This window comes from Petromyzon marinus, unplaced genomic scaffold, assembly GCF_048934315.1.
Source record: "Petromyzon marinus isolate PM22_M1 ecotype Great Lakes invasive population unplaced genomic scaffold, UKy_Petmar_22M1.pri1.0 PM_G_Scaffold_97, whole genome shotgun sequence".
NCBI classification, from domain to species: Eukaryota; Metazoa; Chordata; class Hyperoartia; order Petromyzontiformes; family Petromyzontidae; genus Petromyzon; species Petromyzon marinus.
In genome coordinates this window covers 390,725-462,813 of record NW_027423054.1, presented here as the reverse complement: position 1 = coordinate 462,813, position 72,089 = coordinate 390,725, and the positions used below count along the sequence as shown (strand labels likewise).

Here is a 72,089-nt window from a genome sequence, read left to right as displayed (position 1 = left end):
GTGAAGTATGGTCAGTACACATTGACCAGCGTGGTGAAGTATGGTCAGTTCACATTGACCAGGGTGGTGAAGTATGGTCAGGTCACATTGACCAGGGTGGTGAAGTATGGTCAGGTCACATTGACCAGCGTGGTGAAGTATGGTCAGGTCACATTGACCAGAGTGGTGAAGTATGGTCAGTCCGCATTGACCAGAGTGGTGAAGTATGGTCAGTACACATTGACCAGAGTGGTGAAGTATGGTCAGGTCACATTGACCAGGGTGGTGAAGTATGGTCAGGTCACATTGACCAGCGTGGTGAAGTATGGTCAGTACACATTGACCAGCGTGGTGAAGTATGGTCAGTACACATTGACCAGGGTGGTGAAGTATGGTCAGTCCACATCGACCAGCGTGGTGAAGTATGGTCAGTACACATTGACCAGGGTGGTGAAGTATGGTCAGTTCACATTGACCAGGGTGGTGAAGTATGGTCAGTACACATTGACCAGCGTGGTGAAGTATGGTCAGTACACATTGACCAGGGTGGTGAAGTATGGTCAGTACACATTGACCAGGGTGGTGAAGTATGGTCAGTACACATTGACCAGCGTGGTGAAGTATGGTCAGTACACATTGACCAGGGTGGTGAAGTATGGTCAGGTCACATTGACCAGCGTGGTGAAGTATGGTCAGTACACATTGACCAGCGTGGTGAAGTATGGTCAGGTCACATTGACCAGCGTGGTGAAGTATGGTCAGTACACATTGACCAGCGTGGTGAAGTATGGTCAGGTCACATTGACCAGCGTGGTGAAGTATGGTCAGTACACATTGACCAGCGTGGTGAAGTATGGTCAGGTCACATTGACCAGAGTGGTGAAGTATGGTCAGGTCACATTGACCAGAGTGGTGAAGTATGGTCAGTCCGCATTGACCAGAGTGGTGAAGTATGGTCAGTACACATTGACCAGAGTGGTGAAGTATGGTCAGGTCACATTGACCAGGGTGGTGAAGTATGGTCAGGTCACATTGACCAGCGTGGTGAAGTATGGTCAGTACACATTGACCAGCGTGGTGAAGTATGGTCAGTACACATTGACCAGGGTGGTGAAGTATGGTCAGTCCACATCGACCAGCGTGGTGAAGTATGGTCAGTACACATTGACCAGGGTGGTGAAGTATGGTCAGTACACATTGACCAGCGTGGTGAAGTATGGTCAGTACACATTGACCAGGGTGGTGAAGTATGGTCAGTACACATTGACCAGAGTGGTGAAGTATGGTCAGTACACATTGACCAGGGTGGTGAAGTATGGTCAGTACACATTGACCAGCGTGGTGAAGTATGGTCAGGTCACATTGACCAGCGTGGTGATGTATGGTCAGTACACATTGACCAGCGTGGTGAAGTATGGTCAGGTCACATTGACCAGCGTGGTGAAGTATGGTCAGTACACATTGACCAGCGTGGTGAAGTATGGTCAGGTCACATTGACCAGGGTGGTGAAGTATGGTCAGTACACATTGACCAGGGTGGTGAAGTATGGTCAGTACACATTGACCAGCGTGGTGAAGTATGGTCAGGTCACATTGACCAGAGTGGTGAAGTATGGTCAGGTCACATTGACCAGGGTGGTGAAGTATGGTCAGTACACATTGACCAGAGTGGTGAAGTATGGTCAGTACACATTGACCAGGGTGGTGAAGTATGGTCAGGTCACATTGACCAGAGTGGTGAAGTATGGTCAGTACACATTGACCAGGGTGGTGAAGTATGGTCAGTACACATTGACCAGCGTGGTGAAGTATGGTCAGGTCACATTGACCAGCGTGGTGAAGTATGGTCAGTACACATTGACCAGGGTGGTGAAGTATGGTCAGTACACATTGACCAGGGTGGTGAAGTATGGTCAGGTCACATTGACCAGGGTGGTGAAGTATGGTCAGTACACATTGACCAGCGTGGTGAAGTATGGTCAGGTCACATTGACCAGCGTGGTGAAGTATGGTCAGGTCACATTGACCAGAGTGGTGAAGTATGGTCAGTCCGCATTGACCAGAGTGGTGAAGTATGGTCAGTACACATTGACCAGAGTGGTGAAGTATGGTCAGGTCACATTGACCAGGGTGGTGAAGTATGGTCAGGTCACATTGACCAGCGTGGTGAAGTATGGTCAGTACACATTGACCAGCATGGTGAAGTATGGTCAGTACACATTGACCAGGGTGGTGAAGTATGGTCAGTACACATTGACCAGCGTGGTGAAGTATGGTCAGTACACATTGACCAGCGTGGTGAAGTATGGTCAGTTCACATTGACCAGGGTGGTGAAGTATGGTCAGGTCACATTGACCAGGGTGGTGAAGTATGGTCAGGTCACATTGACCAGCGTGGTGAAGTATGGTCAGGTCACATTGACCAGAGTGGTGAAGTATGGTCAGTCCGCATTGACCAGAGTGGTGAAGTATGGTCAGTACACATTGACCAGAGTGGTGAAGTATGGTCAGGTCACATTGACCAGGGTGGTGAAGTATGGTCAGGTCACATTGACCAGCGTGGTGAAGTATGGTCAGTACACATTGACCAGCGTGGTGAAGTATGGTCAGTACACATTGACCAGGGTGGTGAAGTATGGTCAGTCCACATCGACCAGCGTGGTGAAGTATGGTCAGTACACATTGACCAGGGTGGTGAAGTATGGTCAGTACACATTGACCAGCGTGGTGAAGTATGGTCAGTACACATTGACCAGGGTGGTGAAGTATGGTCAGTACACATTGACCAGAGTGGTGAAGTATGGTCAGTCCACATTGACCAGGGTGGTGAAGTATGGTCAGTACACATTGACCAGGGTGGTGAAGTATGGTCAGGTCACATTGACCAGCGTGGTGAAGAATGGTCAGTACACATTGACCAGGGTGGTGAAGTATGGTCAGTACACATTGACCAGAGTGGTGAAGTATGGTCAGTTCACATTGACCAGCGTGGTGAAGTATGGTCAGTACACATTGACCAGAGTGGTGAAGTATGGTCAGGTCACATTGACCAGCGTGGTGAAGTATGGTCAGGTCACATTGACCAGGGTGGTGAAGTATGGTCAGTACACATTGACCAGCGTGGTGAAGTATGGTCAGTTCACATTGACCAGCGTGGTGAAGTATGGTCAGTACACATTGACCAGGGTGGTGAAGTATGGTCAGTACACATTGACCAGCATGGTGAAGTATGGTCAGTCCGCATTGACCAGAGTGGTGAAGTATGGTCAGTACACATTGACCAGGGTGGTGAAGTATGGTCAGTACACATTGACCAGAGTGGTGAAGTATGGTCAGGTCACATTGACCAGGGTGGTGAAGTATGGTCAGGTCACATTGACCAGCGTGGTGAAGTATGGTCAGGTCACATTGACCAGCGTGAAGTATGGTCAGGTCACATTGACCAGGGTGGTGAAGTATGGTCAGTCCACATTGACCAGGGTGGTGAAGTATGGTCAGTACACATTGACCAGCGTGGTGAAGTATGGTCAGGTCACATTGACCAGGGTGGTGAAGTATGGTCAGTACACATTGACCAGGGTGGTGAAGTATGGTCAGTTCACATTGACCAGGGTGGTGAAGTATGGTCAGTACACATTGACCAGCGTGGTGAAGTATGGTCAGTACACATTGACCAGGGTGGTGAAGTATGGTCAGTACACATTGACCAGGGTGGTGAAGTATGGTCAGTACACATTGACCAGCGTGGTGAAGTATGGTCGGTACACATTGACCAGGGTGGTGAAGTATGGTCAGTACACATTGACCAGGGTGGTGAAGTATGGTCAGTACACATTGACCAGCGTGGTGAAGTATGGTCAGGTCACATTGACCAGCGTGGTGAAGTATGGTCAGGTCACATTGACCAGAGTGGTGAAGTATGGTCAGTCCGCATTGACCAGAGTGGTGAAGTATGGTCAGTACACATTGACCAGAGTGGTGAAGTATGGTCAGGTCACATTGACCAGGGTGGTGAAGTATGGTCAGGTCACATTGACCAGCGTGGTGAAGTATGGTCAGTACACATTGACCAGCGTGGTGAAGTATGGTCAGTACACATTGACCAGGGTGGTGAAGTATGGTCAGTCCACATCGACCAGCGTGGTGAAGTATGGTCAGTACACATTGACCAGGGTGGTGAAGTATGGTCAGTACACATTGACCAGCGTGGTGAAGTATGGTCAGTACACATTGACCAGCGTGGTGAAGTATGGTCAGTACACATTGACCAGGGTGGTGAAGTATGGTCAGTACACATTGACCAGAGTGGTGAAGTATGGTCAGTACACATTGACCAGGGTGGTGAAGTATGGTCAGTACACATTGACCAGCGTGGTGAAGTATGGTCAGGTCACATTGACCAGCGTGGTGAAGTATGGTCAGTACACATTGACCAGCGTGGTGAAGTATGGTCAGGTCACATTGACCAGCGTGGTGAAGTATGGTCAGTACACATTGACCAGCGTGGTGAAGTATGGTCAGGTCACATTGACCAGCGTGGTGAAGTATGGTCAGTACACATTGACCAGCGTGGTGAAGTATGGTCAGGTCACATTGACCAGAGTGGTGAAGTATGGTCAGGTCACATTGACCAGGGTGGTGAAGTATGGTCAGTACACATTGACCAGAGTGGTGAAGTATGGTCAGTACACATTGACCAGGGTGGTGAAGTATGGTCAGGTCACATTGACCAGAGTGGTGAAGTATGGTCAGTACACATTGACCAGCGTTGTGAAGTATGGTCAGTACACATTGACCAGGGTGGTGAAGTATGGTCAGTACACATTGACGAGAGTGGTGAAGTATGGTCAGTACACATTGACCAGCGTGGTGAAGTATGGTCAGGTCGCATTGACCAGCGTGGTGAAGTATGGTCAGTACACATTGACCAGAGTGGTGAAGTATGGTCAGTACACATTGACCAGCGTGGTGAAGTATGGTCAGGTCACATTGACCAGCGTGGTGAAGTATGGTCAGTACACATTGACCAGCGTGGTGAAGTATGGTCAGGTCACATTGACCAGCGTGGTGAAGTATGGTCAGTACACATTGACCAGCGTGGTGAAGTATGGTCAGGTCACATTGACCAGCGTGGTGAAGTATGGTCAGTACACATTGACCAGCGTGGTGAAGTATGGTCAGTACACATTGACCAGAGTGGTGAAGTATGGTCAGTACACATTGACCAGGGTGGTGAAGTATGGTCAGTACACATTGACCAGAGTGGTGAAGTATGGTCAGTACACATTGACCAGGGTGGTGAAGTATGGTCAGGTCACATTGACCAGGGTGGTGAAGTATGGTCAGTACACATTGACCAGCGTGGTGAAGTATGGTCAGTACACATTGACCAGCGTGGTGAAGTATGGTCAGGTCGCATTGACCAGCGTGGTGAAGTATGGTCAGTACACATTGACCAGAGTGGTGAAGTATGGTCAGTACACATTGACCAGCGTGGTGAAGTATGGTCAGGTCACATTGACCAGCGTGGTGAAGTATGGTCAGTACACATTGACCAGCGTGGTGAAGTATGGTCAGGTCACATTGACCAGCGTGGTGAAGTATGGTCAGTACACATTGACCAGCGTGGTGAAGTATGGTCAGGTCACATTGACCAGCGTGGTGAAGTATGGTCAGTACACATTGACCAGCGTGGTGAAGTATGGTCAGTACACATTGACCAGAGTGGTGAAGTATGGTCAGTACACATTGACCAGGGTGGTGAAGTATGGTCAGTACACATTGACCAGAGTGGTGAAGTATGGTCAGTACACATTGACCAGGGTGGTGAAGTATGGTCAGGTCACATTGACCAGGGTGGTGAAGTATGGTCAGTACACATTGACCAGCGTGGTGAAGTATGGTCAGTACACATTGACCAGCGTGGTGAAGTATGGTCAGGTCGCATTGACCAGCGTGGTGAAGTATGGTCAGTACACATTGACCAGAGTGGTGAAGTATGGTCAGTACACATTGACCAGCGTGGTGAAGTATGGTCAGGTCACATTGACCAGCGTGGTGAAGTATGGTCAGTACACATTGACCAGAGTGGTGAAGTATGGTCAGGTCACTTTGACCAGGGTGGTGATGTATGGTCAGTACACATTGACCAGGGTGGTGAAGTATGGTCAGTACACATTGACCAGCGTGGTGAAGTATGGTCAGGTCACATTGACCAGAGTGGTGAAGTATGGTCAGTACACATTGACCAGCGTGGTGAAGTATGGTCAGTACACATTGACCAGGGTGGTGAAGTATGGTCAGTTCACATTGACCAGGGTGGTGAAGTATGGTCAGTACACATTGACCAGCGTGGTGAAGTATGGTCAGTACACATTGACCAGGGTGGTGAAGTATCGTCAGTACACATTGACCAGGGTGGTGAAGTATGGTCAGTACACATTGACCAGCGTGGTGAAGTATGGTCAGTACACATTGACCAGGGTGGTGAAGTATGGTCAGGTCACATTGACCAGCGTGGTGAAGTATGGTCAGTACACATTGACCAGCGTGGTGAAGTATGGTCAGTACACATTGACCAGCGTGGTGAAGTATGGTCAGGTCACATTGACCAGCGTGGTGAAGTATGGTCAGTACACATTGACCAGCGTGGTGAAGTATGGTCAGTACACATTGACCAGAGTGGTGAAGTATGGTCAGTACACATTGACCAGAGTGGTGAAGTATGGTCAGTACACATTGACCAGGGTGGTGAAGTATGGTCAGTACACATTGACCAGGGTGGTGAAGTATGGTCAGGTCACATTGACCAGGGTGGTGAAGTATGGTCAGTACACATTGACCAGCGTGGTGAAGTATGGTCAGTACACATTGACCAGCGTGGTGAAGTATGGTCAGTACACATTGACCAGCGTGGTGAAGTATGGTCAGGTCGCATTGACCAGCGTGGTGAAGTATGGTCAGTACACATTGACCAGAGTGGTGAAGTATGGTCAGTACACATTGACCAGCGTGGTGAAGTATGGTCAGGTCACATTGACCAGGGTGGTGAAGTATGGTCAGGTCACATTGACCAGGGTGGTGAAGTATGGTCAGTACACATTGACCAGCGTGGTGAAGTATGGTCAGTACACATTGACCAGCGTGGTGAAGTATGGTCAGGTCGCATTGACCAGCGTGGTGAAGTATGGTCAGTACACATTGACCAGAGTGGTGAAGTATGGTCAGTACACATTGACCAGCGTGGTGAAGTATGGTCAGGTCACATTGACCAGCGTGGTGAAGTATGGTCAGTACACATTGACCAGAGTGGTGAAGTATGGTCAGGTCACTTTGACCAGGGTGGTGATGTATGGTCAGTACACATTGACCAGGGTGGTGAAGTATGGTCAGTACACATTGACCAGCGTGGTGAAGTATGGTCAGGTCACATTGACCAGAGTGGTGAAGTATGGTCAGTACACATTGACCAGCGTGGTGAAGTATGGTCAGTACACATTGACCAGGGTGGTGAAGTATGGTCAGTTCACATTGACCAGGGTGGTGAAGTATGGTCAGTACACATTGACCAGCGTGGTGAAGTATGGTCAGTACACATTGACCAGGGTGGTGAAGTATCGTCAGTACACATTGACCAGGGTGGTGAAGTATGGTCAGTACACATTGACCAGCGTGGTGAAGTATGGTCAGTACACATTGACCAGGGTGGTGAAGTATGGTCAGGTCACATTGACCAGCGTGGTGAAGTATGGTCAGTACACATTGACCAGCGTGGTGAAGTATGGTCAGTACACATTGACCAGCGTGGTGAAGTATGGTCAGGTCACATTGACCAGCGTGGTGAAGTATGGTCAGTACACATTGACCAGCGTGGTGAAGTATGGTCAGTACACATTGACCAGAGTGGTGAAGTATGGTCAGTACACATTGACCAGAGTGGTGAAGTATGGTCAGTACACATTGACCAGGGTGGTGAAGTATGGTCAGTACACATTGACCAGGGTGGTGAAGTATGGTCAGGTCACATTGACCAGGGTGGTGAAGTATGGTCAGTACACATTGACCAGCGTGGTGAAGTATGGTCAGTACACATTGACCAGCGTGGTGAAGTATGGTCAGTACACATTGACCAGCGTGGTGAAGTATGGTCAGGTCGCATTGACCAGCGTGGTGAAGTATGGTCAGTACACATTGACCAGAGTGGTGAAGTATGGTCAGTACACATTGACCAGCGTGGTGAAGTATGGTCAGGTCACATTGACCAGCGTGGTGAAGTATGGTCAGTACACATTCACCAGGGTGGTGAAGTATGGTCAGGTCACATTGACCAGCGTGGTGAAGAATGGTCAGTACACATTGACCAGGGTGGTGAAGTATGGTCAGTACACATTGACCAGAGTGGTGAAGTATGGTCAGTTCACATTGACCAGCGTGGTGAAGTATGGTCAGTACACATTGACCAGAGTGGTGAAGTATGGTCAGGTCACATTGACCAGCGTGGTGAAGTATGGTCAGGTCACATTGACCAGGGTGGTGAAGTATGGTCAGTACACATTGACCAGCGTGGTGAAGTATGGTCAGTTCACATTGACCAGCGTAGTGAAGTATGGTCAGTACACATTGACCAGGGTGGTGAAGTATGGTCAGTACACATTGACCAGCATGGTGAAGTATGGTCAGTCCGCATTGACCAGAGTGGTGAAGTATGGTCAGTACACATTGACCAGGGTGGTGAAGTATGGTCAGTACACATTGACCAGAGTGGTGAAGTATGGTCAGGTCACATTGACCAGGGTGGTGAAGTATGGTCAGGTCACATTGACCAGCGTGGTGAAGTATGGTCAGGTCACATTGACCAGCGTGAAGTATGGTCAGGTCACATTGACCAGGGTGGTGAAGTATGGTCAGTCCACATTGACCAGGGTGGTGAAGTATGGTCAGGTCACATTGACCAGGGTGGTGAAGTATGGTCAGTACACATTGACCAGGGTGGTGAAGTATGGTCAGTTCACATTGACCAGGGTGGTGAAGTATGGTCAGTACACATTGACCAGCGTGGTGAAGTATGGTCAGTACACATTGACCAGGGTGGTGAAGTATGGTCAGTACACATTGACCAGGGTGGTGAAGTATGGTCAGTACACATTGACCAGCGTGGTGAAGTATGGTCAGTACACATTGACCAGGGTGGTGAAGTATGGTCAGGTCACATTGACCAGCGTGGTGAAGTATGGTCAGTACACATTGACCAGCGTGGTGAAGTATGGTCAGTACACATTGACCAGCGTGGTGAAGTATGGTCAGGTCACATTGACCAGCGTGGTGAAGTATGGTCAGTACACATTGACCAGGGTGGTGAAGTATGGTCAGGTCACATTGACCAGGGTGGTGAAGTATGGTCAGTACACATTGACCAGCGTGGTGAAGTATGGTCAGGTCACATTGACCAGCGTGGTGAAGTATGGTCAGTACACATTGACCAGAGTGGTGAAGTATGGTCAGGTCACTTTGACCAGGGTGGTGATGTATGGTCAGTACACATTGACCAGGGTGGTGAAGTATGGTCAGTACACATTGACCAGCGTGGTGAAGTATGGTCAGGTCACATTGACCAGAGTGGTGAAGTATGGTCAGTACACATTGACCAGCGTGGTGAAGTATGGTCAGTACACATTGACCAGGGTGGTGAAGTATGGTCAGTTCACATTGACCAGGGTGGTGAAGTATGGTCAGTACACATTGACCAGCGTGGTGAAGTATGGTCAGTACACATTGACCAGGGTGGTGAAGTATCGTCAGTACACATTGACCAGGGTGGTGAAGTATGGTCAGTACACATTGACCAACGTGGTGAAGTATTGTCAGTACACATTGACCAGGGTGGTGAAGTATGGTCAGGTCACATTGACCAGCGTGGTGAAGTATGGTCAGTACACATTGACCAGCGTGGTGAAGTATGGTCAGTACACATTGACCAGCGTGGTGAAGTATGGTCAGGTCACATTGACCAGCGTGGTGAAGTATGGTCAGTACACATTGACCAGCGTGGTGAAGTATGGTCAGGTCACATTGACCAGCGTGGTGAAGTATGGTCAGTACACATTGACCAGCGTGGTGAAGTATGGTCAGTACACATTGACCAGAGTGGTGAAGTATGGTCAGTACACATTGACCAGGGTGGTGAAGTATGGTCAGTACACATTGACCAGAGTGGTGAAGTATGGTCAGTACACATTGACCAGGGTGGTGAAGTATGGTCAGGTCACATTGACCAGGGTGGTGAAGTATGGTCAGTACACATTGACCAGCGTGGTGAAGTATGGTCAGTACACATTGACCAGCGTGGTGAAGTATGGTCAGGTCGCATTGACCAGCGTGGTGAAGTATGGTCAGTACACATTGACCAGAGTGGTGAAGTATGGTCAGTACACATTGACCAGCGTGGTGAAGTATGGTCAGGTCACATTGACCAGCGTGGTGAAGTATGGTCAGTACACATTGACCAGAGTGGTGAAGTATGGTCAGGTCACTTTGACCAGGGTGGTGATGTATGGTCAGTACACATTGACCAGGGTGGTGAAGTATGGTCAGTACACATTGACCAGCGTGGTGAAGTATGGTCAGGTCACATTGACCAGAGTGGTGAAGTATGGTCAGTACACATTGACCAGCGTGGTGAAGTATGGTCATTACACATTGACCAGGGTGGTGAAGTATGGTCAGTACACATTGACCAGGGTGGTGAAGTATGGTCAGTACACATTGACCAGGGTGGTGAAGTATGGTCAGGTCACATTGACCAGCGTGGTGAAGTATGGTCAGTACACATTGACCAGCGTGGTGAAGTATGGTCAGTACACATTGACCAGAGTGGTGAAGTATGGTCAGGTCACATTGACCAGCGTGGTGAAGTATGGTCAGTCCACATTGACCAGCGTGGTGAAGTATGGTCAGTACACATTGACCAGATTGGTGAAGTATGGTCAGTCCACATTGACCAGGGTGGTGAAGTATGGTCAGTACACATTGACCAGGGTGGTGAAGTATGGTCAGGTCACATTGACCAGCGTGGTGAAGAATGGTCAGTACACATTGACCAGGGTGGTGAAGTATGGTCAGTACACATTGACCAGAGTGGTGAAGTATGGTCAGTTCACATTGACCAGCGTGGTGAAGTATGGTCAGTACACATTGACCGGAGTGGTGAAGTATGGTCAGGTCACATTGACCAGCGTGGTGAAGTATGGTCAGGTCACATTGACCAGGGTGGTGAAGTATGGTCAGTACACATTGACCAGCGTGGTGAAGTATGGTCAGTTCACATTGACCAGCGTGGTGAAGTATGGTCAGTACACATTGACCAGGGTGGTGAAGTATGGTCAGTACACATTGACCAGCATGGTGAAGTATGGTCAGTCCGCATTGACCAGAGTGGTGAAGTATGGTCAGTACACATTGACCAGGGTGGTGAAGTATGGTCAGTACACATTGACCAGAGTGGTGAAGTATGGTCAGGTCACATTGACCAGGGTGGTGAAGTATGGTCAGGTCACATTGACCAGCGTGGTGAAGTATGGTCAGGTCACATTGACCAGCGTGAAGTATGGTCAGGTCACATTGACCAGGGTGGTGAAGTATGGTCAGTCCACATTGACCAGGGTGGTGAAGTATGGTCAGTACACATTGACCAGCGTGGTGAAGTATGGTCAGGTCACATTGACCAGGGTGGTGAAGTATGGTCAGTACACATTGACCAGGGTGGTGAAGTATGGTCAGTTCACATTGACCAGGGTGGTGAAGTATGGTCAGTACACATTGACCAGCGTGGTGAAGTATGGTCAGTACACATTGACCAGGGTGGTGAAGTATGGTCAGTACACATTGACCAGGGTGGTGAAGTATGGTCAGTACACATTGACCAGCGTGGTGAAGTATGGTCAGTACACATTGACCAGGGTGGTGAAGTATGGTCAGGTCACATTGACCAGCGTGGTGAAGTATGGTCAGTTCACATTGACCAGCGTGGTGAAGTATGGTCAGTACACATTGACCAGCGTGGTGAAGTATGGTCAGGTCACATTGACCAGCGTGGTGAAGTATGGTCAGTACACATTAACCAGCGTGGTGAAGTATGGTCAGGTCACATTGACCAGCGTGGTGAAGTATGGTCAGTACACATTGACCAGAGTGGTGAAGTATGGTCAGGTCACTTTGACCAGGGTGGTGATGTATGGTCAGTACACATTGACCAGGGTGGTGAAGTATGGTCAGTACACATTGACCAGCGTGGTGAAGTATGGTCAGGTCACATTGACCAGAGTGGTGAAGTATGGTCAGTACACATTGACCAGCGTGGTGAAGTATGGTCAGTACACATTGACCAGGGTGGTGAAGTATGGTCAGTTCACATTGACCAGGGTGGTGAAGTATGGTCAGTACACATTGACCAGCGTGGTGAAGTATGGTCAGTACACATTGACCAGGGTGGTGAAGTATGGTCAGTACACATTGACCAGGGTGGTGAAGTATGGTCAGTACACATTGACCAGCGTGGTGAAGTATGGTCAGTACACATTGACCAGGGTGGTGAAGTATGGTCAGGTCACATTGACCAGCGTGGTGAAGTATGGTCAGTACACATTGACCAGCGTGGTGAAGTATGGTCAGTACACATTCACCAGCGTGGTGAAGTATGGTCAGGTCACATTGACCAGCGTGGTGAAGTATGGTCAGTACACATTGACCAGCGTGGTGAAGTATGGTCAGGTCACATTGACCAGCGTGGTGAAGTATGGTCAGTACACATTGACCAGCGTGGTGAAGTATGGTCAGTACACATTGACCAGAGTGGTGAAGTATGGTCAGTACACATTGACCAGGGTGGTGAAGTATGGTCAGTACACATTGACCAGAGTGGTGAAGTATGGTCAGTACACATTGACCAGGGTGGTGAAGTATGGTCAGGTCACATTGACCAGGGTGGTGAAGTATGGTCAGTACACATTGACCAGCATGGTGAAGTATGGTCAGTCCGCATTGACCAGAGTGGTGAAGTATGGTCAGTACACATTGACCAGGGTGGTGAAGTATGGTCAATACACATTGACCAGAGTGGTGAAGTATGGTCAGGTCACATTGACCAGGGTGGTGAAGTATGGTCAGGTCACATTGACCAGCGTGGTGAAGTATGGTCAGGTCACATTGACCAGCGTGAAGTATGGTCAGGTCACATTGACCAGGGTGGTGAAGTATGGTCAGTCCACATTGACCAGGGTGGTGAAGTATGGTCAGTACACATTGACCAGCGTGGTGAAGTATGGTCAGGTCACATTGACCAGGGTGGTGAAGTATGGTCAGTACACATTGACCAGGGTGGTGAAGTATGGTCAGTTCACATTGACCAGGGTGGTGAAGTATGGTCAGTACACATTGACCAGCGTGGTGAAGTATGGTCAGTACACATTGACCAGGGTGGTGAAGTATGGTCAGTACACATTGACCAGGGTGGTGAAGTATGGTCAGTACACATTGACCAGCGTGGTGAAGTATGGTCAGTACACATTGACCAGGGTGGTGAAGTATGGTCAGGTCACATTGACCAGCGTGGTGAAGTATGGTCAGTACACATTGACCAGCGTGGTGAAGTATGGTCAGGTCACATTGACCAGCGTGGTGAAGTATGGTCAGTACACATTGACCAGCGTGGTGAAGTATGGTCAGGTCACATTGACCAGCGTGGTGAAGTATGGTCAGTACACATTGACCAGCGTGGTGAAGTATGGTCAGGTCACATTGACCAGAGTGGTGAAGTATGGTCAGGTCACATTGACCAGGGTGGTGAAGTATGGTCAGTACACATTGACCAGAGTGGTGAAGTATGGTCAGTACACATTGACCAGGGTGGTGAAGTATGGTCAGGTCACATTGACCAGAGTGGTGAAATATGGTCAGTACACATTGACCAGCGTGGTGAAGTATGGTCAGTACACATTGACCAGGGTGGTGAAGTATGGTCAGTACACATTGACCAGAGTGGTGAAGTATGGTCAGTACACATTGACCAGCGTGGTGAAGTATGGTCAGGTCGCATTGACCAGCGTGGTGAAGTATGGTCAGTACACATTGACCAGAGTGGTGAAGTATGGTCAGTACACATTGACCAGCGTGGTGAAGTATGGTCAGGTCACATTGACCAGCGTGGTGAAGTATGGTCAGTGCACATTGACCAGAGTGGTGAAGTATGGTCAGGTCACTTTGACCAGGGTGGTGATGTATGGTCACTACACATTGACCAGGGTGGTGAAGTATGGTCAGTACACATTGACCAGCGTGGTGAAGTATGGTCAGGTCACATTGACCAGAGTGGTGAAGTATGGTCAGTACACATTGACCAGCGTGGTGAAGTATGGTCATTACACATTGACCAGGGTGGTGAAGTATGGTCAGTACACATTGACCAGGGTGGTGAAGTATGGTCAGTACACATTGACCAGCGTGGTGAAGTATGGTCAGGTCACATTGACCAGCGTGGTGAAGTATGGTCAGTACACATTGACCAGCGTGGTGAAGTATGGTCAGGTCACATTGACCAGAGTGGTGAAGTATGGTCAGGTCACATTGACCAGGGTGGTGAAGTATGGTCAGTACACATTGACCAGAGTGGTGAAGTATGGTCAGTACACATTGACCAGGGTGGTGAAGTATGGTCAGGTCACATTGACCAGAGTGGTGAAATATGGTCAGTACACATTGACCAGCGTGGTGAAGTATGGTCAGTACACATTGACCAGGGTGGTGAAGTATGGTCAGTACACATTGACCAGAGTGGTGAAGTATGGTTAGTACACATTGACCAGCGTGGTGAAGTATGGTCAGGTCGCATTGACCAGCGTGGTGAAGTATGGTCAGTACACATTGACCAGAGTGGTGAAGTATGGTCAGTACACATTGACCAGCGTGGTGAAGTATGGTCAGGTCACATTGACCAGCGTGGTGAAGTATGGTCAGTACACATTGACCAGAGTGGTGAAGTATGGTCAGGTCACTTTGACCAGGGTGGTGATGTATGGTCACTACACATTGACCAGGGTAGTGAAGTATGGTCAGTACACATTGACCAGCGTGGTGAAGTATGGTCAGGTCACATTGACCAGAGTGGTGAAGTATGGTCAGTACACATTGACCAGCGTGGTGAAGTATGGTCATTACACATTGACCAGGGTGGTGAAGTATGGTCAGTACACATTGACCAGGGTGGTGAAGTATGGTCAGTACACATTGACCAGGGTGGTGAAGTATGGTCAGGTCACATTGACCAGCGTGGTGAAGTATGGTCAGTACACATTGACCAGCGTGGTGAAGTATGGTCAGTTCACATTGACCAGCGTGGTGAAGTATGGTCAGTACACATTGACCAGGGTGGTGAAGTATGGTCAGTACACATTGACCAGCATGGTGAAGTATGGTCAGTCCGCATTGACCAGAGTGGTGAAGTATGGTCAGTACACATTGACCAGGGTGGTGAAGTATGGTCAGTACACATTGACCAGAGTGGTGAAGTATGGTCAGGTCACATTGACCAGGGTGGTGAAGTATGGTCAGGTCACATTGACCAGCATGGTGAAGTATGGTCAGTACACATTGACCAGCGTGGTGAAGTATGGTCAGTACACATTGACCAGGGTGGTGAAGTATGGTCAGTCCACATCGACCAGCGTGGTGAAGTATGGTCAGTACACATTGACCAGGGTGGTGAAGTATGGTTAGTACACATTGACCAGCATGGTGAAGTATGGTCAGGTCACATTGACCAGGGTGGTGAAGTATGGTCAGTACACATTGACCAGAGTGGTGAAGTATAGTCAGTACACATTGACCAGCGTGGTGAAGTATGGTCAGTACACATTGACCAACGTGGTGAAGTATGGTCAGTACACATTGACCAGGGTGGTGAAGTATGGTCAGTACACATTGACCAGCGTGGTGAAGTATGGTCAGTACACATTGACCAGGGTGGTGAAGTATGGTCAGTACACGTTGACCAGGGTGGTGAAGTATGGTCAGTACACATTGACCAGGGTGGTGAAGTATGGTCAGTACACATTGACCAGCGTGGTGAAGTATGGTCAGTACACATTGACCAGGGTGGTGAAGTATGGTCAGGTCACATTGACCAGCGTGGTGAAGTATGGTCAGTTCACATTGACCAGCGTGGTGAAGTATGGTCAGTACACATTGACCAGCGTGGTGAAGTATGGTCAGGTCACATTGACCAGCGTGGTGAAGTATGGTCAGTACACATTAACCAGCGTGGTGAAGTATGGTCAGGTCACATTGACCAGCGTGGTGAAGTATGGTCAGTACACATTGACCAGAGTGGTGAAGTATGGTCAGGTCACTTTGACCAGGGTGGTGATGTATGGTCAGTACACATTGACCAGGGTGGTGAAGTATGGTCAGTACACATTGACCAGCGTGGTGAAGTATGGTCAGGTCACATTGACCAGAGTGGTGAAGTATGGTCAGTACACATTGACCAGCGTGGTGAAGTATGGTCAGTACACATTGACCAGGGTGGTGAAGTATGGTCAGTTCACATTGACCAGGGTGGTGAAGTATGGTCAGTACACATTGACCAGCGTGGTGAAGTATGGTCAGTACACATTGACCAGGGTGGTGAAGTATGGTCAGTACACATTGACCAGGGTGGTGAAGTATGGTCAGTACACATTGACCAGCGTGGTGAAGTATGGTCAGTACACATTGACCAGGGTGGTGAAGTATGGTCAGGTCACATTGACCAGCGTGGTGAAGTATGGTCAGTACACATTGACCAGCGTGGTGAAGTATGGTCAGTACACATTCACCAGCGTGGTGAAGTATGGTCAGGTCACATTGACCAGCGTGGTGAAGTATGGTCAGTACACATTGACCAGCGTGGTGAAGTATGGTCAGGTCACATTGACCAGCGTGGTGAAGTATGGTCAGTACACATTGACCAGCGTGGTGAAGTATGGTCAGTACACATTGACCAGAGTGGTGAAGTATGGTCAGTACACATTGACCAGGGTGGTGAAGTATGGTCAGTACACATTGACCAGAGTGGTGAAGTATGGTCAGTACACATTGACCAGGGTGGTGAAGTATGGTCAGGTCACATTGACCAGGGTGGTGAAGTATGGTCAGTACACATTGACCAGCATGGTGAAGTATGGTCAGTCCGCATTGACCAGAGTGGTGAAGTATGGTCAGTACACATTGACCAGGGTGGTGAAGTATGGTCAATACACATTGACCAGAGTGGTGAAGTATGGTCAGGTCACATTGACCAGGGTGGTGAAGTATGGTCAGGTCACATTGACCAGCGTGGTGAAGTATGGTCAGGTCACATTGACCAGCGTGAAGTATGGTCAGGTCACATTGACCAGGGTGGTGAAGTATGGTCAGTCCACATTGACCAGGGTGGTGAAGTATGGTCAGTACACATTGACCAGCGTGGTGAAGTATGGTCAGGTCACATTGACCAGGGTGGTGAAGTATGGTCAGTACACATTGACCAGGGTGGTGAAGTATGGTCAGTTCACATTGACCAGGGTGGTGAAGTATGGTCAGTACACATTGACCAGCGTGGTGAAGTATGGTCAGTACACATTGACCAGGGTGGTGAAGTATGGTCAGTACACATTGACCAGGGTGGTGAAGTATGGTCAGTACACATTGACCAGCGTGGTGAAGTATGGTCAGTACACATTGACCAGGGTGGTGAAGTATGGTCAGGTCACATTGACCAGCGTGGTGAAGTATGGTCAGTACACATTGACCAGCGTGGTGAAGTATGGTCAGGTCACATTGACCAGCGTGGTGAAGTATGGTCAGTACACATTGACCAGCGTGGTGAAGTATGGTCAGGTCACATTGACCAGCGTGGTGAAGTATGGTCAGTACACATTGACCAGCGTGGTGAAGTATGGTCAGGTCACATTGACCAGAGTGGTGAAGTATGGTCAGGTCACATTGACCAGGGTGGTGAAGTATGGTCAGTACACATTGACCAGAGTGGTGAAGTATGGTCAGTACACATTGACCAGGGTGGTGAAGTATGGTCAGGTCACATTGACCAGAGTGGTGAAATATGGTCAGTACACATTGACCAGCGTGGTGAAGTATGGTCAGTACACATTGACCAGGGTGGTGAAGTATGGTCAGTACACATTGACCAGAGTGGTGAAGTATGGTCAGTACACATTGACCAGCGTGGTGAAGTATGGTCAGGTCGCATTGACCAGCGTGGTGAAGTATGGTCAGTACACATTGACCAGAGTGGTGAAGTATGGTCAGTACACATTGACCAGCGTGGTGAAGTATGGTCAGGTCACATTGACCAGCGTGGTGAAGTATGGTCAGTACACATTGACCAGAGTGGTGAAGTATGGTCAGGTCACTTTGACCAGGGTGGTGATGTATGGTCACTACACATTGACCAGGGTGGTGAAGTATGGTCAGTACACATTGACCAGCGTGGTGAAGTATGGTCAGGTCACATTGACCAGAGTGGTGAAGTATGGTCAGTACACATTGACCAGCGTGGTGAAGTATGGTCATTACACATTGACCAGGGTGGTGAAGTATGGTCAGTACACATTGACCAGGGTGGTGAAGTATGGTCAGTACACATTGACCAGCGTGGTGAAGTATGGTCAGGTCACATTGACCAGCGTGGTGAAGTATGGTCAGTACACATTGACCAGCGTGGTGAAGTATGGTCAGGTCACATTGACCAGAGTGGTGAAGTATGGTCAGGTCACATTGACCAGGGTGGTGAAGTATGGTCAGTACACATTGACCAGAGTGGTGAAGTATGGTCAGTACACATTGACCAGGGTGGTGAAGTATGGTCAGGTCACATTGACCAGAGTGGTGAAATATGGTCAGTACACATTGACCAGCGTGGTGAAGTATGGTCAGTACACATTGACCAGGGTGGTGAAGTATGGTCAGTACACATTGACCAGAGTGGTGAAGTATGGTTAGTACACATTGACCAGCGTGGTGAAGTATGGTCAGGTCGCATTGACCAGCGTGGTGAAGTATGGTCAGTACACATTGACCAGAGTGGTGAAGTATGGTCAGTACACATTGACCAGCGTGGTGAAGTATGGTCAGGTCACATTGACCAGCGTGGTGAAGTATGGTCAGTACACATTGACCAGAGTGGTGAAGTATGGTCAGGTCACTTTGACCAGGGTGGTGATGTATGGTCACTACACATTGACCAGGGTGGTGAAGTATGGTCAGTACACATTGACCAGCGTGGTGAAGTATGGTCAGGTCACATTGACCAGAGTGGTGAAGTATGGTCAGTACACATTGACCAGCGTGGTGAAGTATGGTCATTACACATTGACCAGGGTGGTGAAGTATGGTCAGTACACATTGACCAGGGTGGTGAAGTATGGTCAGTACACATTGACCAGCGTGGTGAAGTATGGTCAGGTCACATTGACCAGAGTGGTGAAGTATGGTCAGTACACATTGACCAGCGTGGTGAAGTATGGTCAGTACACATTGACCAGGGTGGTGAAGTATGGTCAGTTCACATTGACCAGGGTGGTGAAGTATGGTCAGTACACATTGACCAGCGTGGTGAAGTATGGTCAGTACACATTGACCAGGGTGGTGAAGTATGGTCAGTACACATTGACCAGGGTGGTGAAGTATGGTCAGTACACATTGACCAGCGTGGTGAAGTATGGTCAGTACACATTGACCAGGGTGGTGAAGTATGGTCAGGTCACATTGACCAGCGTGGTGAAGTATGGTCAGTACACATTGACCAGCGTGGTGAAGTATGGTCAGTACACATTCACCAGCGTGGTGAAGTATGGTCAGGTCACATTGACCAGCGTGGTGAAGTATGGTCAGTACACATTGACCAGCGTGGTGAAGTATGGTCAGGTCACATTGACCAGCGTGGTGAAGTATGGTCAGTACACATTGACCAGCGTGGTGAAGTATGGTCAGTACACATTGACCAGAGTGGTGAAGTATGGTCAGTACACATTGACCAGGGTGGTGAAGTATGGTCAGTACACATTGACCAGAGTGGTGAAGTATGGTCAGTACACATTGACCAGGGTGGTGAAGTATGGTCAGGTCACATTGACCAGGGTGGTGAAGTATGGTCAGTACACATTGACCAGCATGGTGAAGTATGGTCAGTCCGCATTGACCAGAGTGGTGAAGTATGGTCAGTACACATTGACCAGGGTGGTGAAGTATGGTCAATACACATTGACCAGAGTGGTGAAGTATGGTCAGGTCACATTGACCAGGGTGGTGAAGTATGGTCAGGTCACATTGACCAGCGTGGTGAAGTATGGTCAGGTCACATTGACCAGCGTGAAGTATGGTCAGGTCACATTGACCAGGGTGGTGAAGTATGGTCAGTCCACATTGACCAGGGTGGTGAAGTATGGTCAGTACACATTGACCAGCGTGGTGAAGTATGGTCAGGTCACATTGACCAGGGTGGTGAAGTATGGTCAGTACACATTGACCAGGGTGGTGAAGTATGGTCAGTTCACATTGACCAGGGTGGTGAAGTATGGTCAGTACACATTGACCAGCGTGGTGAAGTATGGTCAGTACACATTGACCAGGGTGGTGAAGTATGGTCAGTACACATTGACCAGGGTGGTGAAGTATGGTCAGTACACATTGACCAGCGTGGTGAAGTATGGTCAGTACACATTGACCAGGGTGGTGAAGTATGGTCAGGTCACATTGACCAGCGTGGTGAAGTATGGTCAGTACACATTGACCAGCGTGGTGAAGTATGGTCAGGTCACATTGACCAGCGTGGTGAAGTATGGTCAGTACACATTGACCAGCGTGGTGAAGTATGGTCAGGTCACATTGACCAGCGTGGTGAAGTATGGTCAGTACACATTGACCAGCGTGGTGAAGTATGGTCAGGTCACATTGACCAGAGTGGTGAAGTATGGTCAGGTCACATTGACCAGGGTGGTGAAGTATGGTCAGTACACATTGACCAGAGTGGTGAAGTATGGTCAGTACACATTGACCAGGGTGGTGAAGTATGGTCAGGTCACATTGACCAGAGTGGTGAAATATGGTCAGTACACATTGACCAGCGTGGTGAAGTATGGTCAGTACACATTGACCAGGGTGGTGAAGTATGGTCAGTACACATTGACCAGAGTGGTGAAGTATGGTCAGTACACATTGACCAGCGTGGTGAAGTATGGTCATGTCGCATTGACCAGCGTGGTGAAGTATGGTCAGTACACATTGACCAGAGTGGTGAAGTATGGTCAGTACACATTGACCAGCGTGGTGAAGTATGGTCAGGTCACATTGACCAGCGTGGTGAAGTATGGTCAGTGCACATTGACCAGAGTGGTGAAGTATGGTCAGGTCACTTTGACCAGGGTGGTGATGTATGGTCACTACACATTGACCAGGGTGGTGAAGTATGGTCAGTACACATTGACCAGCGTGGTGAAGTATGGTCAGGTCACATTGACCAGAGTGGTGAAGTATGGTCAGTACACATTGACCAGCGTGGTGAAGTATGGTCATTACACATTGACCAGGGTGGTGAAGTATGGTCAGTACACATTGACCAGGGTGGTGAAGTATGGTCAGTACACATTGACCAGCGTGGTGAAGTATGGTCAGGTCACATTGACCAGCGTGGTGAAGTATGGTCAGTACACATTGACCAGCGTGGTGAAGTATGGTCAGGTCACATTGACCAGAGTGGTGAAGTATGGTCAGGTCACATTGACCAGGGTGGTGAAGTATGGTCAGTACACATTGACCAGAGTGGTGAAGTATGGTCAGTACACATTGACCAGGGTGGTGAAGTATGGTCAGGTCACATTGACCAGAGTGGTGAAATATGGTCAGTACACATTGACCAGCGTGGTGAAGTATGGTCAGTACACATTGACCAGGGTGGTGAAGTATGGTCAGTACACATTGACCAGAGTGGTGAAGTATGGTTAGTACACATTGACCAGCGTGGTGAAGTATGGTCAGGTCGCATTGACCAGCGTGGTGAAGTATGGTCAGTACACATTGACCAGAGTGGTGAAGTATGGTCAGTACACATTGACCAGCGTGGTGAAGTATGGTCAGGTCACATTGACCAGCGTGGTGAAGTATGGTCAGTACACATTGACCAGAGTGGTGAAGTATGGTCAGGTCACTTTGACCAGGGTGGTGATGTATGGTCACTACACATTGACCAGGGTAGTGAAGTATGGTCAGTACACATTGACCAGCGTGGTGAAGTATGGTCAGGTCACATTGACCAGAGTGGTGAAGTATGGTCAGTACACATTGACCAGCGTGGTGAAGTATGGTCATTACACATTGACCAGGGTGGTGAAGTATGGTCAGTACACATTGACCAGGGTGGTGAAGTATGGTCAGTACACATTGACCAGGGTGGTGAAGTATGGTCAGGTCACATTGACCAGCGTGGTGAAGTATGGTCAGTACACATTGACCAGCGTGGTGAAGTATGGTCAGTTCACATTGACCAGCGTGGTGAAGTATGGTCAGTACACATTGACCAGGGTGGTGAAGTATGGTCAGTACACATTGACCAGCATGGTGAAGTATGGTCAGTCCGCATTGACCAGAGTGGTGAAGTATGGTCAGTACACATTGACCAGGGTGGTGAAGTATGGTCAGTACACATTGACCAGAGTGGTGAAGTATGGTCAGGTCACATTGACCAGGGTGGTGAAGTATGGTCAGGTCACATTGACCAGCATGGTGAAGTATGGTCAGTACACATTGACCAGCGTGGTGAAGTATGGTCAGTACACATTGACCAGGGTGGTGAAGTATGGTCAGTCCACATCGACCAGCGTGGTGAAGTATGGTCAGTACACATTGACCAGGGTGGTGAAGTATGGTTAGTACACATTGACCAGCATGGTGAAGTATGGTCAGGTCACATTGACCAGGGTGGTGAAGTATGGTCAGTACACATTGACCAGAGTGGTGAAGTATAGTCAGTACACATTGACCAGCGTGGTGAAGTATGGTCAGTACACATTGACCAACGTGGTGAAGTATGGTCAGTACACATTGACCAGGGTGGTGAAGTATGGTCAGTACACATTGACCAGCGTGGTGAAGTATGGTCAGTACACATTGACCAGGGTGGTGAAGTATGGTCAGTACACGTTGACCAGGGTGGTGAAGTATGGTCAGTACACATTGACCAGGGTGGTGAAGTATGGTCAGTACACATTGACCAGCGTGGTGAAGTATGGTCAGTACACATTGACCAGGGTGGTGAAGTATGGTCAGGTCACATTGACCAGCGTGGTGAAGTATGGTCAGTTCACATTGACCAGCGTGGTGAAGTATGGTCAGTACACATTGACCAGCGTGGTGAAGTATGGTCAGGTCACATTGACCAGCGTGGTGAAGTATGGTCAGTACACATTAACCAGCGTGGTGAAGTATGGTCAGGTCACATTGACCAGCGTGGTGAAGTATGGTCAGTACACATTGACCAGAGTGGTGAAGTATGGTCAGGTCACTTTGACCAGGGTGGTGATGTATGGTCAGTACACATTGACCAGGGTGGTGAAGTATGGTCAGTACACATTGACCAGCGTGGTGAAGTATGGTCAGGTCACATTGACCAGAGTGGTGAAGTATGGTCAGTACACATTGACCAGCGTGGTGAAGTATGGTCAGTACACATTGACCAGGGTGGTGAAGTATGGTCAGTTCACATTGACCAGGGTGGTGAAGTATGGTCAGTACACATTGACCAGCGTGGTGAAGTATGGTCAGTACACATTGACCAGGGTGGTGAAGTATGGTCAGTACACATTGACCAGGGTGGTGAAGTATGGTCAGTACACATTGACCAGCGTGGTGAAGTATGGTCAGTACACATTGACCAGGGTGGTGAAGTATGGTCAGGTCACATTGACCAGCGTGGTGAAGTATGGTCAGTACACATTGACCAGCGTGGTGAAGTATGGTCAGTACACATTCACCAGCGTGGTGAAGTATGGTCAGGTCACATTGACCAGCGTGGTGAAGTATGGTCAGTACACATTGACCAGCGTGGTGAAGTATGGTCAGGTCACATTGACCAGCGTGGTGAAGTATGGTCAGTACACATTGACCAGCGTGGTGAAGTATGGTCAGTACACATTGACCAGAGTGGTGAAGTATGGTCAGTACACATTGACCAGGGTGGTGAAGTATGGTCAGTACACATTGACCAGAGTGGTGAAGTATGGTCAGTACACATTGACCAGGGTGGTGAAGTATGGTCAGGTCACATTGACCAGGGTGGTGAAGTATGGTCAGTACACATTGACCAGCATGGTGAAGTATGGTCAGTCCGCATTGACCAGAGTGGTGAAGTATGGTCAGTACACATTGACCAGGGTGGTGAAGTATGGTCAATACACATTGACCAGAGTGGTGAAGTATGGTCAGGTCACATTGACCAGGGTGGTGAAGTATGGTCAGGTCACATTGACCAGCGTGGTGAAGTATGGTCAGGTCACATTGACCAGCGTGAAGTATGGTCAGGTCACATTGACCAGGGTGGTGAAGTATGGTCAGTCCACATTGACCAGGGTGGTGAAGTATGGTCAGTACACATTGACCAGCGTGGTGAAGTATGGTCAGGTCACATTGACCAGGGTGGTGAAGTATGGTCAGTACACATTGACCAGGGTGGTGAAGTATGGTCAGTTCACATTGACCAGGGTGGTGAAGTATGGTCAGTACACATTGACCAGCGTGGTGAAGTATGGTCAGTACACATTGACCAGGGTGGTGAAGTATGGTCAGTACACATTGACCAGGGTGGTGAAGTATGGTCAGTACACATTGACCAGCGTGGTGAAGTATGGTCAGTACACATTGACCAGGGTGGTGAAGTATGGTCAGGTCACATTGACCAGCGTGGTGAAGTATGGTCAGTACACATTGACCAGCGTGGTGAAGTATGGTCAGGTCACATTGACCAGCGTGGTGAAGTATGGTCAGTACACATTGACCAGCGTGGTGAAGTATGGTCAGGTCACATTGACCAGCGTGGTGAAGTATGGTCAGTACACATTGACCAGCGTGGTGAAGTATGGTCAGGTCACATTGACCAGAGTGGTGAAGTATGGTCAGGTCACATTGACCAGGGTGGTGAAGTATGGTCAGTACACATTGACCAGAGTGGTGAAGTATGGTCAGTACACATTGACCAGGGTGGTGAAGTATGGTCAGGTCACATTGACCAGAGTGGTGAAATATGGTCAGTACACATTGACCAGCGTGGTGAAGTATGGTCAGTACACATTGACCAGGGTGGTGAAGTATGGTCAGTACACATTGACCAGAGTGGTGAAGTATGGTCAGTACACATTGACCAGCGTGGTGAAGTATGGTCAGGTCGCATTGACCAGCGTGGTGAAGTATGGTCAGTACACATTGACCAGAGTGGTGAAGTATGGTCAGTACACATTGACCAGCGTGGTGAAGTATGGTCAGGTCACATTGACCAGCGTGGTGAAGTATGGTCAGTACACATTGACCAGAGTGGTGAAGTATGGTCAGGTCACTTTGACCAGGGTGGTGATGTATGGTCACTACACATTGACCAGGGTGGTGAAGTATGGTCAGTACACATTGACCAGCGTGGTGAAGTATGGTCAGGTCACATTGACCAGAGTGGTGAAGTATGGTCAGTACACATTGACCAGCGTGGTGAAGTATGGTCATTACACATTGACCAGGGTGGTGAAGTATGGTCAGTACACATTGACCAGGGTGGTGAAGTATGGTCAGTACACATTGACCAGCGTGGTGAAGTATGGTCAGGTCACATTGACCAGCGTGGTGAAGTATGGTCAGTACACATTGACCAGCGTGGTGAAGTATGGTCAGGTCACATTGACCAGAGTGGTGAAGTATGGTCAGGTCACATTGACCAGGGTGGTGAAGTATGGTCAGTACACATTGACCAGAGTGGTGAAGTATGGTCAGTACACATTGACCAGGGTGGTGAAGTATGGTCAGGTCACATTGACCAGAGTGGTGAAATATGGTCAGTACACATTGACCAGCGTGGTGAAGTATGGTCAGTACACATTGACCAGGGTGGTGAAGTATGGTCAGTACACATTGACCAGAGTGGTGAAGTATGGTTAGTACACATTGACCAGCGTGGTGAAGTATGGTCAGGTCGCATTGACCAGCGTGGTGAAGTATGGTCAGTACACATTGACCAGAGTGGTGAAGTATGGTCAGTACACATTGACCAGCGTGGTGAAGTATGGTCAGGTCACATTGACCAGCGTGGTGAAGTATGGTCAGTACACATTGACCAGAGTGGTGAAGTATGGTCAGGTCACTTTGACCAGGGTGGTGATGTATGGTCACTACACATTGACCAGGGTGGTGAAGTATGGTCAGTACACATTGACCAGCGTGGTGAAGTATGGTCAGGTCACATTGACCAGAGTGGTGAAGTATGGTCAGTACACATTGACCAGCGTGGTGAAGTATGGTCATTACACATTGACCAGGGTGGTGAAGTATGGTCAGTACACATTGACCAGGGTGGTGAAGTATGGTCAGTACACATTGACCAGGGTGGTGAAGTATGGTCAGGTCACATTGACCAGCGTGGTGAAGTATGGTCAGTACACATTGACCAGCGTGGTGAAGTATGGTCAGTTCACATTGACCAGCGTGGTGAAGTATGGTCAGTACACATTGACCAGGGTGGTGAAGTATGGTCAGTACACATTGACCAGCATGGTGAAGTATGGTCAGTCCGCATTGACCAGAGTGGTGAAGTATGGTCAGTACACATTGACCAGGGTGGTGAAGTATGGTCAGTACACATTGACCAGAGTGGTGAAGTATGGTCAGGTCACATTGACCAGGGTGGTGAAGTATGGTCAGGTCACATTGACCAGCATGGTGAAGTATGGTCAGTACACATTGACCAGCGTGGTGAAGTATGGTCAGTACACATTGACCAGGGTGGTGAAGTATGGTCAGTCCACATCGACCAGCGTGGTGAAGTATGGTCAGTACACATTGACCAGGGTGGTGAAGTATGGTTAGTACACATTGACCAGCATGGTGAAGTATGGTCAGGTCACATTGACCAGGGTGGTGAAGTATGGTCAGTACACATTGACCAGAGTGGTGAAGTATGGTCAGTACACATTGACCAGCGTGGTGAAGTATGGTCAGTACACATTGACCAACGTGGTGAAGTATGGTCAGTACACATTGACCAGGGTGGTGAAGTATGGTCAGTACACATTGACCAGCGTGGTGAAGTATGGTCAGTACACATTGACCAGGGTGGTGAAGTATGGTCAGTACACGTTGACCAGGGTGGTGAAGTATGGTCAGTACACATTGACCAGCGTGGTGAAGTATGGTCAGGTCGCATTGACCAGCGTGAAGTATGGTCAGTACACATTGACCAGAGTGGTGAAGTATGGTCAGTACACATTGACCAGCGTGGTGAAGTATGGTCAGGTCACATTGACCAGCGTGGTGAAGTATGGTCAGTACACATTGACCAGCGTGGTGAAGTATGGTCAGTCCACATTGACCAGCGTGGTGAAGTATGGTCAGTACACATTGACCAGGGTGGTGAAGTATGGTCAGTACACATTGACCAGAGTGGTGAAGTATGGTCAAGCAAATCCCTCCTCAACTTCTCACCGGGAGATGAGCATGATGTTTTGTGTTTCTCATTCGTGATGGGACTTTGTAGTATGAACGTTGAGATGTATAAGGGGCACCGAGGGGTGATCAATAAGTTCTGAATCAATCATTGGTTTTGTCGGTAAAGTCACGTGTGTAGAAATACAATAAAATTATATTAAAACAAAAAAACACAATCACGACGTTTCGATCACAACGCAAGCGATCTTCATCAGGTGTCAAGAACAATTCACGGAGTTAAATACAGCAAAAAGATGAGAGACGAGAATTCAATAAACCTGAAACAACATTATGTGAAGCACATCCAGTCAGGCCAACGACACAGCTAGACACTTCCTGGCGGACCACGAATTTCAGAAGAGTGTTACATTTCGTGTTCAACCTTTGGATTGCACGTACCACCTGATGAAGATCGCTTGCGTTGTGATCGAAACGTCGTGATTGTTTTGAGTTAAAGCTTTCGTGACTGCAGTAATTCATATTCTTACCTCATTTGGTAAAGTCACATTGAAGGGAAACAATATTGTTTATATATTTTATATATATTTATTGTTTCCCTTCAACGTGACTTTACCAAAAGAGCTAAGAATGTCGTGATTGTTTTTTTGTTTTTATATAATTTTATTGTATTTCTACATACGTGACTTTACCGAAAAAACCAATGAGTAATTTTATGCAGTCACGAAAGCTTTAATGCTTTATTAAGTTCTGAATTGTCTCGTAGTAAGGTAGGGGCAACTGATGAGGGGTTGACAGCTGCGCCATCGAGAGGGAATCTTGATGGTGACGGTGTTTGTCTTTGTGGGTGAAGGACGCCAGTGGGAGAGCCTCGCCATGGACACGTCAGGTGACGAACTTGGTCGTGGTGCCAGCAGCAGCAGCAAGGCCGCTTCTGACAGCCGGTGATGGCTCTGTGGTGATCGTGATGGGGTTGGTGGTGGCGATTGTGAGGGTGGTAGTGATGGATGGTGATCGTGATGGGTGGTGATCGTAATGATTGTGGTAATGGTGGTGATGGTTGGGGATCGTTATGGTGATTGTGAGGGTGGTAGTGATGGTGGTGATCGTGAGGGTGGTAGTGAGGGTGGTTATCGTGATGGGTGGTGATCGTAATGATTGTGGTAATGGTGGTGATCGTGAGGGTGGTAGTGAGGGTGGTTATCGTGATGGGGTTGGTGGTGATCATGATGATGGTAGTGATGGTTGGAGATCGTTATGGTGATTGTGAGGGTGGTAGTGATGGTGGTGATCGTGAAGGTGGTTATTGTGAGGGTGGTGGTGATGGTGGTTATCGTGATGGGGTTGGTGGTGATCATGATGATGGTAGTGATGGTTGGAGATCGTTATGGTGATTGTGAGGGTGGTAGTGATGGTGGTGATCGTGAGGGTAGTTATTGTGAGGGTGGTGGTGATGGTGGTTATCGTGATGGGGTTGGTGGTAATCATGATGATGGCAGTGATGGTTGGGGATCGTTATGGTGATTGTGAGGGTGGTGATCGTGAGGGTGGTGACCGTGAGGGTCGTGGTGATGGTGGTGATTGTGAGGCTGGTGGTGGTGATTGTGAGTGTGGTGGTGATCGTGATGATGGTGATCATGATGGTGATGATGTTCATGACGATGGTGCACGTGATGGGGATGGTTATGATGGTGATCGTGGTCATCAGGGCCATAGAAAGTAATAGACGACGGTTAGGCAATACGTAAAAAGATGTATTCTTGACCAGGGAGTATACATTTTGTGAAGTATAATTACCTTCTCAGGGAGTATAATCTCCAAAAGTTTTGCACTATTTGACATTGTGCTCCCTAGTTGGATCGTATTCTCCCCGTACAGAAATTCACGATCACATTGTGTCTCGTACATTTTCTCTCCCACCTGTCACAATCCCAACACCAGGTACGATTCCAACACCAATTATGGCCCTTCCACCCAATTATCTCCAGCCGCCGAGGAGGCCTTGACCCTGCTCTCAAGCCCCTCAGGCAGGCCCACCTCTGACGATCTGACAAACGAGCTGGAAGCACTGGTGCAGGAGATTAACGATAAACGTGCCAGGGACTTGGAGATGTTGAACGAGTTCCAGAATTCACTATTATTCGAGGTGAGAGGATGTTACTACGACCCAGGGTCACCTTAATCTGGCTCTCTTGAGCCTCTAGGGCTTAACGCCTGGGTCCTTAGGCGCCCTCATTCTGGCTTTGAAACTGCGAAAGATTTATGAAACAAGCCTCAGAGTTGTAACACTGAACCTGACGGGGAGCCTTCAGACCAAATTGAACGAGGGCCATTTTCAGAAAACGGTTGGCAAAAATCATCAATGATGATTGCATGTGAAAGAAATGCTGTATCTTAAAAAAAACTGACTCAAATCTGATGACTTGATCTCCCTTTTGTACATTTGGGTAAGCAACTTCCGTTGAGATCTTAGAAGTCACCTTTCTTGAGGTGCGCTCTTCAGTGGTCGTTCATGTAACCCACGTAGCAACAAACTCGTTTTTTTTACCAGCTCGACCAGGGGGTGGGCAATTTTTTTGACTCGCGGTGCCACAGTGGGTTCTAAAATTTGACAGAGGGGCCGGGCCAGGAACAGATGGATGGAGTGTTTGTGTGAACTAAATATAAATGACGTGTTAAAAATCATTACGTGAAAGGATCTGGCCTTTAACAGGTAGCAAAGCATTCATTTGCAAGGCACTTTAACAAGTTGCACGAACATAAACGGTACAAAAACATAAATTTTGATTTAAAGCTTTCGTGACTGCAGTGATTCATATTCTTAGCTCTTTCGGTAAAGTCACGTTGAAGGGAAACAATAAAATAATAAAATATATAAAACAATAAAAATTCTCACGACGTTTCGACCATAACACAAACGGTCGTGATCAGGTGCGTCGGTTTGCATTAATTAATTTATTTTAAAATATATTTTATTGTTTCCCTTCAACGTGACTTTACCGAAAGAGCTTAGAATATGAAATACAAAACGTGTCGTAACTCGCGGTCAAAGTGCGCCATCTAATGGGGAAATGGGGGCATTACAGGATAAAGGTAAAATTTAATTTAACAATAATAATATTTGGACAAGTTCGGCGGGCCGGATTATAAAGCCCAACGGGCTGTAGAATGCCCGGGGGCCGTACTTTGCCCACGTCTGAGCTAGACACAACTCTTTCACCATACGGCAGGATTCCTCACGTTGGCTATTAGGCCACGTGACATCACGCACGTTATCTCTGTCTTGGGGGAGCTTGGCTGCAATCTCGCTTTATCTCTTATCTCCAGCTATTTAACAACAAAAAAACACTCAGTGGGACACTCCAAGAGCATTTGACTTACAGCCCACCGGTTGCGCATTTACTTACCGTGACAATGTGTGTTTCCCTCAAGTTTAGTTCAAATAAATGTTTAACGAGGTGAGAACTCAAGGGGCCAGGATAGTCTCATTATTCAAAATCGATCCCCCGAGTCCAAGGTTGACAAAAGAGTAAGCAACAAAGAAAGTACAGAAATTATCAAATAAAAAATCGGAAGAAAAAACAACAACAGCCGCCATTCACCGCTCCGCCACTAACTGGTGGTAATGTCACCAAATAGCTTGCGCCTTTGAATCCATGGTGCCCGTTTCGAAGGCAAGAGGTCATTGGACAGGCCCAGATCATTGTGGGTTAACTGACAGAGGTAAATGGCAGATGCACGGCCTGTGAGCCACACTGTGCCAACTTGTGTGTTTTAGCCGCCCACTGCTCCACTCTCGAGCGTCGCTCCTCCACCCTACATTGATGCTTGCAGAGAGACTGCCTCTAACTGCCCAGTAGCATCCTTCATGAGCCTCCTCCACAGAGGCCGATTTTGACAACACTGGTACCAATCCTTGGCAAGTCCAATCAGCTTTATATTCTCCTGTACCACAGCAGCCCCTGTGTTCTGTAGCTTGTACCATGACCATTCAAGTCCCTTCTTTCTGGCTAGACAGAAACTGATTGGGCATGCGGTGGCTGGGCATGTGGGCTATGTGTCCCAGCTAACACACAGTCTAGCCTCATTGAGGAAGTCACTGGCGTGACTTTGTCCAGATCTTTCAAGAACATGTGAGTTCCTCACAACACAGCCTGGTTAAACGCAGGGTGGATTGGAGGAAGGCCAGCCTGAATGTTTCAAACCGATGCAAAATGTTCCTTTAAATGTGTTCAGTTCCACGAAAACAAAACACGATCATATGAGGAATTGAAAACATTTCCCTCCATTATTGCTTGTAAAATTGCCCTTTCGCCCCCCCCCCTCCCCCCACTGTAGGTGTCTCAGGTGTGCGATGCTTTCCGCTCCTCCGTCATGTCACGTCACGAAGGCTACAATATCCGCTTGACCATGCAGTTTGGGGAAATGGCGACGGTGCTGCAACAAGCTCGACAACAAGAGGTAGCCCTCGCCACCTCGTGGCAAGCCCTGGACTCAATCATGCAGTTACAACAGAGGCCCTAGAGGGCGTCAGTAATGGTCGTGTCAGACATGAGCCCTGGGGTGTTTATTTACAGAGAGAAAAAGCAACGTAGGAAGTTCACAACGCCCATGGCGGATTAACAACGGATTTGTTGGTAAAGTCACGTAAAATAGAAATAATAATAATAAAAGGAAATGAATAAAAAAAACCTACGACGTTTCAATCGCAGCGCAAGCGGCGGTCGTCATCAGGGTTCATATTGGCCATGCCATGTTCTGACTGAGTTCGTACCGGATTGAGGCTTCACTTGAGCCTAACGAGGTGCAGAGTAATGGGAGAAAACTGGCAGAGGAAAAAAAACCCTATAGAGGAATCGAGCCGGAGGACTCCACCATCTGTGGAGGTGCAGATGTGCGTGTTTGGCAGGGGGGATTACACGAGACCAGCACTTGAAACATTCATATGCCAGGTTCCAAAACTTAAATACAAATTGTTGGCTAATCCTTCAAGCACAACATCTAAACATGATCCTGGCCCACTCAGTTTTTATAATTGTCAAGTTAAAGTTGATGTCCTGCTTAAATGTTCAATGGTGTTGTGTTTACAGCCCTTAGCCAGTGTTAGAAATGTCACATTTCAATGATGGGTGTGAGTCGACCCATAGGACAACCACTGTTTACTTCCCTACTTAGTAGTACTAATTGTATTGGCCCTTGAGGGCTCATAGGCTGAGTCAACCCCCAACCTTAGGATTTTATTGGTTTTTAATAAGCTATTAATTCCAAAATTGGATGTTATAAATTTGAGCGCTTTTCAGATTTGTTGCATAGATAGTATGAGTTTTCAGATTTTAGTTAGACCTTTTCGGCAATGTTAATTGTAGAATGTTGTGAAATGTATTCTAATATATTCTTAGCTGTTACTGCAACTGCTTTTAAAATTGCTTTGTACTTGCTGTGCTTTCGTGATGTTTCATGAGTGTTGACCCAGGGCTCACTGAAATAAAATACATCGAGACTCTGGGCTTACACTTGGTTATAAAGTTAATACTGGTAGGAACCTCCTGGTTATTACACCACCAGCCCACAGGGGATTATTGTTGTGTCCGTCCGTCGTGACATCCAAAAATGGGAGGGGTGGGGCTGGGTGGAGAGGGGAGGGTGGGGAGGGGCTGGGTGGGGAGGGTGAGGAGGGGCTGGGTGGGGAGGGGCTGGGTGGGGTGGGTGTGGCTGGGTGGGGAGGGGAGGGTGGGGAGGGAGGATGGGGAGGGTGGGTGGGGAGGGGCTGAGTGGGGAGGGGTGGGGCTGGGTGGGGAGGGGCTGGTCACCCCGTGGTGCCCTTATAAAACTCAACGTTTCACCTACTCACGCCGGCTTGCGCCCGCCCTCACAGTCGGGCGTATTGTGCTGAATGCACCACGTGGTGGTGCCGCCATTGTTGACCCTGGCCATTGACTGAGCAGCCCAACGTCCCTACAACCAGCTCCCTCCCTCCGCAGGAGAATGTGTTATGTTATCTTATGGTTGTGCCTCTACGTGCCTTTGGCCTTGCTTTACATACCCTTTAACGCTCTAAACATTGGGCCTCGCTCTTTGGTTCTTTAGTTAAAGTCACGTGGTAGGTATAAAATAAATTAAATCCGCGACGTTTCGGGCGCAACGCAACAAGCGTCCGCCGTCAGGTGGGACAACCACAGCAAGAAAACAATTGCTGAAGTGGGCAAAAGGGCTGCTGTGACAAGAGGCTATGTAGGTAAGAGAGGGGTTCAGGAGCCAGGGAGGAGAGAGTGGAGGGTGTGGAGTAGGGGCAGTGGAGTGCTGCAAGTGAGTCACATCTAGATTGGGTCTTGCGTTTCATTATCAAGTTACATTTTCCGAAAGCGCACCAACCTGCTCTCATCCGCTTATTTTGTAAGTTTGATCCCAGGCGGCCTTCAGTTTTTTGCGTGCCTCTTATGGCAGCCAGGATGCGTTCTTGATAAACGGAACACTTCGTGAAACAGCGCTGTAGGAGGTCATCATAACATGCTTCCAATGGAGATGCATTACCGAATGAGCATTGGTTTTCCTCTGACCAAATATGAGCACTTTATTGGGGTATCAGTACCCGCCTTAATTACGATACTGTGCACATGATAAATGTTTAGAGTTTTTATATGTATTTAAAACAAGTTCAATGGTTAAAGACGTAAGAGTTATTCCTGTACATGTGTAGTGGGTTCTTTAAGACAGCGTAGAGACGAATCGGTAGAGGCAATGCTTATTTATTACAAAGGTGCTTAACACAATACAATACAGCCTTCTACTTGAAGGGGTAACGGCCCCTTCACCCGCTGCTAGCTGAGGAGGTACGGCTTCGGTCTAACTCGCCCTATTCCTGGGCTAGGGTCTCGGGGTCCTCCGGCTAAGGGGGTCCTAGGGGAGGCTAGTCTGACCTGACCCAGCCAAGGTACAGGTCTTGACCACTGGCCACACGGGACCCGTCCCTGATAAGCCACCCACACAGACACACAGTCACTCACCTAGCCACCCACACACTCAGTCACTCACTCACCTAGCCACCCACACAGTCACTCACCTAGCCACCCACACACTCAGTCATTCACTCACCTAGCCACCCACACACTCAGTCATTCACTCACCTAGCCACACACACACACACACAGTCACTCATTCACCTAGCCACCCACACACTCACTCACCTAGCCACCCACACAGACACAGTCACTCACCTACCCACCCACACAGACACTGTCACTCATTCACTCACCTAGCCACCCACACAGTCACTCACTCACTTAGCCACCCACACAGTCACTCATTCACTCACCTAGCCACCCACACACTCAGTCACTCACTCACCTAGCCACCCACACACTCAGTCACTCACTCACCTAGCCACCCACACACTCAGTCACTCATTCACCTAGCCACCCACACACACTCATTAACACACTCACCTAGCCACCCACACACTCAGTCACTCATTCACTCAGTCACTCACTTAGCCACCCACACACTCATTCACTCAGTCACTCACCTAGCCACCCACAGACACAGTCACTCATTCACTCAGTGACTCATCTAGCCACCCACACAGTCACTCACCTAGCCACCAACACTCAGTCACTCATCTAGCCACCCACACACTCACTCATTCACTCACTTAGCCACCCACACAGACACTTAGTCACTCATTCAGTCACTCACCTAGCCACCCACAGTCACTCACCTAGCCACCCACACAGTCACTCATTCATGCAGTCACTCACCTAGCCACCCACACATTCAGTCACTCATTCACTCAGTCACTCACCTAGCCACCCACACACTCATTCACTCACCTAGCCACCCACACACTCAGTCACTCACCTAGCCACCCACACAGTCACTCACCTACCCTATGCCCAACTTCCTTCATGTCTCCACGCTCATGTTCAATCGATTCCAGTTCGATGTCAAACATGCATCTCTCCATACTTTTATTTTCAAACACTGTTCTATTTTCTCTTGGGGTTTATATTTGCAAGCGTATTAACCTGCTAAATACACGCACTGTACAGAATGGCAACCCATGTTTTTCAATGGGATTTTCAATGAGTCGGGGTATATTTTTACCAGCCCCCCCCCAAAAGGGTCTCTTTGGCATTTATTTCAGAGCTCTCCGTTATGAAATTAAATGGGCATATTAGTGCCATGGGCTACAGCAAGAAAGGAGCATCACTCGTGGTGGGAGCAAAAACTTTGGCTATGAGCAAGTTGAGAACCCCCCCAAATTGTAAATTAATTGGAGCCGCTAAAGTTACGGCACCCGAGGACTGCCAAGTGAAATCTGGTTTGGGGCTCATGGACAAAATAGCAATGCACACGGCAGACAAACTCGGCAGGTTAAGGAGACTAATCATAATTATTTTAATTTCAACATTCTTCATTTCCACTGCGACCTTTAAAATCTTTCGGTGCAGTCAATATAGAAATCTAAATTAATCCTCCAAAAAATGACAACTAAAATGTAAACGCGTCAAATTGCACTTTCGACCTATACCCACGGTTAACTTTCAACAAGAGTGATGGGACATTCACAAATAGTACACAAAGTGACAATGATGTTGACACCGACGTTCAATACGGCATGAAACATGTTGAGTTGTCTTCTATGAAGGCTGGGCAGTGGAGAAGCACAGTTTGAGGGTGTAGAGGTATGGAACATCTGAGAAAATAAAAACAGGGGAGCCACATGACGTCTTCACTGGAGCACACAAAAACTTAAAACAATGAAGCGATTCTTAGGAGGGTCTTTGTTGATGTCAACAAACTCGTTCAGGGAGCTAAGATAACGTTGAGTTGTGATAAGTGAAAGTGGTTGGATATGTCAACTTACAATCCCATTCTGTACATGCAAACAACAACGAAATCCAAATCGCCCATAAATAACAACCTGTTAATATATAATACAACAATCTACAACTGCTTTCACTTCCTGCAATTTCACCCAAGGCTGCTAGGCAGCCAGTGTACACAGATGGTGCTATGGTAATAACAAGCGCCCCCCCCCAAATCTGAACATTAGGTGCTCAACAGAGCGTACGACCAAAGATTTGCCGATAATGCAGCACCGCTTCAATGTCATCGCACCAACACAAATGGCCAACACCCCACAACTTACTTGCGTTCTTCAGGGGGTGATGGTTAATGCACGCCAGAGCCTCCATGGCATCGTTCTTGGTCTCCCACTCCGTCAGGCCGGACACACTCCTATCGGCTGGACACGTGGACGGACCGTCGCTCATGGAGTCATTTGGGTCGTGTAAAACGCAACGCCCTTCACCATTTTGATTCAAAGCTTTCGTGACTGCAGGGATTCATATTCTTGGTTCTTTCGGTAAAGTCACCACCACGTAGAAGGGAAACAATAAAATAATAAAAATATAAAACAATAAAATTCTCACGACGTTTCGACTGCAACACAAGCAATCATCATCAGGTGTGAAAACCACAGCAAGAAAATTTGAAAAAAGTGGCGGTTATTTTTAACGTTAGCACCACGGAGAGCGATTTGGCAGTTGTTCAGATGGACGAGTCCATCTATGTTCTGAAAAGAGGAGGGGGGAGACGAAAATAATGCATGCGGTTTGAAAGCCACCGTAAGCGTGAACAATCAATTAAGACCCGAAATGGTTTATCAAATCCTTCCAATGATTGCTAAGCCAGAATCCATCTTCTCGGTTGAAATTGTCTGTGTTTGTATATATTTATTATTTTGTTGTTTCCCTTCTATGTGACTTTACCTAAAGAACCAAGAATATGAAACCCTTTGCCGTGTTTAAAGGGTGGTGTCAGTCGTCGGTGAATTTCTGCAGCAGGAAGGCTTCAGTCCGATGCCTTGGCTACGCTAACACGGTCCAGTCAGCCTGGGCGCGAGTGAATAGCAAGGATTGCTCTCGGGAGAGAATTTCTCACAGGGTTTCTTGAGCATGGCCTCATAGCACACGTTGCAGATCATCTGGTGTCGTGCTGTAAATCAAGCGACGATTGCATGGAGAATACAGTACACGATTTATTCTGTGCCATGACACGTAAGATAAATAATAAACATACTTTGCGGGACTTACTTTTTCCAGAAAACACTTTGAAAGAGCGGGGCCTCGCAATCGACATTTCGTCGCACAGCTGCGGGGACAGAACGGGCGGCGTTCACGTTATAGTTGGTAACAGTTAACGTGCACCGGTAAAGCATTCGGGAGATGTCATTTTAATTGCAGGCACAAATCCCGTTGTCCATTTTTTAATTTACATTCGCCAGCTTTGGAGCAGTCTTTTAAAGTGCTCAGATTATTGTGAACACCAAGCATAGACTCAGGGGGAATGCAACCATTTGCAGAAACAATGTCCAAAGACTGAAATATAAACCTTTCGAATACGAATGAATATGAATCGTAATGTATTAAACAGGACAAATTAACGCGAGGTGTTGTCTAGTCTGTAACAAAAAAGTCCCTTTGGAACATCGACTGCATTATTTATACATCTTATGTTTTAACCGCTGAAAGGAAACTACATTACACCATTTTACATTTGTCCCGTCACAGGAAATGTGTCATTGGCCACCACAAACTCCACAACATCAATAGGCTCATCTTAAAAACCCACGATTGTTTCACGTGCAAACTTTGGACTTGAATATTTATAAAAGCTTCACCTGGGAAAACTTTTAAAGAAACCGAACGCGCTCCCCTTCTGCGCTGCTGGCAGCAGGCTGAAGGGGCGGCGGGGGCACGGACCTGCGCGAACATCTCGGCCGTGATGTCCGTGGGCGCGTTGAAGAAGTGCAGCACCGCGGTGGGACGCTGGTTGCGGTTCTTCGCCGCCTTCTCGCTGTTGGCGTAGCGGTAGTTGTGAGAACCTGCGTAGTCCCTGTAGCTGTCGGTGCCGTCCAGCAGCTCGAACGCCTGGCCCGGCACAATCGACCGCTGCCTCGACACGCTGCCGAGACGAGGGCGGAAGGGAGGGAATAGCGCGAAGAAACTGTTTTTATTTTATCACGTTCCAAATTTCACGTGCTCTTTTGTTCGATTCGGTAAAGTCACGTGGGTAAAAAATAAAATAACAAAAAATCACGACGTTTCGGCCACAACACAAGTGGCCTTCATCAGGTGAAGGGACCGGACTGTCCAGAGGACAGCGTTGGAGTGAAGAAAGCAAGCCCAGGTCGCGTCCTTTAAGCTTGTTGTCGCGGCATCTTTTGAGGAAGGTCAGCGTCTCGATGAGCTTTGACTTCTTGTCCCGTTGTCTGTTGAAAGCTCTAACAGATAGGTGAAAGCCCTCCCCGTAGAGCTTCAAATCTAGAATCCAAATTTCACATTCGCTATTTCAATAAAGGCCCTCCCCGTAAAGCTTCAAATCTAGAATCCAAATTTCATGTTCGCCACTTCAATAAAGGCTCTGGACAGCAAGTCACCGGGGTCCTCGTGAGCTGTGTGACAAGTGTTTCGTTCACGGTATTCATCAGCTCTCTTTTTCACCGTCCTAAAATTTAGTCACTTGCACTAAATATTTACTAAAGTTGTCTTCTCTAAATGGAAAGCAGTATCCAATTACATTAACAGGATATGACGAGTTACATTTACCAATTTAACACGGGAACAAAAAGGCTCACCAGAGGTTGATTTTATTTCCAAAGATCTGAGACATATTGAGGTGAAAAACCGCCCTGTGCACGGCGTACTGATCTCCCATCTCGACCATGGCGGCTCCCGGCTTGCTCTTCAGGAACTTAACCTACAAAAATAACAACCCGTAAGACGGTTCAGCATCGCGCAATCTTGCACGAAAATATCTACAAGTTTCGTTGTAACGCATTGTTGAAATGTGAAGTGTTGGCCGAGGGGCCATTAGAAAACATGCACAAAGAACACTTCGCATTGGGTACATTTTTGTAAAGAAAATGACCAAATGTGTATGTTGTCAATCGGTGAACAAATTTGGTCGTGTGAATCTCCCACTTTATATAACACGATCAGCGCACGACGTGCACCACACGCGTGCGTACGCATTGCACCGCGGTTGAACCTTTGGAAGAAAAAAAACGGGGACTCATTTCAAAGCAGGTGCGCGCAACACCCAGCGAAGGCACCTTCTCCACGTCGCCGAAGAGGCAGAGGATGTTAAACACGCGGTCGCAGTTGAAGCGTTCGGCGTCCAAGTCGTACACAATGAGGACCTTGTTGTCGGCCTGCTGGTTCATCATGGCCTGCACGTGCTGGCCCTGGGTACCACCCTGGGGCCCAACCTGGTTGCCCATGCCTACTCCCATGCCCATTCCTCCCCCACCGCCCATGCCGTCGCCGCCAGATCCGTAGTCGACGCCCGGTGGTGGTGGCTGCTGGTGGCCTGTGACGCAAACACACAAGAGGGGGAAACGCATCGTGAACTAGCTGAAACTCTCTAAACTTCTCTGAAAAACAGATTTATGACAGCCATCATCTTACACACGTGTGCCCTTTCCTATAAGGTCAGGTAACCCAGGAATCACCACTCTACTCCTTGGAGACACTGGAAAACATTGGTCCAGAAGACTCAGTTGCCTAGGGAATAGACTAAACTAGTTTTTATTTTAGGTTGAGGGCCACCAAGCTAGACCTCTTATTCAGCATAGCTTGTTTTAAATACCCAATACATCTGATAGCTATTGGAAATATCGTCTCTTAAAACACAAAGCAACTCATACGTTGCAATTGTTAATCGCAAAAAAAGGTTTTTAGGATGCACCTTAACACTAATTCCAAATAAGAAATGTTCTCAACAGGCAGCAGGTTCTTTCAATCTGACAGCAAGCTGAAGGAAACCGAAATTATAGCATTCGCAACAAGGGGATTACCTCCACAGTCGCCACCACCGCAAGCGTGTGCTTTGGGATGGTCGCCAAGGAGAGACGTTTGCTTCGCTGGCATCACTGCATTGTCCTCTGAAAACAACAAAAAAACGATCACCAAATTCACCCACGGGAAACATAAGCGCTCATTGCTGCACAAAATAAGGACAATCCAAAAAATGCATTCTGCACCCAGAACATTCACATGACCAACACATTAAGAAATTCCGGGCACACTCCACACGGGGGCGCGCTGCGTCTGTCGATAAAAACAATTGGCGGTATTTTTAAAATGCAGATTTCACACGGTGCAACATAAATAACGAGCACCATACAAAATACAGCGCGTAAAGAAACGCTCATCGCAAGAAGAAGAAAAAACAAAATTTATTGGAGGTGTACAGATGCACGCGACAAATTGTTCCGAGGTGCGGCGTCAGCGAGTGTCCGTGGTTGCCGCCTGCGATGCCCGCTCGTTTCTTACCCAGTCTACACTTCGACGGGAACACAAAGTTGCCCAGAGTTGGGCAGCGGCTGACAACCCATCGCGAGGAGGATGCAACAGAAAGGCCGGCGCCTTCTTTCCTGCGCCAACAGCAGTCACGCTCGGCACAAATGGACCCCCCCGCGTTGTCCGTGCCACCGCACCTCTCGCTCTCCGGCGACCCTTTTTGGTTTGGGGCTTAAAATTGGGACACTTAAGTGGGCGACGGGGCCTTACAAACCTTTAAAATGAAAAAGATCGCCGCTTATAAACCGATGCGAAATGCGTTGTGTCTGGCATCTGCAATGTCAAAAGCCTCGTTTGCAAACAAAACTTTAGCAAGGCAGTCTAAACGTACGAGCGTCGAGGTAAATTCTCACCAACGGAGCGATTTTAAGCCCCAAACGCATCGGCACGCGTTCCGTTCGGCTTATTTCCAAGTCCCGTTCGCGGTGAATGCGGGCTTTCGTCGCTCCCGGCTTCTTCGCGGTGGTGCCGGTGCTTTGCCGGTCTGTCAGCGCCGTGTCCCCCGGTGCCTGCGGCTGGACGCGGGTTATCCGATGGCCTCTGCCAAGCGGCACGTGGCGGTTGCGGTGCAGCGGACGCGGCGTGCTGCGCCGAGTGTTCCGTGACGTGGCGCTGCAGGCGTGGGGGGGCGCGGGTCGGCCGTGCGTGTCACAGCGGCGGCGGCGTGTTGGTTGCTTGGTCCCCGGTGCCTCCCAAGTGCCGACGAGGATGTCGCCAATGTCGCCGTTCGTGTCGTCGCCGTTCACGTCGGTGGCTGTTGGCTGCCGGGCGCTTGATTGCTCGTGTGTTGCTTGCAAATTGCCTCCGTGTGCTTCTGTGTGCGGCAATGCTCGCAGATGCTCCTTGTAGCGTTGATGTTGGGAGTGAGGAAAATACCCTTCGAAACGTTTACGAAAATTTGGCGATAAAATCAAACCGCACCGTGTCCCTGAAGCTCCCTTGATAAAGTGGCGAGACTTACCTCTTCGGAAACTAATATCTGTGCGTACACACAATGTACTCGGGACAAAGATACCATTTTCCTGTTCAGGTTCAATCGTACCAAATTAAAAGGGTTACTTTATAATAAGTGATATTTTCAATCGTAAATATCGGCTTTTCTGACATCCTCTAAGCTTCTCCGCTTAGTACCCAGACACCACATAACGCAGTCAAGGTTTCTCAACCCTACAAAATATAAAAACGCAACGTGCAATGTCCACCTCAAATATGCCAGTGAAAGTTGGCATCTCAAATATGCCAGTGAAAGTTGGTGGCGGTGAGCGGGAATCGAACTTGGGTCGCCGGGTTCGTAGCGCAGCGTAGCGCTAACCGCTACACTACGGGTCACGTGACAGATTTGACGTCACAGCTCACTTGCCGTGCAAAAAATAAATGCATTATCGAGCTCCCCCCCCCCCCCAAAAAAAACAAAAGTGTATTTGTGTAATGTTTGCACGGTGTACAGTCTGGAAAGTACCCACATGGCAAATTTCCAGTTTGTTGCATGTCGGGAAGTACGCTAAACATTTTGAACAGACACACATATTCACAACTTTGCCTTTTATATATATGGAGAAGATAGGTATAAACGAAAATAACCTTGACCAGCTCTACACAATTGCAGTGATTGCATGATTGATACAAAAGAGGGGAATGGCGTTTCAAATAACTTCCTGTGACAACGACCAAGTTCTGTAGATTGTAAACAGTACACCAATGTGCTTCAAGACAACCAAGTGTCTGCAGGTGTGACATTTTTCTGCAACCAAAATCTCAAGTGCAGAAGCTGCATTATCCTCTTGAGAACGCTCCAAACTTCCCCCTCTACTTGGCCACTGATCTTCAAGTATAACACGGCAAAGCCGGCCGCGTACAGAAAGTCAATGCCTGTTTCATCACGCCGTGCACACCCCCAGCCCTTGCGTTAAAAACGTCACCCCCCCCCCCCACACACCCGAGGGCTCACCACCACCAGCTGTCGAGAGAGCGCGGCTCTGATATGCTCAATATTGGTCTTACCTTGCTTGAGGCCAGGGTTGGTGAAGTCCCAGGTCTCAGAGTCATTTTTAAACACATTCAGACGCGTCGCCTGTAAAGAGGACACAGCAGGGGGAAAAGATAAACATTATTCGTGGCCAGCATATAGGGCATAGATGCTGGGAAAAAATTATATAACTTTAGAACCTTCTTTGGTTCTTTCGGTAAAGTCACCACGTAGAATGAGGATAAAATAATAAAATAAAACAATAAAATTCTCACGACGTTTCGGCCACAACACAAGTGGCCTTCTTCAGGTGAAAGGAACAAACCTGTCGTCCCGACCTTGTGTTGTGGCCGAAACGTCGCGATAATTTTATTGTTTTATTTTATTATTTTATTCTCATTCTACGTGGTGACTTTACCGAAAGAACCAAAGAAGATGAATCCTTGCAGTCACGAAAGCTTTAAATCGAAACTTTAGAACCATTTAAAATTTACAAGCTTAATAATTATTAAGCGGTCATTACCCCTGAGACAATTACGGCACGCAACTTGCGGTAAAGCCGAGGTACTTAACGCAACCCTTAACTTCCTGGGAGATGAATGAATAAGAGCTGCCACACGTAGCAAGTCAACGATAAGCTAAACTTTCGCACCGTACGTAGCAAAAGCGTGCTTATCGGAGTTGTGGGAAAACAGTGGCCTTCTGCCACCAGTTTTTTTTTTTAAGATCACGTGTTGATTATCCCTCTTCGTTGGAACAAGCTCCCTTCGTGTTTGCAGATAAAAATCGCTATCCCTCGGTGGCCTATTTAAATTCCAAACTTGTTTAATCGCACATAAGTTTGGCATGCTCTGCCTAACTCGGTATTATTTATTTGCAGTGTTCCTCGTGTACTGTAAAGCGTTAGCCTTGATCGTATACCTCAAAAATGTTGAAGTGCCATAACCCCGTTATGAAAATGATGCATTCGTTATTACTGTTCTGTAATTTTATTTCCTGCTAACAATGTAACATCTCCCCTCAGGTACTCTGCAGGTCTCGCAAAGCAGCCTATGGCTGAATGTTAATCACCCGTCACCAAATAAAATCGAATTGAAAACCAACTCTACCCTTCCCACTGGATGCGAATTTTCCATTAACTGGCTCAGGGCACTGGCTCAGATAAGAACCACCCTCACACGGTAATATCAATTGGGAAAAGTTTGACTTTAGACAATGGCAAGGATGCCCGTCATGCACAATGGGTTGTTGTAGGTTGTGGGGCTGTGTGGTGGGCAGCTGTAAAATCCATTGGGTGCATTGTATTTCTATGCTGCCACAATATATGCTACACTCCTTTACCCCGCACACAAGTCAAATAACCCCCACAACAGGCATCGAGTGCGGAAGCCCTCATCTAGCAATGAATTGCCGTGTGTATTCAGCATTATTTGCTCACCAAAGTGGTCAATTCAGAATATTAAATGAAATCTTTGGTCTGCGGGTGAAAAAACCCAGGTTGTGGTGCACACACTTGTGAATGTACAAAGTATCGGTTGTACTTGCCCTTGCATAGTCCACTATAAGAGTACAGCAGCCCGAATAGATGTCCGCTCCATTCAGAGATGAGTTCGCTCTCTCGGCGCTCTCAACCAAAACAAACGTGGCCAAAAATTAAGGAAAACACGACCATTTCATTTTAAAAACAATACATTTAGCATCTCCAAAATAACACGTAAAATTACGTGAATGGCGGACATATCGTTACGGTTATGCATTTCGTTGAAAGGATATTCCACAAAGGCCTGCAGGCCATTCTTCCTGAAGATAACAATGCGTTGCAGAGGCCCAAATGGTTTGCAAATGTTGTAAAGCACATCCTGCAGGACCACATGGAGCACACAAATGCAGCGAGGTGATTTTGCACGCATTACCAAGTAAATTTGAAAAGCTTTTTTTCCAGTGAATTTTTAAGATCGAGCCATACAGGACATCAACGCTTTCCAAAATCAACATTAGGTCTATATATTGTTTTTTATTCAATGCCATTGGTAGACTTCAAAGCACAAACAAAAAACACGACTTCAATTGCCTCAAATGAACCAAAGGATCAATGTAATTTCCTTAGCAAAGCCATTCACTGTAATCCAAAACGGACATAATTTCACTCGTATAAATGAAACATGCGCGTGTGTGCGTGGCACACCCGACAAACTATTCACACATTAATGTCCAGCTGCTGTAAGTGTAACAATGTCCACCGTGGTGATGGGGTAGATGGGGTTGAGAATGGTGAAGAGCAGGATGTGGTTGCTGTTGCCGTTGTCCCCCGGGACGCCAGGGCGCCAAAGCTTCTGGCTGGTAGAGAAGTTAAAGTAGGCCGGCTGCCCGCACACGTAGACGGAGCCCTTGGACGAGTAGTCGACGCAGCTGCGGGAGCTCTCCGGGTCTTCAAACTCCACCAGCGCCTGCCGCGTCTTGGGTATCATCACCACGAAGCTGCACGGAGGGAGCGATTCAAACGAGTGCCGTTATTCAAAGATGTGGCCGACTTTAAAACGCATGCCTGTTGTTAATGTTAAACACGAGGTTGGTCTGCTCCAAGTCACCTCATTTGATCTCAAGAAATGTTTCAATGCATGCAACGGAGTGGAGACTGGTTGGATGCAGGTTAGATGCTACGTCCCATTTCAGTTTGGCAGTGTAGTACGTTGGAATTGAATGTACTGTAAGAATATAATTATATTTAAAATACATCTTGAGGGTAATGTAGTCTTCTTCTGTCGATGTATCACCTGACAAACGAAGCCTCTTCAAACGTACATAAACAAGGTACGTGTGTGCACCATTTCAATACGAGATATTAATTTTTAACACGGTTACTAATCACAGTTGAACGTGTGCCGCTTTTGTCAGACGGCACAACAAAAGCAGCAGCGGCACTTTAATTCGGAGGGAATTCGTGACTTGGGGAAATTGAAAAACAAACGGTTTTTGTTTCGATTTAAAGCTTTCGTGACTGCAAGGATTCATCTTCTTTGGTTCTTCCGGTATAGTCGCGTAAAATGAGAATAAAATAATAAATTAATAAAATAACACAATAAAATTCTCACGACGTTTCGGCCACAACACAAGTGGCCTTCATCAGGTGAAGGGACGAGACTGTCCTATTTCAGTTTGGCAGTCTCGTCCCTTCACCTGATGAAGGCCGCTTGTGTTGTGGCCCGAAACGTCGTGAGAATTTTATCGTGTTATTTTAATTTTGATCGATTTATTATTTTATTCTCATTCTACGCCGTGGTGACTTTACCGAAAGAACCCCAAAGAAGATGAAGCGGTTTTTGGTTGGTCACTTCAGGCTGTAAAGGCCCCGAGTAAGCCACGCACGGCGTCGCCGATCACGCCGTGACGTGGGCAACGCCGCGCCCTCTCGTCCACCGCCACACGCGGCCACGACTTTTTATTTACGGAAGTGGTTCTTGAGCTTTAACCTGCAGCCTTGCCACCCCCCCTTTGGTTCTCAATATTTTTTTTTTTAAATGTACAATGTTTATTAATTTAGAGGTTTGATGGAACAAAGTAGCGGTGCTTACGTGCCCGTGCTCAATGTGTTTCGATGATTTACCTTGTAAAAAATAATCTGGCATGTCTTGCACCCCCAGGAAGGGCATCTCCCACCCCGTGCTTAAGAACCATCGAGTATTTTCGTGTTATGCAATTTCTTGAGTTGTTGAACCGAAAATTGGTAATACTCGAATTTCCAAGGTCTACGTTCACTCCACGTCCGCAAACACCACCACCACAACAATAATAACAATAACAACAATAATAACAACAACAATAATAATAACAATAATAACACCAATAATAATAACTATAATAACAATCATCTTTGTTTTTTTCGGTAAAGTCACGTATAAATAAGAAATAATAAAATAACATAATAGCGTACGACGTTTCGGTTACAACACAAGCAGCCATCATCAGGTAAAGAAGAGCTAAATTTACGAGAGAGGGGAAACATAACCTCAGATGTATATACAGACACCCAAGTAGGGGGAACTAACACCGACACAATAGGGGACACAGAGAGAGAAGCATACCAAACAGACAAGAGTTTAGCAGAATTTGGAAACCATATGAAGCAACACAGACGGTCGGTCAAAACACAATTAACGCAAAGCCTGGTTGATTACGTTATTTCAAAGATTGCTAAATTGCAAGTTAAGTATGAAATTTAAGATACAGACGGCACACACACACAGACATTCAAGTAGAGCGGACCAGCATAGGTACAAGCACACAATGAAGTCGTCTTAAATAGGCAGAGAAGGCAAGGCTGAGAGACAATGGGACATATTTGCATGAGAAGGCAAGGCTGAGAGACAATGGGACATTTTAGCATGAGGTATGCATAGAGCAAAGTGGAGCACGGCAGCAAACATTCGGAAGCACCAAGACCTACCCACAGGCAGAGACAGCACAGATAAACAAATCCAAGCACAGACACAAAGGCAGATACACAAGCAGAGACAACACACAGACAACACAAGACAACACAAAGACAGAGACAAAGATACAGACCTTATACCTCCCCGTAGAGGCGGTTTAAACTTGGTTCGAAGCTTTCGTGACTGCAGGAATAAATCTTTGTTTTTTTCGGTAAACAACAATAATAACAATAATAATACAGCTTCCTTCCCCATGCGGGCAACGGTCACCACCGACTGGTCACCTGACTAGGCCAAAGTGCCGCACGGCCTCCACGAGGTCCGACTCGAGGGCTGTGTCCGAGAGTCCCCGCACGTGAACCACAGCCGACGGTGGGGGCTTGTGTGGGTCCTCAAACGTGTCCTGTGCACGTCGGCAAGGAAGCAAACTCAACACGACTATTGTGCAAAGCTGTTGTTTCCTCCTATACCGAGAAGACAGTTTTCAGTTTCATTTATTTGGTATAGCCCTGTGAGCCATTCGGCTCTTGAATCAGGTGCAACCGCAACAAACAAAAAAACAAAAACACGACCAAGAAAAACATCTTAAAGTGACTACGTGTGACTGTGCAAACAGAAAATCCAGTAAAAAAAAAAACATCAAAATATTCCTGAAATAGCACCGTACACCAACGTTGTGTGCAAAAATCCCAGTGGGATGCAAGTCAAATAACAACAACCACAAGACAACTAAGATTAAGGACATCAGTCTAACTCCGTACTACAACAAAACATGGCCAAACCATAAAACTTTTTCAAAATCACCAAAATAAAGCCATAAATGCAATGTAACAGTGATCACGGGGACTGTGACCGAATGTTTAACAATAAACCACATAAACAACATGTAACACCAAACCCTAGAGCCACAGCTGGCTGCATGAGTCACTCCACAACAACAGGAGCATCAGCCGGAGTATCACATTTTTCAATGCACCTTTAAGATCAGCACGCTAAATAAAAACACAGATCATACTTTGCAGCGGTCATCCGGAGCAAAACATTTCAGACAGACATGGTAAAGTGGTGCAGTGCTTTCAACGCGCGTTCCACTATGAACCGGGAGATACAAGTTCGTTTGCGGAGCCACGGCTGACATCGCCGGCAAGTGATATCGGAGCAGATGCAGACACTTGCATTAAAGGGCTTTTTAAATCTCCATCCGTTTGGCAAAAAAGTGGCCATAGCTCAGTGCCATCATTTCAGTAATCGCTAAGAACGTTCGCGAGTTTAACTTTAAATCTAAACGGCCCTCGAGTTATAAACTCTGGAACTCGCATCCCCCACCGCCAGGTGCGCTTTTGTAGACGCTGTAAAGTTTTATTATTCCACAAAGTGTTTAAACATATTGGGGAGGGTCGAAGAGCTACCCTACGACGCCATCGCGTGGGACATTTAACACATTGGTATTTTAACTTCATTAGTATTTTAACCTTTGATTTAAAGCTTTCGTGACTGCAGGGATTCATATTCTTGGTTCTTTCGGTAAAGTCACCACGTAGAAGGGAAACAATAAAATAATAAAAATATAAACACAATACAATTCTCACGACGTTTCGACTGCAACACGAGCAATCATCATCAGGTGTGAAAACCACAGCAAGAAATTTTGAAAAAAAGTGGCGTTTTTTTATTTTTTTAACGTCAGCACCACGGAGAGCGATTTGGCAGTTATTCAGATGGACGAGTCCATCTATTTTGATTTAAAGCTTTTGTGACTGCAGTAATTCATATTCTTAGTTTTTTCGGTAAAGTCACGTTGAAGAGAAACAACAAAATAATAAAATATATATAAAACAATAAAAAATTCTCACGACGTTTCGACCATAACTCAAATGGTCGTTATGGTCGAAACGTCGTGAGAATTTTGTTTGTTTTATATATTTATTATTTTGTTGTTTCTCTTCAACGTGACTTTACCGAAAAAACTAAGAATATGAGTCCATCTATGTTCGGAAAAGAGGGGGGAGAGGAAAATAATGGATGCGGTCTGAAAGTCACCATATGCGTGAACAATCAATTAAGACCCGAAATGATTTATCAAATCCTTCCAATGATTTCTAAGCCAGAATCCATCTTCTCGGTTGAAATTGTCTCTGTGCTTGTTGTATATGTGGATAGCCTCATGAACGAATCTCTCCTGGTAGGCAATGTTTTTTTATTTTTCGCTCTTTCGGTAAAGTCACGTTGAAGGGAAACAATAAAATAATAAAATATATAAAACAATAGTGATAATTTTTATTGTTTTATATATATTTTATTACTTTATTGTTTCCCTTCAACGTGACTTTACCGAAAGAGCTAAGAATATGAATTACTGCAATCACGAATGTTTTTATTGTTTTATATTTTTTTATTATTTTAGTATTTTAACGTTCAGTGCAAAGAGAATACACACCCTTAGAAGAGAAAACGCCGTCTAAAAAAATTACACTGGAAATAGCCCAAAGTGTTAACGAACACGAAATCCACGTTTACCAAAACGCGTTTTACTGAACGTAAGCAGAGCCTAGCGATGCTGTGGTCCGCGTGGTCCATCCCCAACACCAACAACGAGAAGCTCTTCGCAACGGCACTGGAATGTGCGAGTTACAAAGCTAAACAATCACGTTAAATAATATAAACACGGCTGGTGGTGGTGGTGGCACGTCGCCTGAGTGAAGCCTCTGGCCCAGGCCTCACAACGAGGCTCTGGGCGAGGAGGAGTAAAAGAAACATCTTCTCGTTATAAAAACACCTCGTCAAGTCGCTCATCACTGACGCTCACCATCGCGCCCGCCTGGACGCGGTCGTTGCCTTCGCCATTGACTCCCAGGCGCTTGGCCGCGTGCCGGGGGGAGGAGGCGGCGGCAGTGGTCGACATCGTCGTGGTGGCGTAGAGCGCCGGAGGGAATCGATTTGCGATCCTGTCGCTCGAAACCGACGCCCGCGCGGATCGCCGAGCGTCAGCAGCAGCGGGCGGCGGCGGGGCGATTCCAACGCGTGACATCGATTCTCGGATCGATGTGTCCTCTGGCGATGTTCGCGCGGCTTGGTGTGACCCCACAGCCACTCGTCACGTGACGCCTCTCTCGGCCGACTGGGGCCGGCGACGGAGATCTGAAGCAGTCGTGGGCCTCCCCCTAGGTCGGACTCAGACTACAATTAAATTTGATTATATTTTTATAATATTAAATAAATAATAATAAAAATGATAAATAAAAATACTCAAATTTGATTATTGTAAAATCATTATAAATAAATAAAAATAAATTTAAAAAAATCAAATTTGATTACTTTTAAATAAGAATAAATAAAAACCAAATTTGATTATTTTAAAAATAAGATTAAATAAGTAAAAATTTATAAATTAAAATAATAAAATTTGATTATTTTTTTAAATAATAAATGAATATCCATTATAAGTTAAAATAATCAAATTGGATTATTTTAAATAATAATTAATAAATAATAAAATAATTGCCCAATTTCGATCACTTTAACATAATAAATCAAGGCAGAAATATTTAATTAATAATTTCGCCTTTCTTTATAACCAAATTTTATTATTTTATAATAATAATTAATAAAACTTACAAATAATCACATTTGATTATTTTAAATAATAAATAAATTTTCCTTTAGTATGTAACTAATCAAATTTGATTATTTTTAAATAAGAATAAATATATAAAAATAATCAAATCTGATTATTATATGAATTAAAAAAGAGGGATGACATTGTCATCCTCTCAGCCGACAAGGTCAATGCCACTGTCATCGTGGATAAAATACAATATAACAACAAAATTCAAGAATTACTCAACGATGGTAGCTATACAAAAATAAAAAGAGATCCCACCAACAGCCTCGTCATACAATCCAACAAAATCATTTCTGATTCAACCACATTAATTGATCAAACCAAACAGTTCTCGTTGAAACCTTCTGCTACATGAAGTAGATACACCCCTTCGTCTCATCGTCTCTACTGCAGTGAGGGAAAAAAGTATTTGATCCCCTGCTGATTTTGTACGTTTGCCCACTGACTCAACACTGCCCATAGACTCAACACTGCACCATAGACTCAATACGTCACCATAGACTCAACACTACACCATAGACTCAACACTGCACCATAGACTCAACACTGCACCATAGACTCAACACGTCACCATAGACTCAACACTGCACCAAAGACTCAACACTGCACCATAGACTCAACACTGCTACCCATAGACTCAACACTGCCCGTAGACTCAACACTGCACCATAGACTCAACACTGCCCGTAGACTCAACACTGCACCATAGACTCAACACTGCAACATAGACTCAACACTGCCCATAGACTCAACACTGCCCACAGACTCAACACTGCCCATAGACTCAACACTGCCCACTGACTCAACACTGCCCATAGACTCAACACTGCACCATAGACTCAACACTGCACCATAGACTCAACACTACCCATAGACTCAGCACTGCACCATAGACTCAACACTGCACCATAGACTCAACACTGCACCATAGACTCAACACTGCACCATAGACTGAACACTGTCCATAGACTCAACAATGCACCATAGACTCAACACTGCACCATAGACTCAACACTACCCATAGACTCAACACTGCACCATAGACTCAACACTGCCCATAGGGGGATCCCTGCCTAGGGGTGTGAGGGGTCAAGGGGATCCCTGCCTAGGGGGTGTGAGGGGTCAAGGGGATCCCTGCCTAGGGGGTGTGAGGGGTCAAGGGGATCCCTGCCTAAGGGGTGTGAGGGGTTTTACCGGCACGAAGTTTTCGCCGAGGAGGCTTCGCGGTCCGCCCCTCTAGGCCGCTGTAACTTTATTGACACCACGTGGTGGCTGTAACTTTATTGACACCACGTGGTGGCTGTAAACTTTACTGACACCACGTGGTGGCTGTAAACTTTACTGACACCACGTGGTGGCTGTAACTTTATTGACACCACGTGGTGGCTGTAAACTTTACTGACACCACGTGGTGGCTGTAACTTTAGTGACACCACGCAGTTCCTGTAACTTTATTGACACCACGTGGTGTCTGTAACTTTATTGACACCACGTGTGTCACTGTGTGTCACTGTGTCGCTGTGTCACTGTTTGTGTACACTGTGTGTGTGTACACTGTGTGTCACTGTGTTTGTGTACACTGTGTGTGTACACTGTGTGTGTGTACTGTGTGTCACTGTGTGTGTCGCTGTGTGTCACTGTGTGTGGGGAGCGATAGTGTAGCGGTTAGCGCGCTGCACTATGAACCTGGCGACCCGGGTTCGATTCCCGCTCACGGCCAACACCAGTGACGATTATCTGAACCGGTCCCGGGCTTCCCTTAGGTCGACTCAGCCTAAAATGAGTACCTGGTGCGGTGTGTAAACATTGCCACTAGGGAGACAAAGGCGGTCGGGCGTGGTGCTGGCCGCCCACCCCCTCGTGTACTGTTCAGGCCTTCATAGGTGCTCGCTAACAGCACTTGCCCCTACAGTCTAAGGCTATATGGGGGATCTTTGTATCTTTGTTTTTGTCACTGTGTGTCGCTGTGTCAGTTTGTGTACACTGTGTGTGTACACTGTTTGTGTACACTGTGTGTACACTGTGTGTGTGTACACTGTGTGTGTACAGTGTGTGTACATTGTGTGTGTACACTGTTTGTGTCCGCATTGAACCGAACCCCCTGCAAGGCCATCTACTTAACGTTGAGAGAAAATTCACACGAAATGTCCTTTGCAATGAAGTCTTCCAGATGTAAATTGATACAAGCTTTTAATGAAGAAATAAAATCATTTAATTCAAAACACAACACAATTGAAAGATGTTTCATTTTAAAACTTCAAAACGGAGCATGGGGTACTTGCGTGAATGCGTCCTTCGTGTGCAAATGTTGTGACTTTCCTGGCCTGAAGGCCGTCAATGTGTTGGACCCTTAAATGGTGCACAGCGTCTCAACAACAGCAGTGGGGTTTGCTTCAACCGATAGGTTACGAACATCCAGACGTGAATCAGCAAGGAGCATTTCTAGTCCCAGTTAGACAAAATCTACGTCAACACGTAACACAAAACTACAATTCGTGTTGTAGAGAATGTACCTCCTCCTATACGTGTAACTTTTAAGTGGTATGCCTTGTAACTGATGAATGATCCGAGCGTGCTCCCTATTTCAAAGACGATGAGTTGCTTCAGAGGCAGACGCTTCGTGAAACACAAAAGTACCCTTTGACCTGTATCACAAGAACAACGGGTCTCACCTGAGTTCTCTGCACAGGTTACTTCCAAACACACACACACACTTTGTCCTAACATCACTTATTCAATGTGTGACCCTCAGATAAAATGTTACATGTACGCGCACAATCAGACAAGTATTAATTCTAAATTATTGACGGGCATATTGACGGGCATATTAACAACATTGAATTACTGCAGCGAAATTGACTGCATCACGTTACATCGTATTAATAAGAAGCTATTTTACAAATACGCACCGTCTGCTTAACAGTGTATGTACAACGTACTATTGTTGCGTCATTCAAAACGAGTAGGCCGTTGCATGCTGGCGTCTGGGTCAAAATGTAGCAAATTCTAAACATTACGCTACAAATAATAGATCACGGCGTTTCGATGACAACACAAGCAATCGTCATCAGGTGGGGCAAGCACAGCAGCAAGAAGAAGAAACTGCTGGAGTAGGCGCCTACTACTTCAGCAGTTTCTCTTGCTGTGGTTGTCCCACCTGATGACGATTGCTTGTGTTGTGATCTAAACGCCGTGATCTGTTATGTTTCTACCCACGTGGTGACTTTACCGAAACAACTCAAGAGTGTGGATTCCTGCAGTTACGAAAGCTTCGAATCAAGATTGCCTACAAACTACACAACTGAGATGACGCATCAATCATCGCCCCCTACTGACAGGCTCTTGTCCACATGCAGGCCGGTGCAGGGCCACCACCTTGTGCCACACAGGGGCAGCTGCTACTTGGGGATGCTCTTCGAGTGTTTCAGACGAGGTACGACAGGAAACTTCGAGTTGCTGAGGCGGTTAAGCAAGCACCGTGTAAATGCAATTATTATAACATAGTGAATGCTTGGGGGCTTATTGTCTCTCGCTCCTGGTTAGAGATCTACCCAACCCACAGGTCCACAAAGACTGGCCGCTCGCCCTTACTCTGCAGGTAGAACCTAGAAACTGAGTGTTCAACTTCACATTCTTGTCATTAAAGGCCTGTGACAAAGGTGCATCTATTGTAGCGACATCGTCTCAAGCTTACACATCTACCGGTTCTCCACTTGACTTTGTATTGTCTCGGAGGAAGTCCACCCACACCTCCACTTCCACAAACTGCTGGGAGTTGCCTTGCTCTGCCTCACAGTCAGAATTCTCCTCCTGCTTCACGTTGCCTCCATTGATGTGAAGGTCCCATTTTGGAGTTGAATCTTCATCTTCACATTTCACCTTCACTTCTTCGCTCTTCACCATCACTTCTTCCCTCTTCACCATCACCTCTTCTTCCGGTTCGTGTTTCATGAGGGATGGGCTCATGGTGGCACTTTGACTTTCACAAGCTGATTTCAGACTGCACTCCTTGTGGATCTTCTGATGCTTCGGTGTTCTCTGGTGTACTTTAAGATGTGACTGTGCAAACGCCATCCCACACAGAGTGCACCTGAAGGGTTTCCCTCCTGTGTGTGTACTCTGGTGTCTTTGCAGATGTGATGACTGTGCAAACGCCTTCCCGCACATCGTGCACTTGAAGGGTTTCTCTCCCGTGTGTGTTCTCTGGTGTTTTTTAACAACAAATGACCGTGAAAACGCCTTCCCACACACAGTGCACTTGAAGGGTTTCTCTCCCGTGTGAGTTCTCTTGTGCCGTGTGAAATCTCCAGTCCGATCCGTGCTGTATGCACACCGGTCATTGTGTGTGTACAGTTTGTGTATACTGTGTGTGCACAGTGTGTGTGTACACTGTGTGTATACACTGTGTGTGTACAGTGTGTGTGTACACTGTTTGTGTCTACACTGTGTGTACACTGTGTATATACTGTGTGTGTACACTGTGTGTGTGTGTACACTGTGTGTATACACTGTGTGTACACTGTGTATAAACTGTGTGTGTGTATACACTGTGTGTGTGTACACTGTTTGTGTCCACATTGAACCGAACCCCCGGCAAGGCCATCTACTTAATGACGAGAGAAAATTCACACGAAATGTCCCTTTCAATGAAGTCTTCCAGATGTAAATTGATACAAGCTTTTAATGAAGAAATAAAATCATCTAATTCAAAACACAACACAATTCAAAGATGTTTCATTTTAAAACTTCAAAACGGACATGGGGTACTTGTGTGAATGCGTCCTTCGTGTGCAAATGTTGTGACTTTCCTGGCCTGAAGGCCGTCAATGTGTTGGACCCTTATTGGTGCACAGCGTCTCAACAACAGCAGTGGGGTTTGCTTCAAGCGATAGGTAACGAACATCCAGACGTCAATCAGCAAGGAGCATTCATAGTCTTAGACAAAATCTACGTCAACACGTAAGACAAAACTACAATTCGTGTTGTAGAGAATGTATCTCCTCCTATACGTTTAACTTTCAAGTGGTATGCCTTGTAACTGATGAATGATCCGAGCGTGCTCCCTATTTCAAAGACAATGAGTTGCTCCAGAGGCAGACGCTTCGTGAACCACAAAAGTACCCTTTGACCTGTATCACAAGAACAACGGGTCTCACCCGAGTTCTCTGTACAGGTTACTTCCGAAACACACACACACTTTGTCTTAACATCACTTAGTCAATATTTGACCCTCAGACAAAATGTTACATGCACGCGCACAATCAGACAAGCATTCATTCTAAATCCTTGACGGGCATATTAACAACATTGAATTACTGCAGCGAAATTGACTGCATCACATAACATCGTATTAATAAGAAGTTATTTTACAAATACGCACCGTCTGCTTAACAGTGTATGTACACCGTACTAATGTTGCGTCATTCAAAACGAGTAGGCCGTTGCATGCTGGCGTCTGGGTCAAAATGTAGCAAATTCTAAACATTACGCTACAAATAATAGATCACGGCGTTTCGATGGCAACACAAGCAATCGTCATCAGGTGGGACAAGCACAGCAGCAATAAGAGGAAACTGCTGGAGTAGGCGCCTACTACTTCAGCAGTTTCTTTTGCTGTGGGTGTCCCACCTGATGATGATTGCTTGTGTTGTGATCTAAACGCCGTGATCTGTTATGTTTCTACCCACGTGGTGACTTTACCGAAAGAACTCAAGAGTGTGGATTCCTGCAGTCACGAAAGCTTCGAATCAAGATTGCCTACAAACTACACAACCGAGATGACGCATCAATCATCGCCCCCTACTGACAGGCTCTTGTCCACATGCAGGCCGGTGCAGGGCCACCACCTTGTGCCACACAGGGGCAGCTGCTACTTGGGGATGCTCTTCGAGTGTTTCAGACGAGGTACGACACGAAACTTTGAGTTGCTGAGGCGATAAAGCAAGCACCGTGTAAATACCATTGTTATAACATAGTGAATGCTTGGGAGTTTATTGTCTCTCGCTCCTGGTTACAGATCTACCCAACCAATGGGCCCACAAAGTGTTCAACTTCACGTTCTTGTCATTAAAGGCCTGTGACAAAGGTGCATCTATTGGAGCGACATCGTCTCTGGCTTACACATCTACCGGGTCTCCACTTGACTTTGTATTGTCTCGGAGGAAGTCCACCCACACCTCCACTTCCACAAACTGCTGGGAGTTGCTTCGCTCTGCCTCACAGTCAGAATTCTCCTCCTGCTTCACGTTGCCTCCATCGATGTGAAGGTCCCATTTTGGATTTGAATCTTCATCTTCACATTTTACCTTCACTTCTTCGCTCTTCACCATCACTTCTTCACATTTTACCTTCACTTCTTCACTCTTCACCATCACTTCTTCACATTTCACCATCACTTCTTCGCTCTTCACCATCACTTCTTCGCTCTTCACCATCACTTCTTCGCTCTTCACCATCACTTCTTCCCTCTTCACCATCACTTCTTCCCTCTTCACCTTCACCTCTTCACATTTCACCTCGATAACTTTAAAAGTGTCCAAGCTCGGATTTTCTTCTGGTTCGTGTTTCATGAGGGATGGGCTCATTGCGGCACTTTGACTTTCACAAGCTGATTTCAGACTGTACTCCTTGTGGATCTTCTGATGCTTCTGTGTTCTCTGGTGTACTTGAAGATTTGATGATTGTGAAAATGCCTCCCCACACACACTGCACTTGAAGGGTTTCTCTCCCGTGTGTGTTCTCTGGTGTTTTTTAAGAGTAGATGAATCTGAAAATGTCTTCCCACACACACTGCACCTGAAGGGTTTCTCTCCCGTGTGTGTTCTCTGGTGTGTTTTAAGAGCAAATGACTGTACAAATGCCTTCCCACATACAGTGCACTTGAAGGGTTTCTCTCCCGTGTGTGTTCTCTGGTGTGTTTTAAGAGCAGATGAATCTGAACATGTCTTCTCACACACACTGCACTTGAAGGGTTTCTCTCCCGTGTGTGTTCTCTGGTGTTTTTTAAGAGCAGATGACTGTGCAAATGCCTTCCCACACACACTGCACTTGAAGGGTTTCTCTCCCGTGTGTGTTCTCTGGTGTTTTTTAAGAGTAGATGAATCTGAAAATGTCTTCCCACACACACTGCACCTGAAGGGTTTCTCTCCCGTGTGTGTTCTCTGGTGTGTTTTAAGAGCAAATGACTGTACAAATGCCTTCCCACATACAGTGCACTTGAAGGGTTTCTCTCCCGTGTGTGTTCTCTGGTGTGTTTTAAGAGCAGATGAATCTGAACATGTCTTCTCACACACACTGCACTTGAAGGGTTTCTCTCCCGTGTGTGTTCTCTGGTGTTTTTTAAGAGCAGATGACTGTGCAAATGCCTTCCCACACACAGTGCACTTGAAGGGGTTCTCTCCCGTGTGTGTTCTCTGGTGTGTTTTAAGAGCAGATGAATCTGAAAATGTCTTCCCACACACAGTGCACTTGAAGGGTTTCTCTCCCGTGTGTGTTCTCTGGTGTGTTTTAAGAGCAAATGACTGTACAAATGCCTTCCCACATACAGTGCACTTGAAGGGTTTCTCTCCCGTGTGTGTTCTCTGGTGTGTTTTAAGAGCAGATGAATCTGAAAATGTCTTCTCACACACACTGCACTTGAAGGGTTTCTCTCCCGTGTGTGTTCTCTGGTGTTTTTTAAGAGCAGATGACTGTGCAAATGCCTTCCCACACACAGTGCACTTGAAGGGGTTCTCTCCCGTGTGTGTTCTCTGGTGTGTTTTAAGAGCAGATGAATCTGAAAATGTCTTCCCACACACAGTGCACTTGAAGGGTTTCTCTCCCGTGTGTGTTCTCTGGTGTTTTTTAAGAGTAGATGAATCTGAAAATGCCTTTCCACACACACTGCACTTGAAGGGTTTCTCTCCCGTGTGTGTTCTCTGGTGTGTTTTAAGAGCAAATGAATCTGAAAATGTCTTCCCACACACACTGCACTTGAAGGGTTTCTCTCCCGTGTGTGTTCTCTGGTGTCTTTGAAGATGAGATGAATCTGAAAATGCCTTTCCACACACACTGCACTTGAAGGGTTTCTCTCCTGTGTGTGTTCTCTGGTGTGTTTTAAGAGCAGATGAATCTGAAAATGGCTTCCCACACACACTGCACTTGAAGGGTTTCTCTCCCGTGTGTGTTCTCTGGTGTGTTTTAAGAGCAGATGACCGTGAAAATGCCTTCCCACACACACTGCACCTGAAGGGTTTCACTCCTGTGTGAGTTCTCTGGTGGGTCTGAAGAACTGATGGCCATGCAAATGCCTTGTCACACACACTGCACTTGAAGGGTTTCTCTCCTGTGTGTTTTCTCTGGTGTGTTTTAAGAGCAGATGAATCTGAAAATGGCTTCACACACACACTGCACTTGAAGGGTTTCTCTCCCGTGTGTGTTCTCTGGTGTTTTTTAAGAGTAGATGAATCTGAAAATGCCTTCACACACACACTGCACTTGAAGGGTTTCTCTCCCGTATGTGTTCTCTGGTGTGTTTTAAGAGTAGATGAATCTGGAAATGTCTTCCCACACACAGTGCACTTGAAGGGTTTCTCTCCCGTGTGTGTTCTCTGGTGTATTTTAAGAGCAGATGACCGTGAAAATGCCTTCCCACACACACTGCACCTGAAGGGTTTCACGCCTGTGTGAGTTCTCTGGTGGGTCTGAAGAACTGATGGCCATGCAAATGCCTTGTCACACACTGTGCACTTGAAGGGTTTCTCTCCTGTGCGAGTTCTCTGGTGCTGTGTCAAATTTCCAGTCCAATCCGTGCTGTATGCACGCTGGTCGCATTGTTGACTTGTCGTACCGAGCTGCTGTGCTGACTGCCTTTGCTCCATCAGACCAGCGTCAGCTTCAGACATAAAATAAGAATATCCACACCATCTACACGTCAGTATCGAGCCATGGAGGAATTAATATAGAGTCACACGTGACTTACACGTCTATATTCATTCATGTATTCACGACTAGCTGTACTACCCGGCTTCTCCCAAGACTTGGATCCACCACGTCCGGCCGCCTTTGTCTCCCCAGTGGCGATGTTCACACCACAGTAGTTACTCGTTTGAGGCCGAGTCTACCTAGGGGAGGCCCAGAAGCGGCTCAAATAATCGTCACCGGTGGTGGCCGTGAGCGGGAATCGAACTCGGGTCACCGGGTTCGGAGCACGGCGTAGCGCTAACCGATACACTACAATGCGTTACGCTTCCACACACAGACACACACACAGACAACAACAACAACCGCCATTCGCCACTAAGTGGCGGTGACGTCACCACGACGCTTGTGCCAGGCTATGTGCACCCTGAGGCCACGTGAAGTGTTGAACGCCCGCTGGCAGGAGGTCACGGGGCAGACCCAGGTGCCACGGGTCGACTGACTGAGATGACTGGCTGACGCACCACCTGTGCCTCCTACTGTGCCAACCTGCTGTGCTTTAGCCACCCGGCGCTCCGCTCGTTGTTCTGAGCGTCGCTCCTCCGCCCTCCGTTGTTGTTGGAGGGCGACTACCTCCAACTGCCCAGTAGCATCCTTCACGAGCCTCCTCCACAGAGGCCGATCTTGACACCGCTGGTACCAGTCATCGGCAAATCCACTCAGCTCCACGTCCTCCTGTACCACATCACTCCATCTCTTCTCTAGCCCGTGCCGCGCCCGCTTAGCCCCCTCAATCCGGCCGAACAAAAGCTGTTTCGGCATGCGGTGTCTAGGCATGCGGGCTACATGACCCAGCCATCGCAGCCTTGCCCGCCGGAGCTCACCGATGGGACCTTGCCCAGATCTTTCAAGGATTTGTGAGCTCCTCACACAATCCAATCTGGTTAAACCCAGGATGGATCGTAGGCAGGCCAGCCTAAATGTTTCTAACCGGCGAAGATGTTCCATTAGGGGGGTCCACGTTTCTCAAGTGTAGAGAAGGGAGGGAATGACCGTGGCCGAGAAGACCTGAAGCTTAGTGCGGAGCGACAGACCAGGTAGCTTCCACACAGCGTTACGCAACCGATGAAAAGATATTGCCGCTCGACTGATTGGGAGTGAGACCTCTGCTGTTAAACTGGAGCCGGTCATAAGCACACTGCCCAGGTATGGGAAACTCTCCACTCTCTCCACAACTGCCCCATCACCGATTGGGAGTTGTGGGGGTGGAGTGTCCGATGGTACAAAATACCCAGGCAGGTGCTTAGTTTTGGTGGGGCTGATGGTAAGGCCCCACCTCTTAGTGGCACGCTCCAGTCTCAGCAGCAGCGTCTCCAACTCCTCCGAATGTGCAGCTATTACCAAATCATCAGCATACATAACGTGGTTGAGCAATAGAGAGCCATCCCTTGACCGCATACACACACAGACACACACAGACAACGCTAACTGCTACACTACAATGCGTTACTCTTCCACATGCGAGGGTCACGTGACAGATTTGACGTCACAGCTCACTTGCCGTGCAAAAAATAAATGCATTGAGCTCCCCTCCCCCCCCCAACAAAAAACACAAAAGTGTATTTGTATAATGTTTGCACGGTGTACAGTCTGGAAAGTACCCACATGGCAAATTTCCAGTTTGTTGCATGTCGGGAAGTACGCTAAACATTTTGAACAGACAACACACACAATCACAACTTTGCATTTTATATATATATTTGGAGATGCAGTGAAAAACTTTCCCAAATTCATCACGCGGTTTCAGTTTTTTGTATTTTCAGTTTGATTTATTTTGGTTATAGTCCCGTGAGCCATTCGGCTTTTGAATCGGGTGCAACCACAACAAGCAACAAAACAAAAACACGACCAAGAGAATCATCTTACAGTGACTATGTGTGACTGTGCAAACAGCACTGTCATGGCACGCAATGAGAGGGCAAATGTCATAAATATTCCTGTAAGCCCTCGCATCTTCAACATTAATGTTGCCATAGAAACGTTGTGGGGTTTTTTGCTTCATTTAAAAAAAGATAAATTATTATCTGTTATTTTTATTTTATTTTCTATCTACGTGACTTTACCGAAAGAACCAAGAATATTAATTCCTGCAGTCACCAAAGTTTTAAGTCAAAACATTCACACACGTTGACAAAGCCTCACCTTGTGTTGTTGTGGGCAGGTCGCTTCTGATAACAAGAGCGGTATAGCAGCTCAAGCGGGCTTGGCCTGCTAACAAAAGAACGAAAATAAAAACTGCGTGAATATTTACAATAAAACAAAGTTACAAAGTGTCGAGCCGGGTGAAGACAAATTAAACTTAAGCGAGATAATTAAAGTAAACGCAATCAGGCGAGGGCAGGAGGCAAGGCCCCGCATGGCTAGGCCCCGCGTTGTAAAGTTCCAACCTGGACATCGATTCCCATGCTCGCTGCTACTCAACTGACATCCCTACGAGAGAGAGCGAGGCTCTACCTTGGTAAACAACAACAACCACCACCACCACAACGACCACCACAACCACAACGATGAGAATTTCTCACCTCGGATTTCAGTGCAAGCGCTCACACGCCAGCTTCCTGTTACCTCGCGACAGCAGGAAGTAGCATGACGTCGCTTCCCTCCCACGAGCGGCTCTGTAACTGAATAAATTATGTTAATGAGGCCGGCCCATATGTGGAGGGATGGGGGCGTGGGCGCTGAACCCGTCGCAAATAAACTCGCGACGGCTTTAATGGTAACATTATGTTAATGAGCCGCCAGTCACTGGGCGTAGCTTTGCCCAAATAAGGATTGCCACTAGAACGATATCGGCAGTGACACGGGCGGAGGTGACGTCACGCTCAAGAGCGCGGTGGACGGGGGAGGGGTGAATACTTTGGTGACATGACGTCCTAGCGAGGTACACCTCCCCCTGGCGTTTCACGCCGATGAGGTAATGCAGAGTGGTGACGTCACATAGTTGGAGTTTAAGTTGATTTAGATTCATTTTCCATTGCTCCCTCCCTTGGGTGTGTGAGCTCAGCAACAACAACGTGGACATTATTGTGTATACACTGTGTGTGTGTACACTGTGTGTATACACTGTGTCACTGTGTGTCGCTGTGTGTGTCATTGTGTCACTGTGTGCGTGTCACTGTGTGTCAGTGTGCTTGTCACTATGTCACTGTGTGTGTACACTCTGTGTGTATATATACACTGTGTGTGTACCCTGTGTGTGTACACTGGGTGTATCCACTGTATGTACACCGTGTGTACACTGTGTGTGTGTACACTGTGTATACCCTGTGTGTGTGTGTACACTGTGTGTGTGTGTACACTGTGTATACACTGTGTGTGTACACTGCGTGTGTGTAAACTGTGTGTACACTGTGTGTATACACTGTGTGTGTACACTGCGTGTTTGTACACTGTGTGTGTGTACACTGTGTGTGTACATTGTGTGTGTACACTGTGTGTATACACTGTGTGTGTACAGTTTGTGTACACTGTGTGTGCACACTGTGTATGTACACTGTGTGTGTACAATGTGTGTACACTATTTGTATACACTGTGTGTACACTGTATACACTGTGTGTGTGTACACTGTGTGTGTACACTGTGTGTGTCACTGTGTGTCGCTGTGTGTCACTGTGTCACTGTGTGTCACTGTGTGTATGTGTCACTGTGTGTGTGTACACTGTGTACCCTGTGTGTACACTATGTGTGTACACTGTATGTTTGTACACTGTGTGTACAGTGTGTGTACACTGTGTGTGTACAGTGTGTGTACACTGTGTGTGTGTACACTGTGTGTATACAGTGTGTGTGTACACTGTGTGTACACTGTGTATACACTGTGTGTACCCTGTGTGTGTGCACTGTGCGTGTGTGTACACTGTGTGTACACTGTGTATACACTGTGTGTGTACACTGTGTACAGACACTGTGTGTGTACACTGTGTGTTCACTGTGTGTGTACACTGTGTATACACTGTGTGTGTACACTGTGTGTGTACACTGTGTGTGTGTACACTTTGTGTATACAGTGTGTGTGTACACTGTGTGTACACTCTGTGTACACACTGTGTACACTGTGTGTGTACACTGTCTGTGTACACTGTCTGTACATTGTGTGTACACTGTGTATAAACTGTGTGTGTACATTGTGTGTGTACACTGTGTGTGTGTTCACTGTTTGTGTCCGCATTGAACCGAACCCCCGGCAAGGCCATCTACTTAATGACGAGAGAAAATTCACACGAAATGTCCTTTTCAATGAAGTCTTCCAGATGTAAATTGAAACAAGCTTTTAATGAAGAAATACAAATTATCTAATTCAAAACACAACACAATTCAAAGATGTTTCATTTTAAAACTTCAAAACGGAGTATGGGGTACTTGCGTGAATGCGTCCTTCGTGTGCAAATGTTGTGACTTTCCTGGCCTGAAGGCCGTCAATGTGTGTGGAGCATTAAATGGTGCACAACGTCTCAACAACAGCAGTGGGGTTTGCTTCAACCGATAGGTAACGAACATCCAGACGTTAATCAGCAAGGAGCATTTCTAGTCCCAGTTAGACAAAATCTACGTCAACACGTAACACAAAACTACAATTCGTGTTGTAGAGAATGTACCTCCTCCTATACGTGTAACCTTTAAGTGGTATACCTTGTAACTGATGAATGATCCGAGCCTACTACCTATTTCAAAGACAATGAGTTGCTCCAGATGCTTCGTGGAACACAAAAACACCGTTTGACCTGTATCACAAGAACAACGGGTCTCACCTGAGTTCTCTGTACAGGTTACTTCCAAACACACACACACACTTTGTCCTAACATCACTTATTCAATGTTTGACCCTTACAGATCAAATGTTACAAGTATGCACAAAACCAGACAAGTATACATTCTAAATTATTGACAGGCATATTAACAAAATTGGATTACTGCAGTGAAATATACTGCATCACATTACATCGTATTAACAAGCTTTGAAAAAAAAGTTGCAGTCTGCTTCAGAGTGTATGTAAAACATACTATTGTGTCATTCAAAACGAGTAGGCCATTGCATGCTGGCGTCTGAGTGAAAATGTAGCAGATTCTAAACATTACCTACAAATAACACAACTGAGATTACGCATCAATCATCGCCCCCTACTGACAGGCTCTTGTCCACATGCAGGCCGGTGCAGGGCCACCACCTTGTGCCACACAGGGGCAGCTGCTACTTGGGGATGCTCTTCGAGTGTTTCAGACGAGGTACGACACAAAACTCCGAGTTGCTGAGGCGATTAAGCAAGCACCGTGTAAAAGCAATTATTAGAACATAGTGAATGCTTGGGAGCTTATTGGCTCTGGCTCCTGGTTAGAGATCTACCCAACCCACGGGTCCACAAAGTGTTCAACTTCACATTGTCATTAAAGGCCTGTGACAAAGGTGCATCTATTGTAGCGACATCGTCTCTGGCTTACACATCTACCGGGTCTCCACTTGACTTTGGATTGTCTCGGAGGAAGTCCACCCACACCTCCACTTCCACAAACTGCTGGGAGTTGCCTCGCTCTGCCTCACAGTCAGAATTCTCCTCCTGCTTCACGTTGCCTCCATCGATGTGAAGGTCCCATTTTGGAGTTGAATCTTCATCTTCACATTTCACCTTCACTTCTTCCCTCTTCACCATCACTTCTTCCCTCTTCACCATCACCTCTTCATATTTCACCTCGAAACCTTTAAAAGTGTCCAAGCTGGTATTTTCATCCGGTTCTTGTTTCATGAGGGATGGGCTTATTGTGGCACTTTGACTTTGACAAGCTGATTTCAGATTCCACTCCTTGCAGATCTTCTGATGCTTCCGTGTTCTCTGGTGTACTTGAATATTTTATGAATGTGCAAACGCCTTCCCGCAGAGTGCACCTGAAGGGTTTCTCTCCCGTGTGTTCTCTGGTGTACTTTAAGATGTGATGACTGTGCAAACATTATCCCACACAGAGTGTACCTCAACGGTTTCTCTCCTGTGTTCTCTGGTGTACTTGAAGATTTGATTAATGTGCAAATGCTTTCCCGCACACACTGCACTTGAAGGGTTTCTCTCCCGTGTGTTCTCTGGTGTTTTTTAAGAGCAGATGACCGTGAAAATGTCTTCCCACAAACACTGCACTTGAAGGGTTTCTCTCCCGTGTGTTCTCTGGTGTTTTTTAAGAGTAGATGAATCTGAAAATGTCTTCCCACACACACTGCACCTGAAGGGTTTCTCTCCCGTGTGTGTTCTCTGGTGTTTTTTAAGAGCAGATGAATCAGAAAATGTCTTCCCACACACACTGCACAAGAAGGGTTTCTCTCCCGTGTGTGTTCTCTGGTGTGTTTTAAGAACAGATGACCGTGAAAATGTCTTCCCACAAACACTGCACTTGAAGGGTTTCTCCCCCGTGTGTGTTCTCTGGTGTTTTTTAAGAGTAGATGAATCTGAAAATGCCTTCCCACACACACTGCACCTGAAGGTTTTCTCTCCCGTGTGTGTTCTCTGGTGTTTTTTAAGAGCAGATGAATCAGAAAATGTCTTCCCACACACACTGCACAAGAAGGGTTTCTCTCCCGTGTGTGTTCTCTGGTGTTTTTTAAGAGCAGATGAATCAGAAAATGTCTTCCCACACACACTGCACAAGAAGGGTTTCTCTCCCGTGTGTGTTCTCTGGTGTGTTTTAAGAGCAGATGACCGTGAAAATGCCTTCACACACACACTGCACTTGAAGGGTTTCTCTCCCGTGTGTGTTCTCTGGTGTGTTTTAAGAGCAAATGAATCTGAAAATGTCTTCACACACAAACTGCACTTGAAGGATTTCTCTCCCGTGTGTGTTCTCTGGTGATTTTTAAGAGTAGATGAATCTGAAAATGTCCTCCCACATACACTGCACTTGAAGGGTTTCTCTCCCATGTGTGTTCTCTGGTGTGTTTTAAGAGTAGATGAATCTGAAAATGTCTTCCCACACACACTGCACTTGAAAGGTTTCTCTCCCGTGTGTGTTCTCTGGTGTCTTTGAAGATGAGATGAATCTGAAAATGCCTTTCCACACAAACTGCACTTGAAGGGTTTCTCTCCCATGTGTGTTCTCTGGTGTGTTTTAAGAGTAGATGAATCTGAAAATGTCTTCCCACACACACTGCACATGAAGGGTCTCTCTCCCGTGTGTGTTCTCTGGTGTGTTTTAAGAGCAAATGAATCTGGAAATGTCTTCCCACACACACTACACTTGAAGGGTTTCTCTCACGTGTGTGTTCTTTGGTGTCTTTGAAGATGAGATGAATCTGAAAATGCCTTCCCACACACACTGCACTTGAAGGGTTTCTCTCCCGTGTGTGTTCTCTGGTGTGTTTTAAGAGCAAATGAATGTGAAAATGCCTTCCCACACACACTGCACTTGAAGGGTTTCTCTCCCGTGTGTGTTCTCTGGTGTTTTTTAAGAGTAGATGAATCTGAAAATGCCGTCCCACACACACTGCACTTGAAGGGTTTCTCTCCTGTGTGTGTTCTCTGGTGTCTTTGAAGATGAGATGAATCTGAAAATGCCTTTCCACACACACTGCACTTGAAGGATTTCTCTCCCATGTGTGTTCTCTGGTGTGTTTTAAGAGCAAATGAATCTGAAAATGTCTTCCCACACACACTGCACTTGAAGGGTTTCTCTCCCGTGTGTGTTCTCTGGTGTCTTTGAAGATGAGATGAATCTGAAAATGCCTTCCCACACACACTGCACTTGAAGGGTTTCTCTCCCGTGTGTGTTCTCTGGTGCGTTTTAAGAGCAAATGAATCTGAAAATGCCTTCCCACATACACTGCACTTGAAGGGTTTCTCTCCCGTGTGTGTTCTCTGGTGTCTTTGAAGATGAGATGAATCTGAAAATGCCTTCCCACACACACTGCACTTGAAGGGTTTCTCTCCCGTGTGTGTTCTCTGGTGCGTTTTAAGAGCAAATGAATCTGAAAATGCCTTCCCACATACACTGCACTTGAAGGGTTTCTCTCCCGTGTGTGTTCTCTGGTGTTTTTTAAGAGTAGATGAATCTGAAAATGCCTTCCCACACACACTGCACTTGAAGGGTTTCTCTCCCGTGTGTGTTCTCTGGTGAATTTTAAGAGCAGATGACTGTGAAAATGCCTTCCCACACACAGTGCACTTGAAGGGTTTCTCTCCCGTGTGTATTCTCTGGTGTTTTTTTAAGAGTCAATGAATCTGAAAATGCCTTCCCACACACAGTGCACTTGAAGGGTTTCTCTCCCGTGTGTGTTCTCTGGTGTTTTTTAAGAGCCGATGAATCTGAAAATGCCTTGTCACACACAGTGCACTTGAAGGGTTTCTCTCCTGTGCGAGTTCTCTGGTGCTGTGTCAAATTTCCAGCCCGATCCGTGCCGTATGCACGCTGGTCGCATTGTTGACTTGTCGTACCGAGCTGCTGTGCTGAGTGCATTTGCTCCATCAGACCAGGGTCAGCTGCAGACAGAAAATAAGAATATCCACACCATCGACACGTCAGTATCGAGCCATGGAGGAATGAATATATACAGTCACACGTGACTTACACGTCTATATTCATTCATGTATTCATGACTAGCTGTACTACCCGGCTTCGCCCGGGACTTGGATCCACCACGTCCGGCCGCCTTTGTCTCCCCAGTGGCGATGTTCACACCACAACAGTTACTCGTTTGAGGCTGAGTCGACCTAGGGGAGGCCCAGAAGCGGTTCAAATAATCGTCGCCGGTGGTGGCCGTGAGCGGAAATCGAACTCGGGTCGCCGGGTTCGTAGTGCGGCGTAGCACTAACCGCTACACTGCAATGCGTTACGCTTACACACACACACAGACACACACACAGACACACACACACACAGACACACACACACAGACACACACACACACAGACACACACAGACACACAGACAACGCTAACTGCTACACTACAATGCGTGACGCTTCCACATGCGAGGGTCACGTGACAAATTTGACGTTACAGCTCACTTGCCGTGCAAAAAATCTATACATTATTGAGCTCCCCCCCCCACCCCTAGAAACAAAAGTGTATTTGTATAATGTATGCACGGTGTACAGTCTGGAAAGTACCCACATGCAAATTTCCAGTTTGTTGCATGTCGGGAAGTACGCTAAACATTTTCAACAGACAACACACACAATCACAACTTTGCCTTTTATATATATTTGGAGATGCAGTGAAAAACTTTCCCAAAATTCTTCACGCGGTTTCAGTTTTTCGATTTTCAGTTTGATTTATTTTGGTTATAGTCCCGTGAGCCATTCGGCTCTTGAATCGGGTGCAACCACAACAAGCAACAAAACAAAAACAGGACCAAGAAAAACATCTTACAGTGACTATGTGTGATTGTGCAAACAGCACTGTCATGGCACGCAATGAGAGGGCAAATGTCATAAATATTCCTGTAAGCCCTCGCATCTTCAACATTAATGTTGCCATAGAAACGTTGTGGGGTTTTTTGCTTCATTGTAAAAAAGAAAAATTATTATCTGTTATTTTATTTTCTATCTACGTGACTTTACCGAAAGAACCAAGAATATTAATTCCTGCAGTCACCAAAGTTTTAAGTCAAAACATTCACACACGTTGACAAAGCCTCACCTTGTGTTGTTGTGGGCAGGTCGCTTCTGATAACAAGAGCGGTATAGCAGCTCAAGCGGGCTTGGCCTGCTAACAAAAGAAAATAAAAACTGCGTGAATATTTACAATAAAACAAAGTTACAAAGTGGCGAGCCGGGTGAAGACAAATTAAACTTAAGCGAGATAATTAAAGTGAACGCAATCAGGCGAGGGCAGGAGGCAAGGCCCCGCGTGGCTAGGCCCCGCGTTGTAAAGTTCCAACCTGGACATCGATTCCCATGCTCGCTGCTACTCAACTGACATCCCTACGAGAGAGAGCGAGGCTCTACCTTGGTAAACAACAACAACCACCACCACCACCACAACAACCACAATCGCAATGAGAATTTCTCACCTCGGATTTCAGTGCAGGAAGCGGTAGCTTCTTGTTACCTAGTGACGTCACGCGGGAGCAGGTGACGTGACGTCACATCCGGGGTACGAGACACGCTCCTCCCACAATGAGCGGCTCCGTAACTAAATAAATTAGATAATTAATAAATTATGTTAATGTTACTCGTCGCATATGTTGTGAGTGCTGAACCCGTCGCAATAAACTCGCGACGGCTTTAACGAACACATTATGTTAATGTACCGCCAGTCACTGGGCGTAGCTTTGCCCAAATAAGGATTGGCACTGGACCGCAATCGGCAGTGACCCAAGCGGAGGGGACGTCACGCTAAAAAGATCGGTGGAATACCTTTGTGACATGACGTCACTAGTGAGGTACACCTCCCCCTGGCGTTTCACGCCAATGAAGTAATGCTGAGTGGTGACGTCACAGAGCGGGATTGGAGTTTAAGTTGATTTAGATTCATTTTCATTGCTCCCTCCCTTGGGTGTGTGAGCTCAGCTACAACAACAACGTGGACATTATTGTGTGTACACTGTGTGAGTACACTGTGTGTGTGTGTACACTGTGTGTGTACACTGTGTGTGTGTACACTGTGTGTGTGTATACACTGTGTGTGTACACTGTGTGTGTGTGTACACTGTGTGTGTACACTGTGTGTGTGTGTGTACACTGTGTGTGTGTATACACTGTGTGTGTGTACACCGTGTGTGTGTGTGTACACTGTGTATACACTGTGTGTGTGTACACTGTGTGTGTGTGTGTACACTGTGTGTGTACACTGTGTGTGTGGACAGTGTGTGTGTGTGTACACTGTGTGTGTGTACAGTGTGTGTGTGTACACTGTGTGTGTACACTGTGTGTGTGGACAGTGTGTGTGTGTGTACACTGTGTGTGTGTACAGTGTGTGTGTGTACACTGTGTGTGTATACTGTGTGTGTGTACACTGTGTGTGTGTACACTGTGTGTGTATACTGTGTGTGTGTACACTGTGTATATACTGTGTGTATATTGTGTGTACACTATGTGTATACAGTGTGTGTACACAATGTGTGTGTACACTGTGTGTGTGTACACTGTGTGTACAATGTGTGTGTGTACACTGTGTGTACACTGTGTGTGTGTACACTGTGTGTGTATACTATGTGTGTGCACACTGTGTGTGTGTGTACACTGTGTGTGTGTACACTGTGTGTGTGTGTACACTGTGTGTATGTACACTGTGTGTGTACACGTACACACTGTGTGTGTGTACACTGTGTGTACACTGTATGTGTGTACTCTGTGTGTGTGTACACTGTGTGTGTATACACTGTGTGTGTGTGTACACTGTGTGTATGTATACTGTGTGTGTGTACACGTACACACTGTGTGTGTGTACACTGTGTGTGTACACTGTATGTGTGTACTCTGTGTGTGTGTACACTGTGTGTGTACTCTGTGTGTACACTGTGTGTGTACACTGTGTGTAGTGGGGGGCACAGGTGGTGCATTGGCCAGTCATCTCAGTCAGTCGACCCATGGCATTTTTTCATCAATTTATTATTTTTATTTATTATTTTATTCGTTAAATGTTAATTTATTATTTTTATCTTTTATTTTTCTAGCTACGTGACTTTACCGAAAGAACCAGGAATATGGTAGCGCATTCTCTATTCGTTGCCGAGGTTCAAATCCGACAGGCATATCTGGCTACCCCAGTAACATTCACCACAACATGCGCAGTCTACTAAACAGCGGGTGTCAAACAAACCACTGTGTCACTCACAACGCACATTGCATGTTGGTGTCACGGTCAAAATTGTGGCAATTCCAGTAACACTATCCAGAAACTCCACAGGGAGATGACGCGTCAATGATCGCCCCCTACCGACAGACTCATGTCCACGTGCAGGCCGGTGCATGGCCACCTTGTGCCACACAGGGGCAGCTGCCACTAGGGGGCGCCCTTCCATTGTTTGAGATGAGGTTCGATACGTAACACCCGAGTTGCTGAGTGCAATTGGGCAAGCGACTTATGAGTGCAAATATGTTGTTTATAACGTAGTGAATGCTTGGGAGCTTAATTGT

General features: G+C 46.9%; 1 protein-coding gene across 5 annotated transcripts; it reads right to left on the bottom strand.

The window, feature by feature from the left end:
• Positions 1-34,426: 34,426 nt before the first annotated feature.
• On the bottom strand, positions 34,427-52,362 carry LOC142922461 (heterogeneous nuclear ribonucleoprotein L-like). 5 transcript variants are annotated; one of them, XM_076063265.1, is made up of 14 exons: positions 52,273-52,362; positions 50,263-50,633; positions 47,741-47,859; positions 45,267-45,504; positions 44,800-44,885; positions 44,572-44,668; positions 43,062-43,131; positions 40,556-40,642; positions 39,812-40,068; positions 39,335-39,456; positions 38,460-38,661; positions 37,791-37,848; positions 36,845-36,940; positions 34,427-36,388 (listed from the first exon to the last, which is right to left on the bottom strand). In XM_076063265.1, the coding sequence occupies exons 2-14, from the start codon at positions 50,482-50,484 to the stop codon at positions 36,333-36,335; spliced, it is 1,710 nt and encodes a 569-aa protein (XP_075919380.1). In that variant the 5' UTR covers positions 50,485-50,633; positions 52,273-52,362; the 3' UTR covers positions 34,427-36,332. The 5 variants fall into 5 exon arrangements, with proteins under 5 accessions (XP_075919380.1, XP_075919384.1, XP_075919381.1 ...); XM_076063269.1 differs by lacking the exon at positions 47,741-47,859; XM_076063266.1 differs by lacking the exon at positions 47,741-47,859 and having other exon boundaries at positions 45,267-45,482.
• Positions 52,363-72,089: the final 19,727 nt, after the last annotated feature.

Bases quoted from the DNA above. Each gene is read 5' to 3' on its own strand.
- LOC142922461 (XM_076063265.1), bottom strand. From the start codon at position 50,484: ATGTCACGCGTTGGAATCGCCCCGCCGCCGCCCGCTGCTGCTGACGCT. The intron at 44,886-45,266 runs GTGGACATTGTT...GTGGTCCTGCAG, and splicing joins CCATCTACCCCATCACCACG to GATGTGCTTTACAACATTTG. The intron at 40,069-40,555 runs GTAATCCCCTTG...TTTGCGTCACAG, and splicing joins CGGTGGTGGCGACTGTGGAG to GCCACCAGCAGCCACCACCA.